Source organism: Notechis scutatus, chromosome 1 (assembly GCF_049901735.1).
Source record: "Notechis scutatus isolate UNSWTSFEM ecotype Mainland chromosome 1, rNotScu1.2, whole genome shotgun sequence".
Taxonomy (NCBI): Eukaryota; Metazoa; Chordata; class Lepidosauria; order Squamata; family Elapidae; genus Notechis; species Notechis scutatus.
In genome coordinates, this window is record NC_142009.1 from 223,019,662 (window position 1) to 223,091,750 (window position 72,089).

Consider the following 72,089-nt stretch of genomic DNA (forward strand, 5'->3'; position numbering starts at 1 on the left):
TACTGAAATATCTTTTGTTTGGTATATCTTCTGGAGCTCTGTATTGTTCTTGGATCTGATCCAATCAGGCAGGGATTTGGCCTGGATCTATTAAAGCGAATTAATACTCATCCTACCCTACTTAAATTGGAAGACTTGTAGCAGTATAAATCCTAGGGAGAAGAGGATCAGTGCAGTACAGTATATTTTATTCTGTGTTAAAAAAGTAGTAGTTAATGAAAAAAAAGTTTTAAAAAGTTAAGCTCACATGCACTTTTATTTTCAACTTCCCCTAGTGGAAGTTTTAGAGCATGTGTGTGTACATACATGTACTTGGAAATGCATGGGAATGAGCTTGGCAGGAAGATAATAGAGGATGAGAGTCAACAACATGGGAGGAGTGAGAGATTAGAGATTAGATCAGTATTTCTCAACTTTGATAATTTTAAAAAGAGTGAACTTCAACTTCTAGAGTTCCCTAGACTGAATGGAGGTTAGAAAGGAAGAGGGTTACTATGCATCAAGCCATAAGATTTTGAGCCATTCTCCAACTGCTTCTGCTGTACCAATACCGTAGAGAAACTTGGAGGGGTTTTTTTTTTCTCTCTCACTCTGATGTACCAAATTTGGTCCCATCGTGTTGGTTTCAGGAGTTATCTTTCTGTAAACAGAGTTCCAAGTTTCTTTACATAATTCTAATATTCCATTAGATTTGAAAGAAGGTACATGGTACGTGAAATATGCCAAGCATGGCTACGGTACAGAATCTTTCCGACCACTTTATCTGTGGCATCTGCAGGTGGCATCTGAACTTTTTTTTTCAATAACAAAGTAACGTGTTGTTTCTTGGGCATTTTTCCTCCAGGAATTAATCAGGATGAGAGCATATGTGCCTCTGTTTCCATGTGAGTCTACTCAGAATGGAGATGAGAGAGAGAGAGGGAGGGAGAGAGATAGAGAGAGAAGAGAGAGTTTCTATGTGTTTCTACTCATCTTGAATTGTATCTATAAGTGTTTGTGTATACATGTACACTGGGAAACACAAGATTGATTGTATGTGTTCCATTCTGGATCATAGGTCAATGGGGAGAAATGGAAGATGAATTAAGAATGGAGCAGCTGGCAGTATTTTGAATTGTTGCCCACCTCCTCTAATAAAGGCATACATTTATTGTTTATTTTTTGCAGCCTCTGTCTGGCTCTTGTCCATTTACAAAGGTCATCTTTCTTTTGCTGGCTTTTCTCCTGTACCGAATATATCCTCTCTTATCAGAGACTTATCTTACACACAGACAGATAGACAAGATCCCAAGTCCCTTTACATAATTCCTTTCTAATCATTTGTTGGGAAGAAAAAGTAATTCAATCAGGAAAAAAAGTCAATCCACCCTCATCTCTATAGATTGCAAGTCTTAAAACAATAAAACTCTCCTTAGCTTTCACTTTGCGCAAAAACAAATAAAAACTGAAGGCCAAATTCAGTGTATTGGGTCTGGTTCTTTACTGTCTAATTTGAGCAGTTGCTCTATAGAGAAAGGTACAAAGTCATGAAATCCTATTTCTTTTATTACACTTTTTCTCTCCTGCTAGCTGTAAATAATGTGTGCCAGCAATTCTGCAAGAAGAATTGCAGAACCTCCTTTTCTCAGTAACTAGAACTGTGCTACATGTTGTTGGAAAAGAGGAACTATTTTTAAACCATGTCTAGAGGCAGATGCCAGAAACAGGGCATGGTGATTGCTTTTGGGGGAGGTGGGGAAGAAATTATTCTGGAACAACCAAAATCCCCTCTCACCTACCACCCCCACCCCACACACAAGAGGAAAAAAATGTCAGCATCTTCCAGAACTGGGGAAAGATCAAGAAGCTATTAGAGAAAGAATACATAATCTGTTAATTTCATTCTAGGTCTCTTTGTTGGAATTCTGTGCTTAGGGAAGGGATAAAGTCTTTAATCATGCCTCAGTTCTAATGGGGTAGAAACACTGTGATAATTCTATAAACAGGAACACCCTCTATATCTGAATTTATTCCTCCTGAATCCTAAGGGAGGGTTTTTTAAAATATGGTTTGGTTTTCCCCTAGAGCATGTAGCTTGGATCATCTTTAAAATAATAATTAAGTGATTGATTCTTTCATTTCCTGGAATTGATTCTTTGCATACTGCTTCATCATAGTGATGTAAAATTGCTAGCTGCTTGGAGATTGCCTAAGGAACTCTAGGATATAAACATGCCAGCTATCATCATTTGAGGAAGAATATAGTCCATACTGACAGAGGAGATATTTGAGATGAAGAAAAAGCAAGGACAATTTTCATCATTTTTGTTACATTTATCAGGATAGGAAAGATTTCTGAAATTCAGGAGAACATAATATCATATTATAAAGTCTTTCACAGTATTGCACCCAAAAGACAAGTGATCTGATCTTTATAAGGCCATGTGTTATTATGGAAATCCATCAAACTCCAGTCATTTGGTCATTCCTCCATTCATATGCATGCTCCTCTTAAACAGAATTGCCATGTCTGATTACTCTTTAAATATAATGCCATTCCCAAATTTTGTTCGATGACTTTAGTTTTGTATTCCTTAGTTTTATTGGTATCCATCAGGAGAAGAGTACAAATGTATCAATTTAAAATAACAACAAATCAGTGTTTTAATCTTTATCTCTGCCTAGATTTGGCTTTGGTTAAAATCTGACTTTTTATATATACTTCCCAAAAGGCAGTCCTGGCTGGAAACTGATGCTTTCTTCATGGAAAATGGGCCATCGTGTGCAAAGCCGCACTCTCAACAATCAGTGGTTTGGAGCTGTTTGTTTTTCAAATACTTTAATTGCATGGTCTACCCATAAGTGATCAGTTTTGAAAATTATATCTCCATGCTAACTACAACCAGATGGATGGAGGAAAAAACAAACCATGTTTTAAAAGAACTAATTCTTTCCTCTATAAGAATAAAAACAAACAAACAAACAAACAAACAAACAAAGGAACACCAGTTTGCCTAGTTTTTGGTTAATTTTATAAACATTTCCCCTGCAGACAAATCAAACAAAATCCAGATTTATAGTTTTGTATTGGGCTAGTGAGAAGCCAGATTTTTGTAGACAATGTCCATAAATTGTCCAATATCATATAGGCTGCTAACCTGATATAAAGGTACTTCTGGCTTCTTTGAGGAAATATAATAAAACCCAGATTAAGCGTTACAGGTTTTTAAATAGATTTGAGGGTGGTACTTGACTTTTTCATTAGTAACTGCACAAAACAAAGATTTATCATGTGTTCATTCTCAAAAGAATTAAATTACCTATTTTTATAAATAAGAGGCTAATGCAGGACATGTGGTCTCATAGAAGAAACAATTATTGTGGGAGATACATAGTGCCATGTACTGGGCCGAAGGGAAACAAAATTAAGGGGATAAAACTAAGTTTAATACTTGGATGGGTTTTATCTTCCAATACTATGTGATCTGTTATATATATATACCTTGAAAATAAAACCCAACTGCTGGTAAGACTCATTCAGAATTTTGACAATTCAAGCTGAATATTTATCCTATATGAAATTAATAGATACTACTCCAATATTGTTTTAGAAAAGACAATGTTTTTTAGAAGTTTAGATTATGCCAATACAACTGAAATCAGAAATTCTACCAAACTCAACAACTATTTCAGATATAGAGTTCAGATTTTTAGGAATTCTGGAAGAGGTAGCAACATTTCAAAGTAACTATTTTGAATTTTGTTTCAAAAGTTGATTCAACCTCTCTTTTGACTTTTTTAAATAATATGTTATAATATCAGCTTACAGGTTTTTATGATAGCAATAATCAGCCTCAAGAACTGAGAAAGAATTACTTGAATCTGTGACATTCTGTGTTATCTAGAACAATTGTCCAGTAGAGCATTCATACTTAAGTGGAGGAAACAGACCAACATGACAGTGGTATAGTAATCTTTCTTACTAAGAGTGAAGTTTCATTCTCCAAACTTCAAGCTCGGAGAATGAACTTTCACTCTCATCCTACACCAGAGCTATAGATATTCGCCACTATTGCAATCTTTCTTACTGTCTATATGTGAGTGGGAAGAAAGTGGAAGAGCTATAAGAACAAAAAGTGTACTCCCTGTTCAGAAGGCTATCTTTTGTTTCCCTGTGATCATCAATAAGGGGTAGCATTTGTCTTTGATTTGCTCTTCATTTGCATCTGGATTTTACTGTAGTCATTCAAACCTTGCTGATAATTTTATGCAGATTATTGGTTAGCAATGTCATTGGATTTGCCCCTATTAAAAATGTATTCAGTATTTCTAATGAGAAATACTGAATTTCTAATTTCTAATATATTTCAAAAAATGCATCTGATTCTTTCAAAGAATCAAAAGGCAGTGAGGTATCCAAAAAGGTATTATCTTCCCCCCGTAGTGTTGTATTAATTATTTACCTTATTCATATTATAGCAATGACGGTCATGATGCTTCAATTAGATCTTTGTGGTTCCAGAACAACCACAACAACAAAAGGCATGGCAATTTTCCTTAAGATGGTGCCCCCAGACAGTTGGACAGTCATCCTCATAATCTATAATCATGATAACTATTAGTTGGTTCTGTGCTTCTCTACTGAATCTACTGAATATCTATTGAATATTGAAGATACACTGAAGAACCTAAAGAATCATCACCAATGCTTGTTTTGTACACAGAATGTTTGGCATATTTATTAAATAATGAAGATCAAGATAATTAAAAATAAAAAGAATATAAAGTTAGTTTATTTCATCAAGGTTAAGCTAGGTGTATTGTTATCTCTGATAACCCTTAATAGATCAGGATTGAACTACAAGGCTTTAAGGATCTGTTTAAAGTTAAGAGATGGGATATGAGAAGAAAAGATCATTTGTTGTATTTTAAGAGAAAGTGATAAGTTACTAAAATTGTTTATACTTGTGATGAAGGAGAAAGTTATTTCTTTATATATTTCTTTTCTTTTTCTCTATTATATCCTATTTATTTTATATTTTTCCTGGTTTTTGCACTTTCTATTTTTTTTATTTTAATTTCCTTTTTTTTAGTTTGTCAGTTTTGAAAAGTCAGTAAATTTTGTTTTTGGTTGCTATGTCTACTTGATATTGCTTTTGCTTCTAACATATAGTGTAAGATTATTTCCATGGATAATGAACATACTAATAGTATTGACATCTCAATAGATGGGATGACACTGATATCTGGGAGTCCACAAAGGTAAAGTATGACTTGAAGTTTTGGCAAGTTTAGAGAGCACAGGTTCAGCCAGCCTCAGATCCAGTAGACAAATGCATGTTTTGGATGACAGAATTTTTTGGATGATGTCATGTCCATCAAATGGATAAAACTGGATTTAAAAAAATAAAATAGCAGCTGGGCTTCAGTTATCAACAGGTACTGAGATGTGTGGGAATGGTTAATTAATTGGTAATTGTTACACCCAACTTGACCACAAAGCTGATATAATGGAAATTCAATGTATTGCATAAAGAAACATGGAAGTTCAAAGCCACTCTTGTGTTAAAGAATTTATATTCTGGGAAAGCCTCTAAAAATCTTGGCAGATTCCTTACAATCTTAGTGTACATGGTACAATATTCATGACAAAGTTTATTTTTCAGTAACTTATGCATATAAGGCAATGTCACAGGCTGAAGCCAAGAATCCACAAATTGAATCATTTATGTAAGTGCATAAGCCAATAAGCACCATTTGTATATTTTTTTTTACAAAATTCTAAATGAGCATATCATTCATATTTAAAAGATGATCTAAACTACCAAAAAAAAAAATATATTGCCCGTATCTAACAAGCCGGAGAAATTTCATACCATACCCCTTTTCAAGCATGGTGAGGTCAGCTGAAGTTCAAGCCTATATTGACCTGATTGTGCAGTCCTTTTCTTTTACAAATAGGGGACTGTAACAAACAAAGCACAAAGTGACTTTTTATGAACTGGATTTAGAATTATGGCAAGAATGTACTCTCAAAATTTGAGAGTACATACAAGCTATCTATGGCTGAAAAGACTGTTTTTAGAGACAGAATAAGCAATAGATTACATCAAGTCTCTGAAATGGCATGCTATTTAAGATTCATGAAGAACCATTAGGGATTGAAAGATATAAAAAACAAACACAGGATAACACTCAAGATATTGCCAATATGATAGCATATGTCCATCATTCCAGCCTTCATGCCTCTGTACCTTCAAAAAGCTCACTAGAGAAGGAAATATGAGAGTATTAGTACCAGTCATTTTGGGTGGAATTTAAATGTTTATCTCACAATTGTGGATTATTATTCTTTTTATCCTGAGATTTGTCATATGTATAATACTATCGACACTTCAGTGATTGTTGGCCTGAAGGCAATGTTTTCATAGCTTAGAATTCTTTAAACATTTATTGGTAATAATGGGCCCCAATGTTCTAGTCTAGAATTCAACCAGTTTGCCAGAAAGGAATTTTCACCATACCATGTCTAATCCAAATTGCCCTCAGGTCTTTTGGAAAAATCAATCTGAAGTTAAAAATGTTGAAGAGAAAAACAAAACTGGTGGCAGATGTCTATATAAACACTATTAGTTGTACTGTACTTTTAGACGATGGCTGTTCCCCAAAGGATCTATTCCACCTTGTTCATAGTTTGATGAATTATTGAGAGGAGAGAAAAATCTAAGCAGAAATAATCTTTTGTCAGAGCTGACAGAGCTGAAACCTGAAAGAAGCCCCAATTTCTGGGATCAGCAGAGAATTATTAAACAAAATATCATTCCATAATCTTATTTGATGCAGATGGACCAAGGAAAGTTCTGTTGGGATTAAGATGTTATATATATGCCTAATGACTTTCAAGATGCTTCACAAGAAACTCAACACTTCCTTGAAATACATCTTCAAGAGAACCCTTTTGATGATAGGAATAAGGCATTCTAGAACAGGGCTGTCAAACTCCTGGCCTGCGGGCTGGATGTGACATGCTCTGGCCATGCCCACGCCTGGTGTAGTGAAGTGGAAAAAAGTCCCGATACATCATGTGATGCCTACGTATGTGCACGTAAGATAGAAAGATGCTCAATATTTCAAATGTTCTCCTTCCTGCCATCTCTCTATTTTTTTCTCTATTCCTGGTGGTTGAACACACACACACATATATATACACACACACGCCTTTATATTATCATATTTATTTTCCATGTAGAAAGAGATTTGAATGTTTGTGCTGCTTGTTTTACAAGGCCGTGCTTCATCTCTCTCCATTGCTGCTAATTAAGCAGTGCAATATTTTCCATGTGAAGTCACATGACTTGAAATAAATCCATTTCCAGTATCAGCAACTTCTCAAGTGAAGAATCTAGCTGGATTTTAAGTGCTATTTCTATGATGGGAAGACGCCAGTCCTTAGCATGGCTGGCTTAGAGTAAGGTTTACACTGCGCCTACTTGAAAATGATTATAAATATGTGGATCTCTTTTGCCTTTTTTTTCCTTTCCCAAAAACTATGTTAGATTAAATTTACTGGTTTGAAAAGACATAAAATAGGCTGGCAATATTAAATCGGATGTTATTCTTGGTGGCTGCATATATATTTTTTCTGTTTTCTTTGGAAAAAATGCAACCATCGAAAGTGTAAGCTGCTCCTTTGAATGGTTGGGATGGTGTTTGGCAACTTTCCTTTCTCATATTATTATTCCAGAGCACAGATTTAGGACTCTAACTGATTTTTTTCCCCTGATAGATGGCAGTGACAGAAAGACAGGATGAGAAAAATGAGGTTCAAGAAGAACTGGCAAACCTCAAGACGGATTAAACAAAGCCAATTTAGATAAAATAAGAAGGGACCAAAAATGAAGTTTAATATTTAAACATAATCAATCTGACCCAGGGTGGGGTGGGGGAACCATTTGTGCCACGCACAAAGTTGGTCTTATTTACTTGCTTTTAGAGGTTTGATTTAAGACCTTCTTCCCTATATTTCCAGGCTGGATTATTATGCTTCTGAACTCTGCTAAATTATCAAAAGCCATGACTTCCATTTTCTTTGCGAATGGGACAGGAATGCAGGAACACAAGGAGAAATATTCTACAGAAGTCTTCCATAAGCTAGTATTTGCACTATAAGTTGAACTACATTTCCCATAAACTCATAATCAAGTGTATCTATTGGATGATGGGGTTTAGAATGCAAAACATAGAATCATAGGGTTGGAAGAGATCTTAGGTATCTTCTGGTCCAAGGCAGGAGAACTTATACAATCCTGGTCAAATGGTTGTCTTGTCTATTTTTGAAAACCTCCAGCGATGAAGCATTTACAACTTTGGGAAGCAAGCTATTTCATTAATTAATTGTTCTCATTGTCAGAAAAATTCTTCTTACTTCTTGATTTTGGGTTTTGCCAATTAGATTAGGTTTGTTGTTATAGAAATGGCTAGTTTATACAAAAGTAAAAAGTTGAGATTTGATGCTATTCTCTTATTCTACTGTACCAAAAGCTGTCAGAAGTCAACATTTTTCTTTTTTCCCTTTGCCCTACACTTTTCCTCCTTTTCCTGCTTTATTTTTCCATTATTATCTTTTGTATTTTTGTATTTTATATTGTATTTGATGAACAATTTTTGAATTGAAAAAAACAAACCTTCTAGGTTGAATCTCTAACAAGCTTTCACCATTACTTCTTGTCCTGCCCTTTTGAAAATAAATCAATCCCCTCTTCTCTGTGATAGTTACAGTCAAACACACTTCCAAGTCTGATAAGGCTTTTGAGTTTTGCCAATTAGGTAGGGGTGGGATTTTACCAGTTCGGACCAGTTTGCTGTAGGGGTGGGATATTACCGGTTCGGACGAATCCCTTGTTCCAATGTTCAGCTCGCTCCGAACCGGTTCGCTGCAACGAGGAAGTGGGCCCACCCAACCACCCCTGCTCTTTCCTGTTGTTTACTTCCTTTGTTTAGAGCACAGCCGATTCATGTGGCAGAGCGATTTGCCGTGCCTCTGATGTTTTCTTCACAGAGGCTGCAGTTGAATGTAAGTATGGGCTTGCCTTTTTAAAATGTGGAGCGTGCACGCAAAGCATGCGTTTGGCACAAATCACCGAACCAGTTGTTATACTGGTGGAATCCCACCCCTGCTTTCCCTGTTGTTCAGCGTGAAAGTTGGGATTGTCTAGTTTTCAGACAAGCTTTCTGATATTTGATTTCAGACGAGCTTTATGGTATTTGATTCCATTTGCAGTGATTTAGCATGGCCTATCATGCATTGGAAACAAGAAAGTGATGGTCATGTAAAGTATAGCTGTGACAAGGACTTTGTTAACATTTGCTGTGCTAACAGCATCAAACAAAATAAAATAATTTATAAAATAGAACAAAGCAAATTTTTATTTGAACTCAAGACAAATGTTAGAGAGAATAACCAGATCCTCATGAACAATCTGAATTTTTGGAAAATTGGTACCAAACACCGATCCAGACAAATGTCACCATAGGGTTATCTTTAAAAAAACAAAAACAATCACAAACCAATGGCTGTAAGAAATATTTTAAAAATGTAAGAAACTGCAAAAAAATATTGGTAACTGATTCAAACATGGATAGAACAAATAGTGGGAGAATGTATTCCATTTAAATCGGAATTTTTTTCTTCTTGGAATAATATCAGAAAAATTTAAGAAGGAAATAATATATCTAATAGTACATGTATTGATGGTGGCTAGAATATTATATGGATAATATTGGAAAAATGAAATTATACCTCCAGAAACAGAAATACTAAGAAAAATTATGGCATGTGCAGAATCTGATAGGTTATCTTTAGAAATAAAAGACAAAGGAGAGTCTAAATATTATAAAACATGGAATAAATTTTATAAATGGTTGTATAATAGAAGACAAGGTTGAAATACCAGTAGTTATGATTAGATTAATTAGTAATTAATATATTAATAAGGAAATTATAAATGATGAAGTAAAATGTATTTATGTATAACAAGGATAAGTTGGATGTATTGTGTTGTATTCGCATAATTAAAATTATATATATATATATATATATATATATATAAGTATATATATATATATATATGTATATATGTATATATATATATTATATTTTCTTAAGTTTTCATGGTACTTACATGTATGGCCTTCAGCTTTGTTCGGGTATTTTCCCACGTCATAGTAGTGGTGCTTTTAAAGTTGTAGCAACGTTTCAGCAGAATCTCATCTGCCATCATCAGGCTTCTGTATTGTGTCCGTCTGTGAGTCAGACTTTTACAGTGGTTTCAGATTTAAATTTGGGGCAGCCTATTGCTGTGCCAGAATGGTTTTTTCTTCATCCTGATTGGTTGGGAGTCTTGGTCTGTGTTTATTGGTCTCGGAGTTTGCTGTGTTCTGCTTGATTGGTGTCTCTAATATCTTCTGTTTGTTTTTTGGCTCTTTTTGTATCTTGATTGGCTGGCAGCATTGTGTTGCTTTATTGGAGGCCTTTAGTGCAGCTTGGCTTTGGGTAAATGGACGGCTATCATTAGTTAGGAAGCTGGGTTTCATCTGGGTGCCTGGTTGGGATGTGTTTGAGCTAGAAGTATCAGGGGGATCTGTTTGTGCCCAGGTGTTTGCCTGGCTTGTGGTGTGGAGATTTTTTTGTTTGTGAGTGCAGGCTTCCAAATGATTGACAGCCTGGTGGAATCATCTCTTCTATTCATGCTTTCTGGTCTTTTTTTCAATCTCTATGGCTTCTCTGATGATTCTGTAGTTAGGGTTTTCTATAGTGGCTAGGGTTTTGGTGCCATTGAAGTTGATGCTATGACCTGTGGCTTCCATGTGTTGGACTAGTGAGGAAGTGTGTTCCAGCTTTTTGACTGCATTTTTGTGTTCATCCAGGCGGGTGCTTATTCTTCTATTGGTCTGTCCAATGTATGTGGCCGGGCATGATGCACAGGGGACTTCAGTATATGCCTTGGTTTTCCAGGTCAATTTTGTCTTTGGGGTTTCTGAGGATGGCTGCTATTTTTCTGTCTGTTTTGAAGGCAGTCTTGATGTGGTGTCTGTATAGTATCTTACTAATTTTGTCTGTAGTGCCTCTTATGTAGGGCAGGACAGCTGTTCCATGGGTCTGTTCATCTTCTGGGTCTCTATTATGTCTCAGTGTGTTTTTGTGGATCAAGTTGGTGATTTTGCTTTTGTGGAAGCCGTTGGCTGTCAATATTTTAGTCAGGGTGCATAGTTCAGTCTTAATGTGTGTCTTGTCTGCCAGGCGTTTGGTTCTGGTAATTAGTGTTTTAGCCATATATATATAAATATATAAATATATAAATATATATTATATATATAAATATATAAATATATAAATATATATATATATATAAAACATTTAAATGCTTTAAGAAAGACAAATAATAATATAATGGATTGTGACACTGGGTAAATCTTTACAAACTTCTGAAGTACTTTTGCTTCAATAAATTTTAAGATTAAGCAAATTGCCCTGAAGTTAATCCTACATTTCAAGTCATTTATAGGCCAGATGCATTTTTTGAACAAGTCAATGGGCCTCCACTCTTCTTCCCAAAGAGTTCAATTGATTCACCTTTTTTTTTTCCAGAGGACTCCTGGCAGCTGATAGAGACATCTAGTGGCTGAGTAACACACTGTAAATTAAGAATTAGAGCAATCTTTTTTCCTCTGAAAATTTCAGTGTTTTGGGGTTTTCACTGTTGGGGCACTTAAGTAATTAACAGTAGACAATATAGATTTCTTTTTCTTACTCTTCAATATTTAGTTTTGGAGTATAGTTTTCAAAACCCTTTCACAAAGAAAAGAGACATGTAGATCTTCAGTTTACAAGAACAGACAGATCAAGAATGGGTGGATAATAATTAAGAAAAAGTGATCAAAACCTAGACTGACAGAAATCCATTTTGGGACAGTTGGCTGATTCTGACAACGATCATGAGCATAATTTTACGCTTCTTAATAAAGTGATCCCATTGACTTAGAGGCCCATTTGTCTTATATTTGGGTGGCTATAAATAGCCACCACATTGGAAAGGAAAGGATGTGTAGATTTAATTTGCTTTTCCAGATGAGATGACTACAGATATAATTTTGCTTGGCATCTCACTGGCAATACTTGCTGGTATTTTTCAGAGTTATTTTGGGAATGGCGATGAGAAGATGAATTGCCAATTGGTTATTTTGGCCTGCTTTATTTATTTATTTGGTTATATAGTAATACTTGGAACATATAAGAAATGTTCCTGTATAATCAAAGTTTTACTTTAGTCTCATTATGCTAAAATAACCCTCTGATAACCGCAATCGCCGAGCATCTGCTGGAGTCCACAAACTAAGGAGGGACATATCCCTTTTCCCCTCTTAAATGGATGAATTGCTGATGTCACCACAGCTTGAGCGATTTGAACTCTTGTGCACATATATAAGTGGGCTGCCAAGTTGGAAGCCTACAAAGCCCTAGGCTTTAGTTTGCCCGATTCTGCAGTAATCAATAGGCAGAGTTCAATACAATCATAAGAGGTATATTAGCAGGTTTTCCTTTTGATTTGGAATCTGCTATTGCAGTTCTGCATCTGGTGCTCAATAGTTCTCTCTATTGAGAGAAAAAGGGCAGCTTCATGGAATACTTTCTCTTTAAGGAAGACAAGGAACATATTATAGATCAGGGGTGTCAAACTGGTGACCCACAGGCCAGATGCATCATGCTCAGGCTATGCCTACCCCAGCTCCGTGAAGGGGAAAAATGTCATGAAACATCACGTGTGGCAGTAACATGACGTTACAAGTTTGACACCCATGTTATAGATAGATAAAGTAGTTTTAGATCATAGTATTGTTACTCAATACTTTTCCCAATAAGGGAAAATATCCTTTGTTGTTATTTAAGATTTAATCTTCAATTCGATTCACAGTCTGGGACTGGTAAAAACTTAACAGTTCAAGTCCTAACCAAGGACCTAACAGCTGTTATGGTAGCATCTGAGTTTATAGGCAGTTCTGAGTAGAGTGGATTATTATTATTTTTTTGCAGAGTCGGGATATTCAGATCTAATAAGTTCAAAAATTCCATGTATCTAGGCAATCATTTGGGCATTGTTCCTGCGGCTTCTACTACTATTGGTACAACTTTTGATTTTTTCCGCTATAATTGTTCAACTTCAATTTGCAAATCACAATATTTTGTTATTTTTTTCTAACTGTTTCTCCTCAATTCATGCATCACCCGGAATTGCAATATCAACAAACCAGACTTTTTTCTTGCTATCTGTTATTATTGTTGTTATTATTATTAGCGTGGATAGCTTCTTCTTCTTGTTGTTATTTTATCCTGTCTTTTTAATGTATAACTGAAGGTGGCAAACATACCTAATGCTTCTGCTTCCTATTTTCTCTACAACAACACTCTGAGGTGGGTTGGGCTGAGAGAGAGAGTGAGTAGCCCAAAGTCACCCAGCTACTTTCATGCCTAAAGAAAGCCTAGAATTGGTTGTCTCCCAGCTTTTAGATCAACACCTTCAATACTGCATCAGATTGGCTCTCCAGTTTACCAAGTTCACCAAATTCAATATGAAGAAAACCTTTTGAGAAGTAAAGGACAGAACATTTCAGGTATTTGAGGCAGGAATCCAAATTGTGATTGTTCCCAAGCATTCCATTTCTGCAAACATTGTCTAAAAATCTTCTTGCAGCTTGAACTAAACACAATGATAATTGGAGCTGAACAGTCTGAAATCTTACAAAGTTTGCAGCCAAGGTCATCTCAGCTCTTTTCTCACACTCCTTTGGCCAGAATGTGTTTTTATCAAACAGCTTCATGACATCAAAAGTGGGGTGATTGGCAAAGTAGGCTGATTTTTCAAGCGGATATATCACAAAGGCAATTAAAAGGAAACCCAAGCCAATTATGGGAAAGAATTCTTGACTGTCATTCCCACAGAGGAACATGTGGGCTGTGCAGGCCTTCTCATCCTTTTGCAGAATTGAGCAGCAGATTTGAAGAAGGAAACGAATTTTTAGAGTTAGGAGATAGAATAGCCAGACTGAAACTGCCCTCCCAGTGGTGTTGTAGACAAAGGGGGTGGCCATGGCAGGGGAAGATATGTCAGACATGACTAGAAAGCCTCTGCAATGGCTACCAAATTCAATAATAAATCGGGACCTCCTGAATTCAAACTCTTCTCTTCCATTTGTCCATTAGGTAACTAGGAAAAGCTTCCCTTTCTCTCCTTTCCTTTCTTCCTCAGTTTCTAATCTGCAAGACTGACTGCATAGGGTTCCTGTGTATTACAGACTTGTAAGGAGCCCCTAAGGAGATGGAGGCAAAGCAAGCACTAAAAGATGCTAGCAAGCAATTTCCCCGCCCAATTACTCTAATTCAATTTGGGGGGAAAAAAGCAGCCCCTTTTTTATCGATAGTAAAATTTATGTGAAAATCATATGTGTAGATGTGGGATCCTTGCACTTAACTTTGAGTGAGTTTGTGTGTATGGGGGGAGAGGGGAGAGACAGAGAACAATGTATTTGATATTGTATTTATCAAATACAGTGAATTCTGAGTTGTGATGGCACTAGCAGACCTTCCAATTCATATACTGCACTTCACACCATTGTAAACAAACACTTCCACTCCAATTCGTTACTGTGCACTCTGGCAGAAATGTCTCTTGTCCTCCTCTTGCTGGCCATTGCATTGTCCCAGTTATGACTTGCATTTTTAAGTCAGAAATGAACACATCAAGGCAAATATTGCTTTAAAAGCTTTCTCTTGTGCAGAATAAGGATACAGGAAAGTCTCCCACAAAGTCTGTATAATATCCTAATTTACAGCAGGATCTTTTTTTTTATCCACAAACAGCAAAACCCACAAATTTGAACCCACAAATTTGAATGTCACAGTGTCATCTACTGTTCCCTTTTACCTTACAAGGTTAAAACTCCTATAGCATGTACAGAAATAGATCTATGTGTTCCTAAGTTAACCACAATTTTTCATCGTACAACTGTCCCTTCAGCAATTCTTAAGTTCCATATGCTTAATTTGGTAATGTTTTAGCAAAACCTGCAAGCCATTGTTTTATTTCCTGCTGCATGCCTTGTCCTAAAGTACCTTTGGGTAGGTTAGACTCTGCATAATATTTTAATATTAAGGAACTTGAATTCCAGAATTCCAAAACCTATTCGCTTCTTTATCAGGGGTACTTCAGGTAGGGAGAGGTTGAGAGATGGATCAAAAACTTAAATCTAAACCTCCTCCCTCAGCACCCTACTCCCATACACTGGATCTATTTTATATTTTCAATATTGTTAAACTGAAAAGCAACTTTCCCCTCATGAGCGAAAATACAGTAGTTTTCATCTACATCACCCACCATGATATTACATTATACTACCCTGTTTCCCCAAAAATTCAACCTCCCCTGAAAGTAAGTCCTAGCTTGATTTTTACACATGCGCCCAATATAAGTCCTACCCCAAAAATAAGCCCTAATTAAGATCCTACCCACTCCAGAGTGCACGGGTAAAAAATTAAGCTAGGGTGATGATGGAGGGGGTGGAGCTGCCCTACTACTTACCTTGGACGGTTGTAGCCAGGCCTCGCACACCCCGACACCTGCCTTGCCGGCCCATTTCTTCTGCAGCCTGCAAGGCTGGCAAGGCAGAGGCCTTCAGGAAAGCCTTGGCAGACTCAGAAGAATTTCCTGAAGGCCTCTGACAGAGAAAAGATGGCCAGGGCAACACGTGCAAGTAAGGTTAGTCAGTGGATGACATCCCCCAAGAATTAGACCTGGTGCCTTTTTTGGTGGAGATATGTGTGTGTGTGTGTGTGTGTGTGTGTGTGGTGTGTGTGTATGTATATATATATATAATATGTGTATTATATATTATTTATTATATAAGAGATGAGATTGCTGATTAAACAAAAGAATACAATCAAACAACAAGCACACCATACATGTGTGTGTGTATATATATATATATAATATATATATGTAAATAATATGTGACAGAGACTTATTTTTGGGGAAACATGGGTATGTACATATACAGTTATCTTACTCTGGCATTTTTAGGTATGAATTATCTGCTGTTCAGAATACACGGTTAAAGTTTCCCATTCCACTTTTTAAAAAAAGCTGTTTTAGTGCTATTGCTATATAGTATCTCATGAAATGGGTACTTTATGGCATAGTTTTTCATCTTTTGAGTAGCTTTCAGAAGCTAAAGAAAGGAGAATTACTGAGCACCTGCTAACTGGAGGAATTAAGCAAATAAAAGTGGAAGCAAACAAAAGTGGTCTAAATGTGTTGACAGAGAACAAATAAATGATGAAGTTAGTCAAAACCAACCAGACATTCTTCTAAGTGGTGGCTTAACATAAGAGTGCAACTTGCTCCATGCAGAAAAGCTGAAGGTTCGCAGTTTATTGACTCTGTTGCACTGTGTTCACAAGTTAAACCTTCTTAAATGTGTGTTTTTCCCTCCTCACTGGAGCCACAATCTTGTGGTAGATGGATAAGAGCAAACAGATGAAACCAGAGCCCAGAAGTGATAGCTGAGTGGTAAATCCACAATACATAGGATGGATTTGCTATAATTTACTTAAATTGGTTGGCTTTTTCCTATCTAAAGTAGCCATGCATTCTTTTAGGCCTGACTTTGTTTTTCAAGGGACAAGTAGTAATTATGACTGTGAATGAATTTTATCTTTTGTATTTGTTTTGCAGGTTCCAGCCCTTCTGGGTTTAGTTACAATTTTAACCCATCCCTTGGTAACCCTTGAAGGTTTGCTACTGAGATGAAGAGACAGAAACTTTAATATATGCCATGTTACATAAGCTGCCAAGATTTAATGAACATATGGCATTATGTACATATTTAACTCAATTTGTGATAGTTTTAATAGTTAACCCTTAAATTAGGACATTGCCTACTTCCTTTCTCTAGCAGTCCCCAAATCAACTGTATTCTGCACATCAAAACTTGTTTCATTTATCTTGAGTACAAGAGATCATTTTCAGTTCTGGGCTGCATAAGCAGAGGGATAGAATCAAGATCATGTGTAGTGTTAATACCACTTTATAATGCCTTAGTAAGGCCACATTTGGAATACTGCATCCAGTTTTGGTCACCATGATGTAAAAAAAGATGTTGAGACTCTAGAAAGAGTGCAAAGAAGAGCAATAAAGATGATTAGAGGACAGGAGGCTAAAACATATAAAGAATGGTTGCTGGAACTGGGTATGTCTAGACTGATGAAAAGAAGGACTAGGGGTGACATTGTCGGGCTCCGGACACTCTGCAACATGCGCCAGAGCCCCTATGGAGAGACTAGGATGATGTCATCAGGAGGCGACAGGGAGATTGTAGCAGGCTGGGAATGGGTGGTAGCTACTGAATCCGGGACTGAAGGAGAGACGAGCAGTGGCTGATGTTCAGAAGAGAATGGCCATGGTGGTGGGTAATCTGGGCACAATCACGGGATAATAAGGAAGGATAGTAAGTACACGGATGAAGGGAGCTGCAGATAGGCAGATGTTAGTATAACAAAGGACAGGATGTTAGGCAGCTTAGAAGAGTGGGAAGGGTGGAACTAGGGTATTTAAAGTGCTGAGAGGCAGTGGCTCTCAGCACTGGCTTTATTTGGAAATATCCTTACTTGCTGTTGCATTGTTTTGGTTGCTGGAATAAAGCAAAGATTACTCCAAACTCTGAGTCCTGGCTGCTTTTTCCAGGTGGGAGACCAAGTGACCAGAGGCAGCTGAGATTCCAATATCTCAGGGGCTACCACAAAGAAGAGGGAGTTACCCTGTTCTCCAAAGCACCTCAGGATAGGACAAGAATCAGTGGGTAGAAACTAATCAAAGAGAGAAGCAACTTAGAACTAAGGAGAAATTTCCTGACAGTTGGAACTATTAATCAGTGGAACAACTTGCCTCCAAACTTTTCCAGTTGCCTGGAAAGTTTTTAAGGAGAGATTGGATTACCATTTGTCTGAAGTGGTGTAGGGTTTCCTGCCTAAGCAGGGGGGTGGACTAGAAGACCTCCAAGGTTCCTTCCATCTCTCTTATTCTATTCTTCAAGGTTTTTGCAGAAGCTGTACAATGATAGAAGAAACAACCAAAGAAAAGCTTTGACTTTTGACCATTTTTAGCGAGGGCCCAATGGTTCTTTTAAATTTTATTTGGATCCAGTTAAATTTTCCTGGTTAATGTTGGCCACAGAAAATGGTATTCCTAACAAGCCTGATCAACATCCAGGGTCTATTATCCATATTAACTGGAGGGCACTGGGCTGCCTACCTTTGCTAAATTATGGGTGTTTTTCCTTTTTCCTTGGTATATTTTTTCTTTGATTTAAATTACAAAGTTTTTATCTTACATATTATGCCTTAAAGCATCTTTACTTATAGACTGGGTTAAAGATACGAAATGCAGATTAAAATGGATTCTCTTGGAAGCAAAATCCTGCTGCATACTTCTTGCCATATCTTTAAAACATGCCAGTGAAGCCGGCCACTGATCTCAGGAGCTGAATTTCCTGCGGCTGCTGTCAAAGAAAACCCAAAAGTAAAGGAAGCAAGGTGGGAGAGTCAGGTGGGAGAGACCCCACTCCCCCCCCACTCTTCTGTACTTGCTGGAGAGTAGAAAAAATAGCTACAGTAATTTCTCCATGCCTAATGAGAAAGGTGAGGGGAAGAGGCAGGTGGGCTAGAGGAGAAAGCAAGAGAGGAGGCAGCAGTATAGATGACAAATACATTCCTTTGAGGAACTTGTTATTCCTGCCTGGGCTTAAACAGGAAAAAAAAAATGAGTTTTTGCTTTCTAGGGAAGTGCTATTCTCTATGGCAAGGGTCTTCAAATTTATCAAGTTTAAGACTTGTGGACTTCAACTCCCAGAATTCCTGAGCCAACATGGCTGGAGGAGGAATTCTGGGAGTTGAAGTCCACAAATCTTAAAGCTGTCAAGTTTGAAGACCCCTGCTCTACGGCAATCAAAGCAGAAACAATCACAAATGCCCAGAGACGTGTGGCTGAGCAGAAGACATTGCAGTGGGCCAATAGGTCCTATTCCATGCAAATGAACATGCTCACTTAAGAGGCTGTGTTTTCTGTGGGAAAATGCCTCTCTGATCTATGGCAAGCTGGCACCAAGATAGAGGGTCTGTTGCAAAGGATCTTCAATCAATTATTAGCAAGCCATTTTGGTGCTTAGGACAAGGAGAGTAGTTAACGGGAGCTATGACATTTGCTTTTGGCAATCATATCTTCCATACCATTGTGGAGAATATCAGGAATGCGATGAAAAGAGCTTTTAGGGTAGAAGGAGGATAGCATTCCAAACAAGAAAAGCATTAGAGAATAAATAATGGGTGAAATAACCCAATATTGCATTGATAAAAGGTAAAGCTGTAAACAACTTAGATATGTAGTTGTTACTAATTTTTGAAAAGTAGACATTTCAAAATAAAATGCAGCCACAGAATTTGGCCTTGGAAACTTCCAAGAAACCAGGTCTATGCTAGATGTGGTTGTTTTTAATTCTTTTTTACAAGGTAAGTATGTGGAAGACTGCATTTTCTGTGTGCAGTGTTCTTCTCTCTTCAGGGAGCACAAACTTAATTTAAAAAAGGAGGACCATCCTTTACTTATGAAATTTTTGGACAGATTAGCCTAACTCAATGTAATTCAATGGTTTGGTCAACTGATGACAACCATGTTAAACAATAGTCCATCTGGCAGATTTAACATTTTGGATTTTTCTTTGCCTGTTGGTGTATTTCTGGGTGTCTTTATTACAATATTTGGAAATAAGAAATAGTCTAAGGGCTAGGAGAAGCAAAATTCTCTCCTCATTCTTAAAGTTATGTTGCTCTTTGGTTCTCCTATCTGAAGGGGAAAACAAGAAAAAGTTGACACAGAGCTTCAAATCCATAGAATAAATGGGAAAAAATAAACATTGGATTATACCAGCCCCCAATCAAACATTAGCTGAATCAGTGATCTGAACATACTGTATGCAGGTGGGTTACTGCCTATTTTATAATGCATTTCAGCAAATGAGCATGTAGAGCTTCTTTCTGCCTGTATTACCATATACAAGTGGTGGGTTTTGAAGCAGTACTCTTAACATTGCAGCCAGGCTGCTCAGAGCTGAAAGGGACCTCAAAGGATAAACCTCATTTATGTTTTTATTTATTTTGTTTATTGAGATGATGAATGCCACAGCTCCCTGATGGCTGCAGGGCGTTTGTCATTTTTGAAAACTACATCAAAGGGCTTATACAGTATTTACATTTTTTTTTCATGTTTCCCACCTCAAGATCATGTCAATTCTCTCTCCCCTCCCCATCCTCTCTCTCCCTCCCTCCCTCCCTCTCTCTCTCATGTGTGTGTACACAGACATAGAAAATAAAAGAATATATAAGGTAACATTATGTAGTAGAACATGGAGAAGTATAGAGAATGGCCATGTTTTAAAATAATGTTTGAACAAAGAACCAAATTAACATGTATTATATAACTTATAATATAGAGAACCAGATTGATGTAGTAGTTAAGGCATCAAGTTAGAAATTGGGAGACTGTGAATTATAATTCTCACCTTGGCATGAATCTAGCTAGTTGACCTTAGACAAGTCATTTTCTCTCAGCTCTAGGAAGGAAGCAATGACAAACTACTTCTGAAAAACTTTGTCAAGAAAATTACAGGGACCAGGCAGTCTGTGAGAATTCTTTGCTCAAAAATTCCTTGAGCAAAAGGAAATATCTATATCTATCTATCTGTCTGTCTGTCTGTCTGTCTGTCTGTCTGTCTGTCTGTCTGTCTGTCTATCTATCTATCTATCTATCTATCTATCTATCTATCTATCTATCTATCTATCTATCTATCTACTGTATCTATCTATCTCCTCTCTCTCTTTCTCTCCCTCTCTCCCTCCCTCCCTCCCTCCCTCTCCCTCCTCTCTCTTTAAGGTTTCAATTTAGGTAAACCTCTTTGGAATGTTCTCTTAACTCTCACACAAAATGTCTCCTAGTAACTGATCCTCTACAAAGTGTATGTGGATAATTAATTTTTGTCTTCCTATGCAGTAAATAAAACTCTACTCCAAAGCTTATTTCTCTGATACTTAGAGACTTTGCTTGGGCCAGGACCTCTAATCTCTTCATCCCCAAATAGCTCCCTCCCTTTTCTTACGATAATTTAAACTAAGAGTTGGTGCCCAATATTGCCATTTCTAAAATTATAATTCTAATCTCAATCATCACACTATTTCCTCCCTTTTCCAAGCTTTAGAGTCATAATCACAATGGGATAATATGTCTAAGCTTTGAGGGTGGCTTTTTACAACCTGCCAATATTTAACATCAATCAGTGTCCTCAAAGGATATGGTTGTGCAACATTATTTGGAGCCAGGCCAATGGAAGCACTGATAGCTTTATAGTTGTCAGAATATAATTCGTTGTGAGCTTGCATGAGATCGTTTTATTGAAAAAGAGAGTAAGAGAGATCACACAGGAGATCCAGAGAGGTCCTCAGGCAATCAACTTCAAACAGTTCAAGAAATTATTCTACTCTTCCTAAAAGAGGCAAAGGGGAGGAAACACTTATTTTGCAGCAAGCAATAATTTAGTGCAGTGTCTCTATATTGGTCAACCATTGTAACTTGCTCCATAGGCCAAAAACAAGGAAAGCAGGTGACCAGGAAGAATTGTTTCTGCTTAATGCGGCATGATTTGTTAGTACATCATTGGTTAGGCCAGGTGATACCTAAGGTAGATGGAGAAAGTAGAAGATCCATTTCAAATATGGCTATTACGAGAGGGAGAAGAAAGGTTACAAGATAGGAAATAAAAATAATAGGCAATTGTCCTTTGGACATGTTTGAGCTGTGTGTGAGACTGGGAACAGAAGATTTCCATAGTACATTATGTTCCGGGTTCAACCAAAATCTCCCTGAGTTGGACCTCTGGCAACACATACTCTTAGATAACAGAAAATCTGAGTTGGAAGGCACCTAGTAGGTCATCTAGTCCAACCCCCCACCCAAGCGGGAGACCCTACACCATTTCTGACAGATGGCAGTTCAATCTCTTGAAAGTCTCAAGTGATGACGCTCCCACAACTTCTGAGGGCAAGCTGTTCCATTAGTTGATTGTTCTCACTGTCAGAAAGTTTCTCCTTATTTCCTGGTTAAATCTCTCCTTGTTCAATTTCCATCCATTATTCCTTGTCTGGCCTACAGGCGCTTTAGAAAATAGCTTGACCCCTTCCTCCCTGTGGCAGCCCCTCAGATATTGGAAGACTCAGATATTGGAAGATTCTAAGCAAGTACTTTGATACAGGAACTGATGGATTGGGAAAATAGCAGTGATTTCTTCATCTTAGGCTCAAGTATGGTTCAACTAGTTAAAGAAAAGATGTCTTCTTCTTGTCTGTCTCTCAAACAGTTGCTTTTCATGGGAGGCGAGATACCCTTTATTTCATAATGTATCCTTTACATGACCCCATTGGTAGGTTGGGTGAACAAAGAGAACAAGATACCTTAAGAGCTTTTTTTTTTCCCCTGTTTCCCTTGGACCACCCAAAAACACATCTAGGAAGCTGGATAGGAACATGATTTCTTACTTTCTTTTCCTCTTGCCCTGCCAGGAAACTCAGTAAGTACCAAAGCTTTTTCCCCACCCACAGAACCACATCAGAAAGCTTGCCTCCTCCATCACCTCCTCCCACCTCCAGCCCTCCCCCTCTTTATTCTTAGTGACACACGAAAGGGTAGTTTTTTCCCAAAGAAGGAGGTACAAGCACTTTTATCTCTACATAGACTTTTTTGGGGGGGAGGGGGACAATAAGGGGGATAGTGCATCAGCAAAGGTTCTCATGATCTCATCATTTGAAATGCAAATTCTGAGTCATAGCCTTTCTAAGGCTGATCAGCGGAAGTCATTAGTCACTTCTAAGCAAAAAACAAAACAAAACAAAACAGGGGGGCTATAAAATTTGGTGACACTTCCAGTTCAAGATGAAAGACTTCTCTTTTTTAAAAAAAAAGTATCCTTGATGCAAACACAATTTTAATCACCCCAGTCTAGCTTTCTTAAAAATCAGGGGGAATTTCAATGAGCGAGTGCTAAAGTAAGGAACTCAGTTTTGACTGAATGGTTTTAGCCTTTTGATTTGAACACAGTGTTCATCCGGAATGAAGCCAATGAAGGAAATAAGGAAGAATGAATATGCACAGCATCTGCATAGCCTTTTTCACCTATGTTGCTATGTCACCCAAAACAGTCTCCTGCAAAATGGATGGAGATCTCAAATCTGCCCACAGATGGCAAAAACCAGATTTCTGTGTATTTAGAGGGAAGAGCTATGAGGAAACTTCCAGACACATGCAATTTTTGAGATTGTTGGTATTTGCTAAGTAGCTTTGTTGAAAATATGGTGTGTATGGGAAGGGAAGGGAAGGGAAAGGAGGAAGGAAGGAAGGTTTTACATGCTATCATTCTTTATCACAAGAGAGGCAGCTCAACAATATCTATAGAGCCACGGGTTCTCTTATCTCTGTATGACACAGAGAACAGTGTGGGAGTCAGGACAATTTTACTTTTTTGTAGCCATATGAGAAACAATTATTTATTGGCACCGTGGTTAGAAAGTTGTATTGCAGGCTAATTCTGTTGACTGCCAGGGGTTCCGTCCTCACCGGTTCAAGCCTTCCATCCTTCCAAGGTTGGTAAATTGAGGACCTGGATTGTTGGGGACTCTGCAAATGCTTAGAGAGGGCTGTAAAGCATTGTGAAGCAGTATATAAGTCTAAGTGCTAGTGCTATTAATTCACAATACAGTTGTAAGAGACGTTGGAGATTTTCTAGTCCAACGCCCTGCTTAAGCAGGAGACCTATACTATTTCAGACAAGCGGTTGTCCAATCTCTTCTTAAAAACCTCCAGTGATAAAGCACCCACAACTTCTGGAGGCAACCATTGCACTGGTTAATTGTTCTCACTGCAAGGAAATTTCTCCTTAATTCCAGGTTTGCTTCTCTTCCTTAATTAGTTTCCACCAGGGGTGGGATCCGACCGGTGTAACTACCAGTTCAGTGATTTACGTTTTGCATGTGCATGCACACTTCATGCACACGCACACCTGATGCACACTGTGCATGCATGTGAAACATCATCAGCTTGCTGCCTGGACAGCTGAGCAGCGCTGCACGCAGATGCGCAGCCTTTCAAAAAGCCCCTTTTTTCTGCTTTTTCAACTGCAGCTGTGTCACGCAAAGTAGCTGAGGTTGTAAAAAGCAGGAAATAAACGTCAGGTAAAAGCCCGGGTAGTTGGGTGGGCCAAAACAGCAGCAGACATAGGACCGGTTCTATGTCTGCCGCTCTTCAGAGCTACCGGTTCTACAGGGCTGGACAGAACTGGTAGACTCCCACCCCTGGTTTCCACCCATTGTTTCTTGTCTTGCCCTCTGGTGCTTTGGAAAATAAGCTGATTCTCTCTTCTTCATGGCAGTCCCTCAAATACTGGAATACTACTAACATGTCACCTAGTCCTTTTTTTCTAGACTAGCAATTATTAATATATGGTATTATTGCTTTGCAATCCTACAGCCTGTTAAAGAATTGCAGTCGTTCCAAAGAAAGATTTCCATATGGGGCCCGAATGTGAATAAGTTTCATAATAAAAAATGATGGGATGGGGAAAGAATCTGGAATGAACAAGGTTGGACTCAAAGAATCTTTTCACAGAGTGATGGAGAAATTCAGACCTAACCCATATGCCTCTTCTGTGTTTTGTGTAATTTACTGGACACATGGTGGAAATATATCTGACAGAATATAAAACATTTTGGTTAAACAAAAAGCCCCCCTCCCTGAAAGAGAATAAATGAGAAGAAGAATGAAAAGAAAAGAATTGGCCCATTGTTCTGCTGTTTAAATTATGAGACACCACAGTATAGACTTTAAAATTAATAGAATAGACAGAAAATATATTATGTGTCATTCTTTATAATATATTTGAAAGAGCATGGTGGAGGCCCTGGACTCTAATGTATTCCAGCTATATTCTAGATGCTGGTGTAATATATTTTTTGCAGCATGTGGCATACCAATTATATATGCACGCAGACAGAAAGATAGGAAGAAAGAACCACACAATGGAAAAATCTCTCTAATGCACCCGGCTGATTATGATAAAGAAGGCTGTGAGTAAAACCACCACAATAAATGTTGCAAGCTTGCAACGCTTTTCATTTGTGTGTACACAAACCCATATGGAGAAATGGATTATGGAAATCATTCTGAGGCTAACTTGCTGAGCATATATGAGTTTGCTGGAATCAGCTAGAATTCAGACAGGCTAATATTTTTGTGCTGAGGCAGCCCCAAATTTTGCAATAAAGTATGCAAATCGAGATATGCTTAGATTTCACATGAATATCAGTTTGTAACATTCTGTGAAGGGGAGACAGGTGGGTGACTTATTAATTATGCATTCTCAGGAAAGGATGTGTATATTGGAACCATAAAGATATTGTGGTGGTGGTATGAGAACTGGACATTATAGTCAATAGGAAAACAGTCTAGCATGCTCTGCGTCCTACTGTCAAAAGAGTCTCATCTGATGTGGCCTAGATAGCGTGCCCGCAGAATCATCCCAGTTGTGCTATCCTTTAACTGAGTCTTGAAAACCTGGCTTTTTCTCTAGATACCAGGCTAGGAATTTGGGAGGCTGTGGGAAGTTTACTAATGCATTGGTATATTTATTACATTTCCTTCATTGAATTTTATTGAATTTTTTTATCTTATATCTATGCTGCCCAGAGTCACTGTGACTTGGGTGGTCTATAAATTTGATTCATAAATAAATTAACATAATATAAATGGACTTTCTAAGCTTTCAATAAATGCCTGCCTAGAAATGTAGAGGAGGCAATCATTTTTATACAGCAGATAGCATTTTACTGCATTGGTTTGGAAAATTGCTTAGATCAGGTTGAAGCTATTTATCCATCTAATCCCATAGTATTTATTCAGCATGACAGTAGTTCTCTAGAATCTTTATCATATTTGGTAACTGATTTTTTTCACTGGTTATGCAAGAAACCCCTGAGACTGCAAAATGGAAAATATTCTCATGGGCAAGAGATTTATAAGATTTTCATTCACCCAATTATTAGATAGTGGGATCAACAGACCCATCTTCAAATCAAATCACACTCCATTTGATAGTTCAAATCAAAGTAAGATTGTACAAAATAGAGACAGAAAGTTATAGACATGTTCACTGTCATTACAATCTCAACTTTCTTGTTGTTTCTTCTTTTTTTGAATGGCTCTATGTATAGAAAATGTTTTTAATGTGATAACTATTGAACGTTTTCATTAACCATATATACATTCTCATTTGATCATTATTCATTTGGTTGAAATTCGCTTTCTATCAATATAAATGTAATGTAATGTATGTATGTATGTATGTATGTATGTATGCACAGAATGCTATGTATATAAAATATTCCACTGTTTTGTTTTAAAACAATAATTTCTCAATACTTAGTTTTTATCTTTCCTACAAATTATTTGTTAATGAACTTCTAGAAGAACAACAGGGTCAACCTATTCTCCAATCACCTAAAGACAGGACAAGAAGCAATGAATGGAAACTAATCAAGGAGAGAAGCAACTTAGAACTAAGGAGAAATTTCCTGATCGTGAGAACAATTAACCAGTGAACAACTTGCCTACAGAAGTTGTGTGAGTGTTCCATCACTGGAATTTTTAAAAGAATTTGGATAGCCATTTGTCTGAAATGATATAGAGTGTCTTCTGCTTGATCAGGGGTTGGACTGGAAGACCTCTAAGATTCCTTCCAACTCTGTTATTCTGTTATCTCTACCTTATGAGAACCAGTTTGGTGCATTGGTTAAGACATCAGGCTAGGTACCAGAAAATGTAAGTTCTGGTCCCACCTACCTTAGGCACAAAGGACCTGTCATTCTCTAGGAAGAGAGCAATAGCAAACCACTTCTGAAAAACCTTGTCAAGAAAACTGCAGTGTTTGGTCTCTGAGAATCAAACACAATAAAACAGGGGAAAATTTTCTGTAGAATTGTAGATATTGCAAATTGTAGTCTCGAATGCCATTCCTGATTAAGTTTGTATGGCGCTGTCTATTATTACATCTTGTAGACATCCAGTGAAGATTTCATTCTTCATCTAGGCCTGAATGTATGATTTTGCTGTACTTCTTTCCTGCCATCTTTATAATGGACAGTTTTACACTGTATTCATTATATTTGATTATTGCTTTAATAATTTTTATTTTAAACTGTTTCAAGATATGACTTTATCCAAAGTAATAGCTATTAAATACATCAATAAAGATTTAACTTTCCTGTAGATTTTGTCCCAATATGAACAAAACCAAAAACAAATAAAGTACAGCGAGACATTTATGGTTTCCCTTACTAAATAATGAAAAGCCAGGCCTCTGTTTTTCCAGATTCATGACCAGAATTGGAACCAACTGAGATTGACCACTTCTTTGACTGATCCAAAATGAAGTAAGACATCAAACTGAATGGGCAATGTTTGCATAGCGCTATCTTAACACCCAATTTTTTTATGCTGAATAATGATAATTGCAATATATTTAGAGAACAAGAGATTGACAAAGACTGCCAAAACCACATCTTCAAAACAGAAAGACCTGTTGGGCAACTTTACTAGATATTCTTGTATTTTGCCTTTCAGTGGATTTTAATTGTCCCATCAGACATTCCTCTAATGATATAAACAACATTTAGGATAATTTTTCCCACTGAAATAATTTATAGCCCCAAACAATTACATTCACGTTATCTTTTTATTTCACACCATTGAAATGCATTAATGAAGACCTATTAACTCATGTGGATGCTTTTTTTAATTATACGCACATAGACACACACACACACAAAACACACACACACATACATATATACATACAAGACAGGAGCTTTTTAACATTGCCCTGTTTCTTTTCATATGTGATATTGGTCATAATCCAAAGAAAAATGAAATTTGTTAATTGAATTAGAAGTGGGTGGGGGGAGCTAAAGGTTGTTGCTTTTTTTGTACAAACATCAAAGCATAGCAAATTAATTTTGGAAATGATGAGAGTTTACAAAGCAATCTACAATGTGGCATGTTCAAAGAACCCAAACTCCAGTGAACTAATCAAGCTCCTTTTAGGATCTTAACTAGCTCTTTGGTTCCAGATACATCAAAAAGAATGAGTTCAACTTTTGATTTTATCCTTTTTGGGATGATTTCCATTGGCTTTATTGTTTATCTGTGCTCATTCTGAAACAATGTTAACTATTTCTCTTTTTTAAGAAAAAAAAAAACCTGCTTGGTGCAATGGAGAATCATGGATTTAGATCATCAGATGGAACATTGATGCAACACAAACAAACAGCTGATCTCTGCAAGCATTCATTCTATGGAAAGTCCATTTTGCTCTTCTAAGGGAAGGCCACAATAAAGCTGGGAAGTATATTGCAGAGTGAGGGAACAAGAGAAAACTACATAGGGAATTTATAGTGGCTTATCCTTGTTGTTGTTCAGTCATGAAGTTGTGTCCAACTCTTCGCAACCCCATGGACCATAGCACATCAGGCTCCCGTGTCCTCCACTGTCTCCTGAAGTTTGCCCAAATTCATGTTCATTGCATTGATGACACTATTTAATTATCTTTTGATTATGAGCCATTGTGGCACAGTGTACTGCAGGCTACTTCTGCTGACTGCCAGCTGCCTGCAATTTGGCAGTTCAAATTTCTCCAGGCTCAAGGTTGGCTCAGCCTTCCATTTTTCTGAGTTTGGTAAAATGAGGACCGAAATTGTTGGGTGCAATATGCTGACTCCGTAAACTGCTTAAAGAGGACTATAAAACACTGTGAAGTGGTACATAAGTCTTAGTGCTATTGCTAAGTGCTATCTCATCCTCTGCAGTCCCCTTCTCCTTTTGCTTTCAATCCTTTCCAACATCAGGATCTTCTCCCATGAGTTCTCTCTGCCCATTAAGATGGCCAAATTGTTTCAGCTTCAGTATCTGTCCCTTCAAAGAATAGTCAGGTTTCCTTTAGGATTAACCAGTTTGATCTCCTTGCAGTCCAAGGATCTCTTACGAGTCTTCTTCAGCACCACAATCTGAAAACAGGGTTGTCCTTACCTACATATTCATGAAGTGTTGGATGGACTATAAAGATTTGCACTAAATAATTTCCAGGTGCATCTCTTGGCAGCCAATCCACAATGCCTCCTGGGCAGATCAGATCACTTTCCAAGGAGTCTTAATAAAAGGAGACAATAACAGTGATCCTTAAGCCTCATCTATCTTCTTATTGCCAGGCTCAAACAATCAAAGCCAAATTATGATGCTCACAATGAAATAACTGTACTCCACCTGGTTTACAGGCACGTGGCAATTCATAAAATTTAATATGAATCTAAATAGCCTGCAAAACCTGGGAGGGGAATTGGGAGACGTATCCAAGGAGTATTAATAAAACAGAGCCACAGTCTTTACTTGCAGGGATGATATGACTAAAGCTGATACAGAGACACATCATATTTTCTCTATTTCTCAGGCTCCAGCCAATGCTGTATTCAGCAGAATTTAAGGAAATTTGAGGAGGCCAGATTAGGTTCACCAGTATTATTATTGTGATATGCCAAAGTAAGAACTGCTGAATTTATGTAGGGATTTGTATATAAAAGATCCACATTATTCAGAGCATTGCGTTTAGTTAAAATGTCATTGCTAGGAGAAAATGTACACAAAAAATACATATTAAAAGAGCATTAAGCAAAAAAAGCAGATAATTTCCTATGGGAATGGTAACTGCAAGAAGGGGAGGAAATATATTTACAATATTTAATTCAATAAGAGAATGGTGCACAGCAATAAATGCAAAGTTAAACCAATGTTTTCTTCTGAATCAGTCAACTGTGCAGCTAAACAGAACTTATACTTTAAAAGTTTAAAAACACAGCAAAAATACAATTGATTGATTCAACATCAGCATTTGTTCAATGGTGCTTCCAGGTGGTTTTGCTCCCAAGACATATCTCCCTGATTAAGCATTAAGTTTCCCTTCGGCCGTCAACCTCACTCAATGATTTCTTATTCCACATGTGTGGCTGTCAACTATGCCACATTACTGGTGGCAATAGACAATCTTTTTCCTGCCTTTTTCCACTGCAGCTGGTAGTTAAGACACCTGGCTAAAAACCAGGAGACTGGAGAGTCTGATTTCAATCTCCCCTTAGGCATAAAAGCCAACTGGATGACTTTGAGCCAATAACTCTCACTCAGCGCAACCTACTTCACAGGGTTGTTGTGGGGAAAATAGGAATATTGTGTGTGTTTGATACCTTGAATTAATTATAAAATTAGTAAAGGTGGGATACAAAAATCTTTTTAAAAAGTTAAATGCGATAAATTTGAGGGGTTGTCACATAAAACAAGGGTCCTTAATGCCCGGTCTGTGGAGTGGTACTGGGCCATGACCTGACAGAAACCAGGTCCCACAAATGAAGCCCCATCTGTGGGATGTAGGCAGCACATGAAACCATACCTCCTCTGGTCCACGGAACGGGTCTCAGGTGCCCACAAATATGGGGGCCGCTGACATAGAAGGGGGGCTTGACCCATTCTCCAAAGCACTTGAGAATAGGACAAGAAATACCAGATGGAAACTTATCTAAGAGAGATCCAACCTAAGAGTATAGAGGAATTTCCTGGCAGTGAGAACAATTAATCAGTGGAAGAGCTTGCCTCCGGAAGTTGTGGGTGGTTCATTGCTAGAGATTTTGACAAAGAGATTGTACAGCCATTTGTCTGAAATACTATAGAGTCTTCTGCATGAGCAGGTGTTCTGACCCAAACCCTTTTCCAATAAAACAAACAGGAACCAAAGGGAACAGAAACCTTTTAATGATTCTTACGAATCCCCGGTTAAAAGGCTGCTGCAAACTGATTAACTTTGATAAGCACGAGCCTTGCCAAAACTGTGCAAGGCTGCCAAGAATAACAGATAAGGTTACCTAGAAATATTTTACAACACAAGAGTCTTCAAATACCAACTAAGATACTGCAATGTCCACGAGGCTCGAGTTTCAAAACGTCTTTGCTTCCTGCATAGAACGTCCGATTCACAGCTGACTTTTATCTCCTTGAAGGAGGGGCCATTACCTTGCAGCCTTACTCCCTAGTCGCCCGTGCTGCTGCAGCTGCTCTTTCCTGCAAGCAGTCCTGCATGCAGGTGCACTTGGCACAGGCTCCTCGGGAACCTCCTCATCGCTGCTGCCAGCCCCCGCAATCTCTGAAGGCAGCAGTCTACTCCCTAATGGTCCTGGCCCCTCATCTGAGTCCTCACTCTCCTCAGCCATCCACACCTGCTGCCAGCTAACCACAACAGCAGGAAGAAGATCTCCAATGTCCTTTCCAACTCTGCTATTCTGTTAATTCTGTTAAAGACTTGCCTTTTATTAAATCAGATCTTTTATTTATGTAAAAGCATTATATATAAGCAAAGCCTGATTTACCATGTGGAAAAAAGTCTGTTCCTGAAGAGAATACAGGAACCTGTCAGTGAAAGACAGGGTCTTTTTATTGGCATCTAACTTCTCTACAATCCAACATACTGTCCTTTCTCATCTGCTGATAAAGGGGCTTGCCAAATAATTCTGCTCGCAAGGCCCAGGCTTTAAATACTCCTCTATTTTTGTATCCAACAGTCAGTTCCCAGGTGGTTTTGCATTCCTAAAATTAGAAGTGATTAAACTAATAAAAGTAGAGACCAGGATAGACTGAGACAAAATAGGGTTGTGTAATCCATCCCAAACCAAAGAAGAGCTGGTGGGGATGACAATTGGCTTCACTTTGAAATGAGAACATGATGTCTTCTAAAAGCAAAAGAATCAAAAAGTTCACATCTCAATATCAGGGTGGCTATCTGCCGCTGAAGAAGCACATTTTCGCATGTGAAGAGAAGAGAAGTGCTGGCCTGTTTATATTCCTTCCTTGTTGACTTTTCCAAATCAAAAAGATATTACTGTATTTCAAGTGCTTTAAGAACCAGACGTTCTGGTCTTTTTTAAAAAAAAACTCCATGTGGACAAAACCAATGCATCATATCTCAACAATTACGCTGAACTCTCCAAGTTCTGGAAACTGAAGGAAGGAGGAGACCAAATTTTCGAGGTCTCTCCTTTGAATGCAAACCTCGGGTGCTGGCTTTTTTAAAAAGTTAGCCTGTAAATGTTCTCTGTCACAACAATGTCTTCAGCATTGTCCAGTTGCTGCTTCTAAACATTACACTAGACAGTGCATTTCAAAATATTGCTATTAATAAAATATTAATACAAAACACAGCGAAAATACTTTACAATTTGAATGCTAGAAAATGAAATAAATACTGGAATAGAAGTGTTTCCTTGAAAGCAAATATCTGAAACATGTGCAACAAATGCCATACAACCATGCATTTGTTATGCTCTTATTGCATCATCAGCGGTAAAATACACCTCTGAATGATCAATGGTTCTACACAGGCTCCAATATGTTGTTTGAGGTGTGCAGAACATATTTGCAACATGGATCTTCTTCCTGCCTTATGGCCTACTAACTAGAAATCAGTCTCATCCCATGATTACAATTTTTTTTGATCCATGAAAGATAGATTTCTATTTCAAATCTGAAATTCCAGCCGGCTGGCATATGTGTTTGCTGCTATGAACAAAGATGCATGCTACTCTTTTACCTTTTGCCGCACAAAGTTTAGCCTGAAGCGAAATGCAAACTTTGCTTAACATTCTGTAGCTTTATGATCAATCTGAACTCAAAATCAAGATGTTGTTGTAGAAATAAAATTGGGGGTAAATTCTTAGGTAAGCCTCCCTAACAGTACATTGTAAATGTAACCACAGCAAGAGACAACAGCAGTTAACAATTTGTTGTTCGTTTCCCCTGACATTCCATCTTGGTTACAAACATTATATTCATGACCTGCTCTTTGTTTTCCTGGACAACTGGTGTGAGATTACTTCGCAAACTCATATGCAGTAAATGGATATTTGTGGTAAATGAAAAACGGGTACAGTACATCAAAGAGGGCTGATAATTATATATTTTACATTATATAAATGATACTTACATTATATACTTTGCTGTAAATGAGTGCAGTACAGTAAGGCAAAAGCCTCTCTACCTCCCTCCCTCCCTCCCTCCCCCCCTGAAATCGCTCCCCTTCTCCTCTCTCTCTAATAGTTTTCCATTCTGAAAATGAGAACTGAAAGAAAGTCTGTGTGTATGTGTGTGCTAGTGAGTGTGAGTGAGTGAATGAGGGGGGGGGGGAGAAAAGAAAGAGAGAAAAGAGATTTTTTCTTCCAGTCCTTGTTTTCAGAATGGAAAAATATTAGAGAGAGAGGAGAGCTATTTGCATATATTATGAATCTTAACATTCTCTTAACTTCACTGTTTTTGGGATCTATGTCTTTTATTATTACAGTGTTCCACTCCTCCACCAGCTGTCCCTTCTCCTGTTTATGCACAAGGAACTCTGGGATCGGTAGCTCTTGAGAGAATATATCACATAAGAAAACTCCTATTTCTGTGTCCCTCCAACTATTAGATTTATTGCGCATTTGCTGTCTGGGAGAAGGGCCTGGCTGTGCAACCTGCTGCTCAGAACGTGACTTCTTCTGTTGCAATACTGTTTGTAATGGACTCCAACAAATTTCATAAAACATAGACAACGTGGACATAAACACAACGAAGCAACTTTCAGTAAACATCCCCAATCACTATTTAGTATTTGGCCTCAATTTTTCCCTCATGGTAATAAAATTACTGGCTGGAGCATCTCCCTGCCATCTCTGTTTGCTTCTAAGATCTGCTTAGACCATAGAAACACCGCATTTCCATGTCACACTTTTCAATTCTGGTGCACTAAAACTACAGCCAACCTTTTCAGTCACTTCTGGGGGTAGTCAACAAGACCTAATGAAAGCTTAGTGTGGCCTTAAAGAGTGCTTGTGACCATTTTCTTGCTATAAGTTTGAGCAGATAATTGACAATTGAAGTTCTGATGCTTTTCTTAGCTTGGCTCCTACATTGATAGGTGGTGACATTTTGGAATTCCCCATCTTGCTGTCCAATTGGCAAACATTTAATAGAACTTGGAGTGGCTGACTTTGTGGAGGACAGAAGCAGGTGAAGCAATGGACAGATTTATTTGAGCCTTGGCAGTGAAACCCGAGGTGACCTATCTCCTATTCTTCTCTGAACTCCCACACCCAATCACCATGAAAACTCACAAAGTACTTGATTCTTAATTGCTTAATGAGCTGGTAAAACAGAGAAGGAGCTGTTTGAGAACAATTGAAGAATTATAGCCAATTAAAATCAATTGGAACAAACTGAGATTCACTTGGAACACATTAAAGCAGGGGTGTCAAACTCATGTCATCATGGCCGTGTCACGTGACGTATCGTGACTTTTCCCCCCTTCGCTAAAGCATGGTCAACATGTGACACATCCAGTCTGCAGGCCACGAGTTTGACAGCCCTCTGTTAAAGGTCTATGAGCATCCAGGGTTAGTCAGGGTGGGAAGTACTTGTGGTAATTGCTATTATTTCTGAGTCCTCTATACAGGTAGTGCTCGACTTACGACAGTTCATTTAGTGACTGTTCAAAGATACAACAACACTGAAAAAAGTGAGCTATGACTGTTTTTCACACTTATGATCACTGCAGCATCCACATGGTCATGTGCTCAAAATTTGGATGCTTGGCAACTGGTTCATACTTATGACATTTGCAGTGTCCTGAGGTCATATAATCATTTTTTGTGACCTTTTGATGAGCAAATTCAACAGGGAAGCCAGATTCACTTAACAACTGTGTTACTAATTTAACAGCTGCGGTGATTCACTTAACAGTGGTGGCAAGAAAGGTTGTGAAATGGGGCAAAATTCACTTAAATGTCTCACTTAGTGACAGAAATTTGGGCTTAATTGTGGTTGTAGGTCGAGGACTACCTGTAGTTATGAACTACCATCCTCAATTAATTTATCTGGATCATGGATACAATTTTTCTTGATATGATATCTAGTTCCCAGAGGCCTCTCGTATCTCCATAAACACAGAGGCCTCTCAGATCTCTTGCCTGTTAATTGGGGGGGAAAGGGGGATTATTATGTGCATTGTACATTGTATTAATTCTATTAATTTTTTTATTAAATATAAATGAAATGAAATGTGCTTTTTGTTTTGATCGCACCCACTACTTTGGTGAATGTGGCCCCTATAGAGTTAAGGGTGTCCTTGGACCCAGAAAACATTGTACATTGTGCCAGGATGACTAAAGCTGTGTTATTATGTTACTGATGGTAATAGATTAATAACAACAAAAAATGGCAGGGGAAGGATGTGGTTTACTGATGTTTCAAAAGAATAAGTTTTATTCCAGAAAATAAACAAATTATTTTTGACTGAACTATAATTTATTTTTCACTCCTTTAATACCAGCATGAGTTCACTCATCGTCCAAACTCTCACAGCCTTTATTTGGACCAAGCTTAGTGAGACAATTCTGAAATGAGGTTTTGTTGTCTCAGCTGTTCTGATGAAGTAAGCAAAGCCAAGGTCTCTTAGTTTGTCTTTCCACAGTTAACCTGTTCAGTGATGGTTTAAATGCATTGGTTCTCCATAACGTAAATTATGTACACATGAAAATGAAGAAGCAGGAAGGGCCAAAAAATAAATCTTCCTTTGCTCTGGATATAGCAAACATTCCATTCTATATAACACTGATCTTTGATTTCTTTTAACCCCACTGTATGGACTAAAGCCCTACAGAGATGCTTAGCCTACTCTGGTCAGCTATAGATAGCTTTAGTTAAATAAATGGACACATATTTGCTTATCCTAAGAGATTACCGAGGGCTGCTTTTGCATGGACTGTAGACTTTTCCAGTAAAAAGCCCTCAATAATTCTCATCCTCTCATATGATACCAGATTATTTTCTCCTTGGCATCACCGCAAATAATGCCTTCATCTTCTTCAACTTGACTGCTTCTCAGAAAATATGTCTTTCACTTTTCATGGAACCATAAAGATGTAAGTTATCTGTGAGGTCCTCTAGTTGAATCCTCTGCTCAATGCAGGCTTCACTAAAGCAACTATGATAGACGGCCATCAGGTTTCTGTTTGAACACCTCCAAGGAAGGATATAGCACCACTTTGTATGGCAGCCTGTTCCACTGGCTGATAGCTCCTATACCAGGATGGAAAGGCTTGTCTGAGGGGAGAGGAACATGATATGTTTGGAGCTTTCATAAAAAAAGAAAAAGAAATTATTTAAAATGATTGCTTAGTGAAAACCTTTGGCATATCGCTGTTCATCTACATCAGGGGTGTCAAACTCCCGGCCTCTTGTGCTGGCCCCGTCTGGTTTAGCAAAGGAAGAAAAACTCCTGATATGTCATGTGATGCTGCCATGACAATGTGAGTTTGACACCCCTGATCTACATCCAAGGAAGAGTAATATCATGTGAACAATGTCACAAGTGCTTCACCAGTGCTGCTACAAATAGTACAAACCTAGGAATCTAGTTTAATAAACAAACTTACTATTAAAGTAAGGATGGAAAAAAGAAGCAGTGACAAGAGACAGAACTGATGTGCCATATGGCCTATTCTATGTCCTAAACTAACCTATTGTTTCCAGAGAGGGAGGATGCTATTCCATTACCAATGTTGATAGAAGATTTAGCAGAGTTTAGGTTTGGTTGCCAAAATGAAAGAAGCTTTAATTTTCAAACATGAACAAGCTGAAGATGCCATTTTGTTTTTTGTTTTATCTCTGGCAATTTCATATTTTTTTTCTATTTATTAGATTTTTATCCTGCCTTTATAAGTAACTCAAGGTGGTGAACAAACCTAATACTCTCTGCCTTCTATTTTCCCCACAACAACACCCCTGTGAGGTCAGTGGGCTGAGAGAGAGTGAATGTCCCAAAGTTCCCAGCCAGCTTTCACACCTAAGGCAGGACTAGAATTCAATTTCCTGGTTTCTAAGCCAGTATTTTAACCACTAAACCAAACTGGCTAAAACACTGGAACATTTCTCTGCTAATCAGCTGGGTTTTTTTGGAGGGCCTCAAAGCTCACAAAGATGCTCACTTGCAACAACAATCCTGTCAGTGCAAATACCCCAAATCACAATCCTGTCAGTGCAGAGACCTTCTGGGCTGCACTGAGGAAGAGTTACAATCTCCCCCATGTGCCTTCCTTTTGCTCTGGGAATGAAGGAGACATTCTTCCACAGATAATAAAATCTAAGGACTGCAGCGCTAACAGTTCCACACCCATCTGACATGCTCTTTACAAATAAATTATTGTTGCCAAGAGGAGAATAGGCCTCACAGGACACCATACAGATTCTCCACCAATAAAAGACAATCATTTCCTTATTCCCTCTGATCCGACCATCCTCCACCTATCCCCCCTTTCACATACTTATAACCTTGCTAAACCCTGAGATAATCACCCTTACTCAGATTAATGATCCGCTAGGGCTTGTAGACCCGGGTTCAAACAATGAAGTCTTTGAGCACCGCACCCCTTGCCTTTTTTCTCCTTGGGTACAGTAGCCTTTTGGTCCTTTTTTTCCCCCAGTTGAAAGTCTCACTTATTCTAAAGCTGAATTTGGCAGCTAGCCCAGAGCCAGATGGAAATTAACTGCTCTCTAAGAAAAAAAAAAACATGAGCAAGGGAATTAGAGCTGTAATTTCTTCATCGGGGCATTAATTTCCCTCCATCCTTGCTTGCTTCCCCCATCCCATCCCCGGTTCTGCTCTTGTCTGGAAATTGCTATGCAAAAGCCAGGGAACCTAACAAGCAAGCCACTCCCAAAACAACAATTTACAAATAACATTAGTTGTGTTTAATGTTGTGGGGAGGGGGGAAGCATAACTGGGCTGAAAAAACAGCTACCAGCAATGGGGTGATGGCATAAGAAGAAAGCATGCAGTAATCCATCAGGCTGAAATACTGTTGCTAAAATATTTGTTCCTGAATACAGGAATGGACAGTTTGACCCAGTCACTGGGGTGCCCACGCTGGTAGGTTGTGCACTCGGATTAATCTTTGAGTGAAGGGAATTGCCATCAATATTTTGACGAGGGAAAAGTAGAACTTAATTTAGAATCTTAGGGAGACGAAATAGGTAAATAATCCGGAGGGAAAATAAAATATTGTAAATGTTGGTAGGGGAAGGATGTGTCTATCCTTACATTTTCACTGGATTTGGCCCAAAGTGCAATTAGAGAATAATTCTTCCAAATGAAACATCCAGGGAATTTTGAGGGCAGCCCAAAGATTTTTATAAGGCATCATTTCTCAGAATGTGGTTTTGTACCAAAGTAAGAATTTTATTCCCCACATAAAGATCCACAGTTTAAGCATGTATTTTGGTAGATAATATAAGTCTTTGACTTGAAACAGAAGCATCACTTTCCTCTTAACACCAGTGATAGCCCGGAAGTGGCTAAATAGCACTGGCCCCATTGTGTTGGGTTTTAGAGCAGAGGGAAATTTTTATTCTTCCTAAATCACTGAAAAGTGATAGGACAGCTGTCCAGGTTTTCCATTGTCACCAAATAAGTGAACAGTTGTTCACTGGGTAATTATCCTTCAGACATAAGGTTGCGGGGGAGAGATCATTTCTTGAAGGTTTTTCAGTTGGTAGAACAGTTTGGACTGTTTAACATTATACATATGGAAGCTTAAATCCGAGATGTACACCATGTACATCTTGGAAAAACTCATGCAGAAACATGCACACGTGGAAAGTATGTAAATAAGGCACATGTTGGAGCAGAGTATACAAAGGAGAACATTTTTCTGCAAGAAAATTTGCTGGCAAAAAGTGTACCCAGTAGAACAAAATGCTTCCTGAAGAGGATAACAAATGCACATTTGTGCATTTTTTCCTGCCAAATTTCTGAACGGCTCGATGAAAAATTCAGGAAAACCAAAGTCAATTAAACCCTTTGTAAGAAATAAGAGACTTGTGGGCTGTTGACTCAGGTGCCGTTGCTGTACCACCAGCACCTGCTAACAACCTTTGATAAAGGCAAGAATTCTCACTCTACCAGTACGATGGATGAAATCCAGCACTTCCCTCTTACAAGCCAGCCAGCCTACTTTGATTTTACATCTCTGTCTGTGTTGGGGACAGGGTGGAGTAGGGGTGAGGGTTGGTAGAAAGATTATTTTCTACCAACTCAGCACACAAGAAACTCAGCACACAAAGCTGTATCTTGAATAGCTGTTGGGTGTGGGATTGATGTGACAATATTTGTAGTGTACTTGCTTTCCTATTTGTCCCCAGTCCTTGTGCTAGTGGCACTTTCAGGTCATGCTAGTACAAGGGTCACTTAGAATTAAAGTTTATTTGTCCATCATTAAGTTCAAATGACACTATGTACAAAAGGGGGCTGCTTGCATGCATTTTCGTTCCCAACCTTATCAGGTAAAATCATTGTGTGGGTCATTATTTCCACTGCAGCATGTCCTGCACAGGCTTTCAAACTGCTGGGAAAACTCCCACAGAAACTGGTAATTAATATCAGTCTAGTCAGAGGTTTTGCATCCTCCTTATAAGAGATTATAAAAAGAATATAATTATTCCCGGAATTGATTACCTAATCCAATCATTGTGTTAAACTTGCTGACAAATTCACCAATATTTAGTATTCAGTTAAATTAGCTGATTGGAAATCTCATACCATGCAGTGTTTCTCCACCATAGCAATGTCCGGATGTGCAGTTGTAAAATCCCAGTATTCCACAGTTGACATGGCTATTGATGAGAATCCTGAGATTTGAAGTTCACACACTTGGAAGTTGCAAAGGCTGAGAAGTACCAATATAGCACATTAATTTGTTTCTAAAGCTGCTGCAGAAATATTCTGAACAAGACCAAATTTCAGTGGTTGAAATCAAAGGTTATCAGGTATGTAAAAGTAAAAAAAAAAAATTCTCCAACTTCAGAATGAAAAAAGAGATTCATGTGAAGAAATGAACATTTGAGCATATATAATTTAACTTATAATTAAATAAAATATTAATAGTTCAGGGTGTCTAGATACAAATTAATCTTAGTGGAGCTTTAATATAATCAACAAAGTACTTTCATCAAGGAAGTACATACATTTACTTGGTGAATTTGAAATCACAGTCGCAGTCTAATTATTACTTTTTTTTACAAAAAATAAATAAATAGCAAACTCAAAGTAGGCAATTGGCTTTTTTTTTCTCCCAGGAAGTTTTGCTTTATTACCTTTTCAGTCTTTCTCCCTGTATTGTCAGTACCGTTTTGATCTTCTTGATATGTCTCTGGGATTTATTCTTAGAATGATAGAGAATGTTCCTGTATCTTATTTTTAATATCAGGAGAAAGGTCATTCTTGGGGATCTGAGAAGAACATGCTCAGGAAGGCAATGGTATGTAATTTAGAGCTCAGGTGGATTACAGTGTGCCTATTTAGATGCTTCAAGCTTGCTAGGATTGCCTTAGCAACAGTTTATCTGATTTAATAATGTGACACACTCTCCCTTGTTTTGACAGTTGCTTCCAGCTGATTATTTCAGTTCAGTGTATTTTGGAAACTGTTGCACCAAGGATGATGCTCTGATTCACAAGACTGACCCCTCTGGGGTGGGTGGGTGGGGAATGTTGTCTGTTTCACATGCTCCCGTTTCCAAAATAGCAGATAAATATTGTGGATTTCTTTTCTTTTCTTTTTTAAAACTATATATCTGGATAAGGATGCCAGATATTTACAGAGCCCTCAGACATGTCCTTGGTTGAATTCTACCAAATTCACACTGGTGCTAACTCAGGGAGTTGTTTCACAATACTATTGTAATAATCTCACAGGAAATCTCTACAGTAGACCTACCACCAGTTGTCTTTTACAACTACTGCTCTATGGAAAGAAGATAAGAAAGCAGAAAGATCCCCATTGGTGTTCTATAGGTCACCACAAGCAGATCTATTACAGAACCAAGAAAAGATCCATCTCATAAGGGAAGTTCTTCCTTTGCATAGATTCAGTTGTGTTCATTCCTGAACTGGAGAGGGGACTCCAAATGGTCAATCATACCCTAGTCACATCACATGTGGGCTATTGCAATGTGCCCAGATTGGGCTGTTCTTGAAAACCACTCAGAAGCTACAGCATATCCAGAATGTATGGCATGGACTGGGATGAGCATCCTATAGTAGGCTTTGTGAAACACGGCTGGTTTCTAAGCTGCACTGTTCACCAGTTAGCTTCTAGGTACAATTCAAGGTGTTGGTTACTACTTATACCACTCACATTTATGATATAGGGCCTGACTATCTGAAGGATTATGTATCTGTAACCATTTCCGCTTGCTATGTGTGATGAGAAAGACTGAGCATATTCCAGTTTTGAGGATTAAACGTCACTTGACAGAATTCAGGAATGGGGCTTTCTCTGCTGTGGGCTCATGCTCTCTGGAATAGGATCCCTCCAGAGCACGGGTGTCAAACTCACTGCATCACGTTGCCATCACATGATGTTTTGTGATGTTTTCCCCATTCATGGAGCTGGGGTAGGCATGGCTGGTGCGTGGTGCATCTGGCCTGTGGGCCGCCAGTTTGACATCCCTGTTCTAGAGAGTGATGTGGGCTCTACCTTGAGGTTTTTTAAAACGGTGTTTCAAAACATGGCTTCTCTCCAAGACCTTGGGTTAGGTTTGGTAGAGAGCATTTTTTAAAAACTGTATATGTTAGATCAGAGGTGTCAAGCTTGTGTCATCATGTTGTCATGTGATGTATCACAACTTTTTCCCCCTTCGCTAAACCGGGGTACGTGGCCAGTGCATGATGCATCCAGTGCACACACATTTCTTGGGTTTACTTGAGTACAGTTTGGGGGCTTGGCAATTGACTCACCTTTATGGCCATTTGCAGCATCCATGGACATGTGACCAATTTTCATTGAGGTTTTTTTTGTTGTTGTTGTTTTCTGGGATTCGTGTCTGGTTTCTGGCAGTCATTAAGTGAATCTCTTTTATCACAGGAGAAAAGAGATTTACTTAATGACCACATTTGCTTAATGATCACTGCAAAAAAAATATATGGCGTGGTCACCTAGTGAACCCACTTAACAACCACAATTACTTGCAACCATAATCTGGAGTCTATGTTCTAAATAGAAGACTACTTATATACTAATCCTGGCCTTTTTTTCCTCCTCTGGATGTAGGTGCCACTTTGCCTCTTCTATGGTTAAAAAAAATGTTTCCTTCCATGCCTGTCAGAAAGTCTGGACTTGTGATATCTACTCTGTCAAAACTCAATAGTTGTTGTTGCAGCCCCTTTCACACTCCCAGTTTACTACAGCAGGCCAAAAAAGATGCTCAGTTTTTCTCCTTGACCTGATCTATATCTGCACCAGGAATGGACTTTCTCAAATAAGTTGCCTCCAAGATTTTCTTGCCTTCAGTATTGTGATTGCAAGGGACATGGGGTGGGTTTTGGGGGGCTGGGATATTCATTTTTGTGTGTATGGCGGGGAGGAGGTTTATTCTCCTTTTTAGCTCAGAGTAGATTCACTACAGATATTCTTCTATCACGAAGTGCAAAACAAAGTGGATGAGATTTCATCCTCATGAAAATTATGAGGGAAGCCAAAAAAGTAGCACACACAAAATATTTTAGAATGCAATCCTAACGTATCTACCTGAAAGTCAAGCCAGTGAATGTCTTTGAGACAATTTCTGAGTAGACATTAAAAAATTCATAACATCTGGTACTGGGAGTAGTAATTCTAGGCTGGAACTTCTGTAAAAAGTGCAGCGAAGGCACTAAGATGAACAATGCCATGTTCTCAAGAACCTGACAAGTCTATTCCTCTTGTGGATCTATGTGAGTCAAATAAAAAGTTAGCAATGGGTTGCAAATGTATTCAGCGAATTGTATTTACAAAGTTTCCTGAACAGTTGGACTTCGTATGGAGGAAAAACATGTAAGATTGTTGAGAAAATTTTCTTACATTCCTTGCTTCAGCAGACCTTAATAAGCTACACAAAAAAAGCTTTCAAAATGTCTACATTCCCAATAGTGTTTCAAGCAGATGTTTTGTATGTTCGCACCCCATCACTCTCTTAAGCTTTGCTGAATATCTGCAGTAAGCCACCAAATTGTGCCAAACTAACTTCTTTATAAATACTTTCTTTGAAGTCTGACCTCAATCCTAAATTTAATTGATTCCATGATGTTCTATGATCAGGGTTTTCTTTGTTCAAATGTCTACCTGATTTTTCTGAATCATAAACTACAGTTTTACATCAGTCTTGACACTTTCCAGATGTGTGACTTTTAACTCCCAGAGTTATTGAGAATAGACAATCTTGCCATGGAATTCTGGAAGTTGAAGTCTACACTTTTGTATAGATAATTACTATGCTGGCTTGACTAAGTAAACATGTTTCTCAACAAATACTCAGATAGTACTCCATGGATGTATCAGCCAAACAAAACTCAAGCAAACATATCAAGCGTTGTCCACGGTGTTAATTTATTCTAGAGAAATAGATTACGTTAAGCCCATTGCAAAAGAAAATAAGTGATTTCACAAAAATATTGTTAGCATCTGGGTGAAACAAATGTAACACAAACATGGAAACCCTCACAACTCTCACTCATACTAAATTGAATGAAAGAGGAGAAATGGAATAAACATGATAGTAAAATCCTATATCATACTAATCACAATATCTTAGCACAGGCTGTTCACACAACATACAGTATATGTTTTTATTCTATTAAAATGTATATATTTGTCTCAGTTCACATAATAACCTGTTATAATCCATGTATTGCCTGGGTTTTGTATCCCATTAGACAGGGCCAATTTATTTATTACATGATGCTTGCACTGCTCTGTATCTCATGACTCAGTTTACGAACTATAAATATGATGTGTGTATGAGACAGACAAACAGACAGAGAGAGAGAGAGAGAGAGAGAGAGAAAGAGAGAGAGAGAGAGAGTTAGTTTAGTGTAGTTGTTAAGTGTACCAGACTAAAGACTAGGAAACTGTGAGTTCTAGTTCTACCTTAAGCGTGAGACAATGGGTCATTTTAGGCTTTTTAATCTTTTATCCCCAGAAAGAAGGCAAGATCAAACCACTTCCAAAAATCCTGCCAAGAAAATTGCAGGAACTAGTCCAGATAGTATCCAGGAGTTAATAATGAATTGAAGGCAAACATAACAACAAACACAGCCCAGATCTCCTGTATATCCTAAAAATTTGAGGAGTACATACAAGGCAGGGCAACACTTTATCTCAGTGGACAAGATGGTCTACAATGTGTGATTCACCACTGAGAAGGCACAACACTAGGTTATTCATCCCCTTAATCTCATTTAAGGTATTGACTTCTAAAATGTATTTATTTATAAAAAATATAAAACCACACATCTAAAAGCATCACAACAATAAAACTAAACAGCAGCAGAAAAAATAAAAAAACCTCAAACCTAGCATTCCAGCTGTTTCTTTGATGCATCGGAGAGAATTAACTTTAGATTCTAAATTTATCCCAATGCTCAGGGGAAGAGCCAGGTCTTTACAGTCTTCTGAAAAGCTAAAAGTGTGGGGCCTTCTGGGTCTTGGATGGAGGGTGTTTTACAGGCAGGGGTCGCAATAGGAAAATCACACTTTTTAGGTTCTACTAGATGGCAAAACTTAAAGAAAAGGACATGGAGCAGCCCATTCTTTTCAACTAGTGGATTGGGCAGATATTCTCAGTGAGTATATTTAGTGTATATTTCTTGCAAATGTCATTCAGTGCTTCAAAGGCGATAGCTAACACCTTAAATTGTATCCAGAAAGAGATTGGGAGTTGATACAGTTCGCACAACAGAGGTGTAATATAGGGAAAACGGTGGTGCCCGATTTGGTGAATGCCAACGATGTTCTGAATGAATTGTAACTTCTGGGTGGTCTTCGGGGCAGCCCCATGTAGAGCACACTGCAGTAGCAAAACCTGGAAGTGACCAAGGCATGAGTGACTATGAGCATGTCTTCCTGATCCAGGAATGGACATAATTGACATGCAAGATGATTTTGTGACCAAGGTTGTCATTTGCTCCTCGAGCCCCAAATTGTGCTCCAGCCCTCTTCAGGGAAGTGCTATTCCATCCGAACTCAGAGATAACACACCACCAGCCCCAAGTACCAAAAACCCTTTAGCCACTCTGTTTTACAAGGGTTGAGTCAAAGCTAATTCTTCCCCATCCAGATTCTCTCAGCCTTCAGGTATTGGATAACAGTTAAGTGGCATCACCTACTCAGACAGGGTGGAGATGTATAACTGGGTGTCACTAACATACTAATGATAGCACATCTTGTGCCATCAAATAACCTCACCCAGAAACTGGTTCCATGTAGATGTTGAAGAAGAGGTGCCCTGAGCTACCCCACATCACAAAGATCTATGGGTAGATCTCTTCCCCTCCATAGTACTGACTGGAACTGGTTATAGAGGAAGGAGGAGAACCATGGCAAATCAGTACCTTCTGCTCCCATTCCCAAAATCTGTACCAAGGATTCCATGGTGAATAGTATCAAAATCTGCCAAGAGTTGCAGCAGGATCAAGATTGCACCGACATCATCCTTGCAGACAACCCACAAACACAACCAACGCCATCTCAGTCAATCTCATGCAGTCAAAATTCTGGCAAGAGGGAGCATCCTGCAATCCTGCCAAGCCATGCAAGGCTTTAAAGGTTATAAACAGGCACCTTGAATTGGCACCAGAAACCTTTTAGTAGCCAGTACAGCAATGCAGTCACCCTTCTGAATCTTCTACTTCTTTGTCAGCCATCAAGTTGCTTTCTTTTGGCCCAGTTATAACCTCTGAGTCATTTTCAAGTCCAGACTCATTTAAAGCATGATGCAGTAGCCTGATTTGGACCAGGAGGAAATGTGCCTCCTGGTTCAAAAAGGACTGCAATTGCCCCACCAGCTAAAGCTAGCCAAAGGTCCTCTTAGCCTTTCATCATAGTTCCAACAGCTGAGAATCCAGGTTATCATAGAGAACACTAGCACACACAAGCACAATAGGTGGCAATGCTAGAGATTAATCTGGACTTTGTAGCTATGTAAGCTTGCTGCTAAGTAGGAATTAATAGGGGAAACTTTTAAAGAAAACATCAGGTTCTACCAAAGATGTTACTAGTAAAATGTGGCATAAGCTGAAAAACGGACTATATGTTTCTTCATTTGTATCTAGTAGCGCAATCAATAGCTTCAAATAATAAAATTATTTTAGAACTCCTAATTTTCTCTCTCCTTTTTCCTCTACTGATTTCAGATGAATAAAGGAAAGGAAAGGGGGATGGAAAATTGTATTTCTAGTAGGAAAGAACAGTACAATTAAGAATGCTGTAGTTGTTTTCTGTGAAGCCCACAGTCTGGAACTTCAAAGTGTCCCCTTATTAAAAGCCAGCAGGAAGTTCTGGAGTTCGACCTGCATTAGCAAAGGAATGACACAACTGGTTGGTTTCCAGGAATTAGCTCATGTCAAGCTTGCCACATGCATCTCTACAACACTGTGTTCAGATAACAAGATCAAGCTAGATTAATAAAAACCACCTTTCTTACAATATCAGTACATAGATCTTAATCACAATGGCAAAGTCTTCAACCTGCCAGTGCTTGTCATTATCTGATATCCAAGCAAAAGGATAGCTCCAGGCTCTTTGCATTTTGCAAGCCAATTGTTAGTTAACTTCATCCTTCTGCCTTAGCCAAGCAAAAACATATTGGGAGACTACTCGGTTCCCCTACAGAAAAATACGGAGAGTGGGAAGCCCTATTTCTGACCAAATATCATTAGGAGATTAGATAATGCAGCATAATGCTACATCCTTATTTTCACTACTACATAAGCCTGTCTTTCAAATCTGGGCCTTTGAACTGAATTGCTTTCCTATAAGGCCACAACTAGAACCACACGTCGAGGCACACCAAGAGTATTAAAGGAGGGAGGAAATATAACAGACACAATAATTTTAGAAGACATCAGATCATTAATGGACAACCCCAACTTAGCCAAGGAAAATCCATACATTAATTGGACAATATGCTGTTCTCCGTTGGTTTGGACTGCTGTTATCCTTTTTCCTGATAGTTGTTCATAGTTGCTGGAGCTGATGAGCAATGTCATCCGCAACATCAGCAACCACAACATCTGCCTATGTGGTATACCTTTACTCATCACTGTGTCAATTTCATACAAATCCCCAAGTCAGCCTTTATTAATCAGACATTTATTAGTATAGGTACTAGGAAAAGAAAAACACAACTGTACAAAGGAGTATCAAGAATATATTTTCTGCCTACATTTGCCATCTGAATTTGTCTTGTGGATAGTATATTTGACATGATTCCTGCATGATCTCCCTTTTGTACTGTGGAATGGAAAGACAAAAACAATTTCAATAATATAACAGGATAGAGAGATTTAAGGTTGTGTGGGCCAAACAGCATCTTGATGGCATAATATGTTCCTGACAATACCTACCTGTGAAGAAATAAATGGCCTTTTTTGTGTGTGGATCAAGTGAGACCTGCAAGTCTAACCAAAGCTAAGGGGAGTGCAGCTTGCTTTGTTATTACTTAAAAGTTGGATTTGGGATGGAAAGGAAAACAAGGTTCTTCTAGTGTCTGGAAGTTCTGTCTACACATTAATCAGCTAGGTGCAACAAACAGGATGACAGGGCTGAACTGGCGTGACGGGATCAGACAAAAGGACAAAGAAGTTTGCTACACTTCTGCTCCAACAAGTTTTGCTGTTGATTAAGAGAGAAATGCAAGCATAGTCTGGCGTAAAGAAAATGGTTGGGTAAAACAAATGCTTATTCTAATGCCAAGAGCAAAGACCAAGCCAGTGGCAGACGAATCAAACATTTATATGTTTGTGATTTGCATAATATATACTTCATTTTGCCAGACTATAGGGAATTTTAGCTCAGGAGTGAACACAAACATTGCTTGTGTGACTGAGTTGGGATCAAATTGCTTTCATGTATTTAGACTCATCTCTTGTTTCTTATGGATAGGACTCTCACCCACACAGTTTTGTTTGAATCATTTTGAATCTTTTTCTAATTCTGCTATAAAGAACTTAACAAAATGGACACGTTACAGGTTTCATCATCTTAGGGAGCTACACTTGATGGGTCTCTTGGCAATTGTCTCTGGGAGCTACTGTGGCCTCCATGTTGTGGAATCTTTCCCTCCCACCCCCACCCCCAAAGGTGAGGATGTCCTCTTTGTTTCTAAGCTTCTGAAGATCCCTCAAGATCTGATTATGCCAGCAAGATCCCAGGGGACAGGTGAACTAGTGAGAGATGGCTCCATTACTATTGACCTCCCTTCATCTATTGTTTTTGTTTTAACTGCTTTTATGCTTGTTTGCTTTAATGTTTGTGACATTTGTTAACGATAATGGTTTTAGATATTTATCTGTTTTGTTGTATGCTACTCATGTATTCTGTGAGATTGGGGGGGGGTATATATTGTAAATTAGACGATAGGTAGATGAGACAGAGAGAACGTATAGAATTTAGGGAGATGATGGTTTTGCTGTGCTCAACTCGTTACAATGTGATGTGACATTTTAATATCTTATAAGAAGGAACTGCCTTGAGGAAAGCAACACCTGGCAAAGCCATAGCAGTGAAGTGACAAATTTGGCTATTCTGAACAAAGCAACAAACATGTTTGAAATGCTCTATAACGAGTAATAACAACATGTGCCAGGGCTGTTGTTGTTTTAATCTTGAAGATTGATGTGGGTGTTGAGAGGGAGAATAATCATTTTAAAAAGCCAGTTTATAAATACTCTTAGCCAGGCCACATTAAGGCAGATGTTTGCTTTGCTTATGGGCTAGGACCTGTCTGTATTTTTAGATGATTCTTTCAAACAAGCAAAGATTTTTGGATGCTGTTCTGTTTTGTAGGTGCCTCTCTATTTCCCTTGCTCAGCTGCCAGCTGTGTTGATGGTCTGGGGCTCTTTGCTTGGGTGCACTTGTTAGCACCTGCAGAATATCTGTGTATGTTTTGCAACCCACCCTCTCCAACTCACACCGCATGCACTCTGTTTGTTCAGTATTCAGAATGTACAGGATCCCAGGGACACACACACAAAAAAGGGGGCTGCATTCCTGAATTCTTTGTGATATTCACTTCAGCCCGTGTCACTCAACCTCATATCTCAAATTCATTTGGATTCTCAAGTATCAATTAGAGGGACCACACGCAGCCACTCCTCAGTGGTTGGTGCACCGCCAAGCTCTGACACTCTGTTTTTCCTTGCTCTGCTCAATTGTGACGCCTACCCCTGGTGTGCTTCCAAGAGGTACTCAGAAGAATAGGGGCAGTGGCAGACACTTTGGTGGCTGGAATGGAAAATTGCCCTGGGGCCTCTTCTGAGTCAAATGCCACAGTGCTCTAAATAGCAGTAGCATTAGCAATAGTATTTTAGGCTTATATGTCACCCATAGTGCTTTGCAGCACTCTGAGCGGTTTACAAGGTAGAAGCAGGGGTGGGATTCTACCTGGTTGGTCTGGTCCTATAGAACCGGTTGTTATGATTCTGCACAGTTCGGAGAACCAGCACATCGTGCCACTGGCTGGGCCTGCCCCTCCCCTCCCCACCCACTTACTCCTTACCTGGCATACGCACCACCCAACTTGCCTGCATTGTGCCTTCACCTAATTTTTGGTAAGTTTCTATTTTCTCTTTTTTTTCCCACTGACCATCAGTTGTTTTGACTATCAGCTGTGCCTGGCAATTTAGATTAGCTAGAAAGCAGGAAATCATTGGATTTCTTGCTTTCTAGCTAATCTAAAAGCAGAGCTGAAACTCCCTTAGGACTGAAGCTTCTATTTTTCTGTGCAGATTCAGGTAGCAGATTGCAGAAAGATAGATCTCTGAGTGAATCTGTGATTCTGTTAGCAACTCTATCTGCCTGCCTGCTTTGCCTGATTTTGGGTAAAAGTTACTCTTTTTTTTTATAAAAAATTCAATATTTACATAAATATTTACAATATTTACATATAAGCCATGCCCAGCCAGTCACGTGACCACCAAACCATGCCCACCCAGTCACATGACCACCAAGGCACACCCACAAATTAGGCCACGCCCAAAGAACTGGTTGTTAAGAAATTTGAATCCACCACTGGGTAGAAGCATTATTTGCATGTTGCCCCTAACAATCTGGGTCCTCATTTTACTGATCTTGGAAAGTATGGAAGACTGAGTCAACTTTGAGCCCCATTAGGATTGAAATCCAGACTGTGAATAGAGTTTGCCTGCAATTTTGCAGTTTAGTCACTGTGCCACCAGTCAATAACTGAGAATGGCCAGAATATGCTGCCTCTGGGTCAATAGTTGAATCAATTGTAATAGCCTTGAGCCATTCTGTATAGATACTGTAGGTGTTCAACAAAAACAGGTGAATGGCGCCTTTAAATTGCTAATCAATGATTGGCAAGAGTTCTGAGGCCATGATTTCCACAATTTGTCCAGAATCCTATACAATCTCCTGTCATAGGCAAGGGGTTGGACTAGAAGACCTCTGAGGTCCCTTCCAGCTCTATGTTCTAAGGACAGAAGATAAAGTGATGGTACTCCTATGCCATCACTCAAAAGAAGGTGGAGTTAACTAACATGCTAACATTTGTTTGTTTTATTTGTTATGTACTGGAGTAAAGTGGAAAACTGCATTTCTGTGTATCTTCATTTTACTGTGACATGTTGACAATGCAGTCAGATTCTCTACCTTGAGCTAAGTATCTTTTAAAGTCCACAAAATAAAAGTGGAAGCTAACATTCAAAATGCTGAAGAACATATAAAACTGAAGCAACTATTATTACTTGCTTTAGGTGGAGTCAAAGGGGAAATTTCTGTTGTCATCCTTTGACTTCAAATGGGAGATTTACTACTTTTTCCAAGTAGTCGTAAACTGAGCTCAGAACATCAAACATTGTTGATGCCAAAAAATATAGCTAATGATCTTGATATGTTGATGAATCTAGAAACGGAATGCAGAAATTGGCTAGCTTCCACTTTCTAACATTAAACTCCAAATGAGTTTGATGCTGTTTAGGTGGGGGGACACCATAAAAACCAGTGTCAGATGTTCTCTCCAGGGCAAATTGCACCAAGAATATTGGAAGTAGTTTTTTTTTTTAATATTTGGTTTGGTTTGTTTGTTTTGCCTTCCTCAGCAGTGTGTGATTTAGTTTATTTGTGTCGAGCTTGAATTATGTATTTCAGCAAATAATAATTTACTTTCTGCAATTACAACTGGTGTAGCTATGTTCATCCCTGGTCTTTACGCTACAAATCACTGCCTAAGTCAGCATTCCCCAGTGCTGTGTATGCAAGTCAGACAGTTTAGTCACTCGCATGGGGCTGCTCTGGATTCGGGCAAAACATGATTTGGAGAACGGGTGGATGTGCACCTGGTGGAGACACCTTAAAACAGGGGTGTCAAACTCAAGGCCCGTGGGCCGGATACGGCCTGTGTGGTGCTTAGATCTGGCCCACAGGGCTGGCCTGAAAATATCAAAGGACCAGCCTGCAGTGCCTCTGCCGGCCAAAATGGGGCATGGGGGGGGCTTAAATGACCCCCCCACAGCCCGTTTTTAAGCAGCAGATGTTGCAAAAGGCCACGAAGGCCAAAAACAGGCCACGGGGAGCCTCATGTGGCCTCCCCATGCCCTGTTTTGTCCGGCAGGGTGCTGCAGGAGGCGGCTATCCTGTCTACCCTCCCCTCGCCCATCTACAACCCACAGAGGACAACTACAATGCTGATCTGGACCTCGAAGAAATCCATTTTGCCACCCTTGCCTTAAAACAACTGTATCTTTTTGTGGATTTATATGGCTATCATCCTTGGTGATGTATGTTCCAAGGAGGGAAAAATATAAAGCCATATTATGATATAGATTTATATTTTTCCCTCCTTGGAACATACTTAAAGTATATTAACATACTTAAAACTGTACCATGAGGGATGTGTAATTTGCAACAGACATCTAAAGAACAAAATTCTGAACTGGTGAAATATTATGGGGGATAAAAAAAGGAAAGTCCTCCTAGGATGGGATGTATTCCCCCCCCGTGGTTTCTATTCTTAAAGGTGCAAAAACCAAACTCATAAAAAGAAGTTACTAAAGATTAATAATCATTTAGAGAAATTTCTAATCCCAAATCACTGAAACTGCTGTAGGTTTCTATTCTGGCAGGGGATGGAAAGTTGGGGTCATTCTTAACCATATCTTTTCACAATCTCTTTCTTGGAACACAAAGTGTTCCTTTTCCATCTGCGAAGACAAATCACAACCTTGCCTGTCAACTTTTATCAGGAAATATTCTGTTCTCTGTTAGGGTTGAGACATGCAGACAATCTCTCCACCCCACCCTAGTCCCATAAAGCATCTCTAGCTATGATTTTGGAATGCTCAGAAGCTGTGGAACAGTCTTCAGTGTGACGTCACTGAAACTACCTGTACTGCTAGAAGTTTTAAGCTGTTCATTAAACAAAAAAGATAACATTTCAGTCATACTTCGCTGGTCCAAAGCTTAATTGATTATATCTCTATCCTCTAACTATGGTTTGTTAATGCATACAATAATTACAGTTTTTTAGATACTTCAGACTTGGAAGTCAAGCAACCTAGGAAGACACATACTGCCATAAAGGAGAATAATGTCTACACAAAAGTGTATATACAGTATATGTATAGATCAAAGTGTTTAAATTATCATTATACCTTGGACAGAAATACAAGGAATCATTCTATTTCTTTTTTTAAATGTTCAATCAGTGTCTCAGACACTGCCTGGACAACCATATGCAATTTTCTGGCAACGTTTTTCTAAAGTGGTTTGCTGTTGCCTCCTTTCTAGGCTGAAAGAACAGTCACCCAGATGGCTTTGTTCCTAAGGCAGGAACAGAACCAGTAGTGGGATTCAAAAAAAAAATACTACCAGTTTTGTGGGCGTGGCTTGGTGAACATGGCGTGGCTTGGCTGGCTTGGCAGGACAAGGATGCTGTAAAATCTCCATTGCCACCCCACTCCAGGGGAAGGTTACTGCAAAATCCCATTACTTCCTCATCGCACTAACCTGCTTTCCAGCTCCATTCTCCTGTGCAGGGCAATGAAAGAAGACCCAGCTGATCAGCTGGGACTTGGGAGGCAAAGAATAGATGGGGATGATGGGGCCAGTCAGAGGTGGTATTTGCCGGTTCTCTGAACTACTCAAAATTTCCACTACCGGTTCTCCAGAACTGGTCAAAAACCTGCTGAATACCACCTCTGACCAGAACTCACAGTTTCCCAGGTTCTAGCCTGATATCTTAACCACCATACCAAAGTAGGCCTCGTCATTCTATTATGGACTGAAAAACATACACACAATCTCTGTGGGAAAGAATCTGTTTCACCCCAGAGAATCTTTATCAATAAGAATATTAACCATAAGCATCTTTTGGAACCTCTTATAAAAACTGCAGAGGTGCTGGACTTAATCTGCATAAAATAATTAAGTGGTCTCACAGTAGCAAAAGTTTCCTGACCAGACATGCCAGAGGTGGTATTCAGCAGGATCTGGCCAGTTCTGGAGAACCGGTAGCGGACATTTTGAGTAGTTCAGAGAACCGGCAAATCCCACCTCTGACTGGAGATTTTACAGTATCCTTCCTCTGCCACACCCACCAAGCCACGCCCACAGAACCGGTATTAAAAGAACTTTGAATCCCACCACTGAGATATGCGATATCTCACACAGAACTCCTTAGAATTGGGGTGTCAAACTCACATCGTCATGGCAGCGTACATGATGTATTGGGGCTTTTTCTCCCTTCACTAAACTGGGCATGGGTGTGGCCAGTGCATGATGCATCCGGCCTGTGGGCTGCAAGTTTGACAGCCCTGCCTTAGACTGATCATGTAAACATTTGTTGTTATGTGATAGTCATTTGAGGAAGAACTGGGAGAAGGAGAATGTCTTAATCAATTGTATCATTTAAACATTAAGGAACCAAACATGTAGTAGTCACTTTGGCTACCCAATACAGTGGATAATGTAAATAAAACACTAAAAAATCTAGTTCATTTTTTTTCCTCCTGTGAATTTTTCTTTAACGAAATTATAAGGGGAAAAGCATCTATTGGAATTAAGGCCATAAAAGCAAACAGTTAAATGGAGTAGATATTATCTGATCTACATATCCATATTCAGCAAAATGGGAAGGTCTGTGATGAGGTGACTTTTACCGAAAGATTCTGCTGCTTTCAGTTCCTAAATTTCTCTGTCTTTAAATAAAAAAATAAATTAGTGGCCAAATTTACTATGATTTGTCATAAATAAGAAGGATATACTCTATAAAACAAGCCACCTTAAGATTCAGAGATAGATGTAGGAAATATGCAAACTTTTCAGCCCATATTAAGTAGGGAAAATGCACAAGAAAATCTCTCTTGGGACAGTTCCCAAATTCTAAATATAGATATAATCTGTGAAAGGATGAGATTTGCTGGAAAAAATATCTAGCAGTCTAACATCCAGATCATAGTTGAGGTCCTTTTGCAACACCACCAAATGCACACACAGTCAAACGTATATTGTTCTGGGCATCTTCCCTGGCATATTATTGAAGACAAATGCTTCTTGGGAACATTGAAACCTTCTTTCAAGGCTTGGTAATAGAAAATGAATCTTTGGAAGCCTCTCAGCATGAACTCTGTCTAAGCAAATAATCTTTTGCAAAAGGAATTGGTTTTGAAAAAGCCTTGCTATTGCTTTCCGATTGCAGTGAATATAGCTCTGTTCTTGGACTAATGAAAAGCCATTAGGCCAGGGCTCAAGGGTCATGTCACACATACTTGTTCATTGTTTCATATGCTTCTTGCAGCCTGTCTAAGTTAGATTCCATTCAAAAGTGAAAAAAAAACATGTTTGAAAGCTCTCTTCTCTTAAGCAGAGTTAAATTTGTCTATATATGGTTTTGACAAGGTGTTCCTCGTGGATCGAGACAAGGAAAAATGGCAAAGTCCTTGTAGAGACATGTCTAAAGGTTTCTGTGCAGTGATAACAGGTGTAATGTACAATGGCTTCATGTTGAAAAAGAGAATGACCAAGTCTTAATACGTTCCTTACTCAGTGAAATAGATTGAAATGGGAAAAAAAAAACCACCCAGAGATCATAGCAGGATACCATGCATTGCATGTAGAGGGAAGTTCTTATCTTTTTTTTAATTCATAGAATTCAGAAAACCCTATGCAGGGCTGGGAAGTTTATTGCTGTTTAAATGTTTCTGAACTATAATTCCCAGCATCCTCAGCCAGGCTAGCTGGGAATAATAATTAAGAAATAATTGGAATGTCATAGGGTTTCTCACAGTGGTGGGTTTCAAATAATTTCACCACTGGTTCACAGAAAATGTTAGCATGAATGTGCATGCATGACTTCTGCATATGCGTGCATGCACAGTTTCCGTGCATGCATGCATGCACAGTTCCTGCAAATGCATGCGTGCATGGTTCCTGCACATGCATACATGCATGCATGGTTCCTGCGCATGCATGCATGACTTTCGTGCATGTGTGGCTTTCGCCATGCGGTGAGTCTCAAGTCTCAACTGAGCAGCCTTTTGGGGCCTTCTCCCCTACATCTCTGCTCTGCAGGGCAGTGGCTGCTTCTCTCTGGACTGCAGGGAGAGCGTCTTGTGCAATTTAGCAGCTGTGAGCAGAGAAGCAGCAGCCATGCTGAATGCTGTTTCTCTCAGCCGCAGCACTTTCTGGATGGGACTTAGAGGAAAGTGGTGGTGCACAGCTGCTAAATGGCACAAGAAGCTCTCCCAGCAAGAGCAGCAGTGGAGCTGACAACCTGGAGAGCACATGGAGCATCTCCGCGAGTGACCGAGGCTCGGCAAGGGATGGAAGAAGTGGCTGCAAGATCTCCACTGTAGCGCTTTCTGGATGGGACTTCTTACAGGTAAGAAGAACCGTCCAGTCCATTCCCAAACCGCTTTGGCCTGCTTGTGCCCACGCTGCCCTTTCACCCTAGCACAGCAGGCTGTAGGTGAAATAAATTGCTTTGGCATGGGGGACATAGTTTGAGGCTAGAGGGGGGCAGCAACATGCAGGCAGAGGCCCAAGGCAAGCTGGAGCGGGGGAATGGTGCATTCCCCAACCCAGCTGAGGCAAATGACGAGCGAGCAAAGACTCAGGGGAAAGGCCGGAGCTGGGGAAAGGCACATTCTCCAATCTGGCCAAGGTGGGCAGAGGGTCCAGGGCAAGGCCAGAGCAGGGAATGGCGCGTTCCCTGACCCAGATGAGGTGAATGATGAGTGGGTGGAGGCTCCAGGGCAAGGTCGGAGCTGGGGAACAGCACGTTCCCTGGGCCCTGACCCAAGGTGAAGTGTGAGTGGATGGCATGCTTACCTTTGGCGAGCAGAGCGGGTGAGCCATGGAGATTAGCTGGGCCATGTGGCGAAGGCAATATATATAAGGTGGGGTGGGGCAGGGCGGGGTGGGTGAGGCCAGCCGATTGTGCAATTTGTCGGTTCTCCAAACTGCGCAGAATCATTAATACCGGTTCGGTAGAACCAGTCTGAACCAGCTGAATGCCACCTCTGGTTTCTCAGCTAAGCAAAATGCCATGAGATAAACTAAAAAACCAATTTACATGGTTCAGGTCAGTTTTACATAAGTTCATTGAGTTTTTTTCCATTCCTTTGAACTCCAGTTTATGATCTTTGAGTATTGTATTAATATTATTTCTTTCAAAACCTGCTGAAACTAGTTATGGATTTCTGCCTAGAAAAAAAAGTAGCAAGAAAGAAGAATTGCAAGCATTATTGTTGAATAATCTTTCTATAAATTAGCCACAAAAAAGGAGAATTGTCCTTGTCCTTTGGCCTTGCTGACAGTATTTGGCTACCCAGTTGCTAAAGGTAATGCTTGATCTGAAGAGTCTTACAGGGAAGATGTAGATAAGGACAGAGGCACTTGCCTCAACATGCCAGTTGCGATGTGCACATTGCATCATCTTGAAAAAACACTCCATATCCCAATCTGATTATAGAAACAAGAATGTGGCAAAGAATTAATTTCAATTACAAACATTAAACTTAAAATATTACACAAGAAACACACCACTAACATCTGACTGTGGGCTTCGTAGTTATATAAAGTAGAACATGTCCACTAGCGGCAAATTTCAGGTGAATTCCAGTGTGTTTGGATGCTTTTAATATTTATGTATTTCTTTCAAAATGCTCTAATTTAACTGGTTAGTGAATCAGAAGGGAAGGCAGCCATTTAAATACATCCAAAATCAGAAATATATTTAACTTGCTAGTTAAGAAAGCAAATACAACAGGGCTGTCAAACTCCCGGCCCATGCGCTGGATGTATCATGTGTTGGCCACACCCATGCCCCATTTAGTGAAGGAGGGGAATCCCAATACATCACATGATGCTGCATTGATGACAGGAGTTTGACACTCCTGAAATACAAGATATACAGACGTCGGCTAATACAGATATACAAAATACTGAGTTTTAGCTTAGTGACTCAGTAGTATACCACAGGGACCATGAAATCAACTTCCCCCTTCTTTTCTTGAGACTGTTGGTTATACTCAATAGGACATGAAATATGAGACAATGTAGGTTCCTTTTAGGGTACTAAGGAAAAGAGCACCCTACATCTGAGGTTCTCTAGACCTTATAAAACCCATTCTCTCAAGCTACCTATATGAACATTGATTAACTTTATCCCTGCAGGGTACTTTTGTTTCAATTTTTCAATCAGAATAGAGCTGGAAGGGACCTTAAAGGTCTTCTAATCCAACCCCCTACTCAAGCAGGAGACCCTAAACCATTTAGAGACAGGTAGCTATCCAGTCTTTTCTTATAAACCTCCAGTGATGAAGCCCCTACAACTTCTGAAGGCAAGCTGTTTCACTGGTTAATTGTCCTCACTGTTAGGAAGTTTCTCATTAATTCCAGGTTGCTTCTGTCCTTGATTAGTTTCCATCCATGGTTTCTTGCCTTGCCTTGTGGTGCTTTGGAAAATAACTTGGCCCCTCTTCTTTGTGGCAGTCCCTCAAATACTGCAGTACTAATACTGCACCCAATTTTGATTCTGTGCCTCTGTTTATACAACCAAGGATTTTATTACCTTTTTTGGCTGCTGCCACACACTCATATTTACAGAAAGTGGCTCACGTTTAAATGATTGTTCGCTCGGACTCCAAGGTCCCTGTCACAGTTACTGTTTTTGAGTCAGGTTTCACCTAAACTATACTTGTACTTTTGGCTATTTCTACCTAAGTGTAAAACCTTGCTTTTCTCCACATTAAGTTTTATTTTGTTGGATAGGGCCCATTGTTCAAGTCTGTCAAGATTTGTTTGGATCCTGAGCTTGTCTTCTGGGGTGTTGGCTATTCCTGCCAACTTAGTGTCATCTGCAACTTTGATAAGTTCCCCTTCTATTCCTTCATCTAAGTCATTTAGGAAGATATTGAAGAGCATTGGGCCTAAGATGGAACCTTGTGATATCCCACCTGTTGTTGTAGTAGTAGCAATAGTGGGGAGGAGAGTATTTTGATGAAAAATAATATAGAAATGGGATAATTTTTTGAGGTCTTGAAAAAGTTTAATCACACCTCAATACAATTTTTTTGGTGCCCTTTTCTTCATTAACCAACTATGCTGGATTTCTGTACCTACTCTGAAATCCGTGGGTTTTTTTTTTTTTTTTGTCTTTATGCCCACAGATGGATAATATCAGTGTTAGCACTTGATTCAATAAACCTTTTTGGATGGATGTGTGTGTGTGATCACTCTTGAAAATTTATTATACAGACAGCATCTAATATGTTTGAATGATTAGAACCACATTCCAAGTAACAGTGATTATTGCAGCTGACATGATACCCAGCTGAAGAAATTATACCTGGAGGGGAGATTTCAGAATTCCATGTGCATTATTGTGCAATAAATTGAAGCCTGCAGCAGCTGTTAATTAAGAGTACCTATTTATATAAGATACCAAGCACCCTACATTCTGCAGCTAGACCAGTCTTGTGGGTTTATTCCCATTTGTGTCACACCTACTTTTAAATACATACATATGTATGTATGTAAATACATATATAAATACATACTTTTGAGGACATAATGATCTGAGTTGACATTTTAAGTCATGACACTGCTCATGCTACTGTGTGGAACAAGCTGTAACATTGGTGCACATGATGCTGTATTGTTTTCCTTGTAAGAAGCAGATAGCCAGAAATTCATCTTAGGAAGATTTTGACTAAATTGGAACAGAAGCTTGGGCCCTATTCCAAAGCAGGCAAAATCTTCTAGACATGATGGCTATGATTATGGTTTTATTCCATAGCCACACCTCAGCCCTATGTATGTTTATAAGGAAGCAAAACAATATTTTCAATAGTACTACTCATAAATATGCATATAAAAATATTATTCTAAGCACTGGCTGCAGCATAAAGGGAATTTAAGTGGATAGTAAACTGTAAGAACAAGAAAATTCTATTTTGAGACACTATGACCCTAAGGCAACGTTTATCCCACTCTTGCTAATAGTAAATAGCTCAATCAACTATGTCAGAATTAAAATGAAATGACATTAAAGCAAAAATGCCATATGCATACATGTGTTTGTATATGATAAATACACACCCCAACCTGGAAAACATTGCTCACATTAAATAATCATGATCATGGACTATTGAACAAAGTAATGATCAAATTCATCTGCATTTCTCCACAAGCTTGACAGGGTTATAAGACAGTTATCTGGCATCATGAAATCTGTGAAAAGTTACTTCATTTAGTTATCACCATAAAGTTGGCTTCTGTAGACTTCTCTTCCTTCCCCCTGATCCTTGATCTATTTTCAATAAGTAAACATGAGCTCATATGCTACTTTATCAGTTTGCAGAGCCGAGCTTTGACCTGACTGTGAAAATATAATAATGCCATGTGACATATTGTAAATAAAATTATTATTTAGGCACTGTTGTTAGCTATTGAGGTGGCTTGTAAGCTCTTATCTATATTTAGAGAACAGTACCTCCCAGAATATTACATAAAATCTAGAATTAGAAAGACATTTGCATCCAGAGGCCATTACAATGTTAAGGATATGCAAATGTTGCCTTCCCCCCATACACTGTATCCAGTTTTGTTCACCATGTTATAAAAAAAGACATTGAGACTCTAGAAAAAGTGCAGAGAAGAGCAACCAGGATGATTAGGGGACTGGAGACTAAAACCTATGAAGAATGGTTACAGGAACTGGGCATGGCTAGTCTAGTGAAGAGAAGGACCAGGGGAGACATGATAGCAGTTTTCCAATATTTGAAGGGCTGCCATAGAGAGGAAGGGGTCAAGCTATTTTATAAAGCACATGAAGGTCTGACAAGGAATAATGGATGGAAACTGAGCAAAGAGAGATTCAACCTGGAAATAAGGAGGAACTTTCTGACAGTGAAAACAATCAACCAATGGAACAGAAGTTGCCCTCAGAAGTTGTGGGAGTGCCATCACTTGAGACTTTCAAGAAGAGATTGGACTGCCATTTGTCTGAAATGGTGTAGAGTTTCCCGCTTAGGCAGGGGGTTGGACTAGATGACCTACAAGGTCTCTTCCAACTCTGATTATCTGTTATCTGTTATACATGATCCTATATTTCATAAATGTCCAGTATGGGTAGTCCTTGACTTACAGCCACAAATGAGCCCAAACGTTGCTGAGACATTTGTTAAGTGAATTTTGTCCCATTTAATGACCTTTCTTGCTGCAGTTATTAAGTGAATCACTGCAATTGTTAAGTTGCTAATACATTTATTCATGAATCTGACTTCCCCATTGACTTTGCTTGTCAGAAGGTCACAAAAGGGGATCACATGACTCTGGGATAATTAAATCGTAAATATGAATCCATTGCCAAGCATTTGATTTTTCCTCATGTGATCACAGGGATGCTGCAATGGCTGTAAGTGTGAAAATGGTCATAAATCCCTTTTTTTTCAGTGACGTTGTAACTTTGAACAGTCACTAAATGAACTGTTGTCAGAGACTTCCTTCAAAAATGTACAAGCAATTTTATCCATGACCTTACATTCAGTTCACATCCAGTGGCAATTTAAGACCAGGAACTGAACTCCGTTGAAAGTATTTGGTGTCCACATATGTTCTAAATTCCTTAAAAAGCTTTATGTCCCCACAACTGGGAAGCTGAGGATACAAGCTCCAGAATTAACAGCTATGAGGCTTTTGATTATCTGTTAACAGAACCTGTGGCCTCACATTGAGCTTTAGAGAAGAATCTCTAATTCTTGGTATTCTTTTGACCTGTTTATTAAATATTTACAATTACATATTCTGTCTTGCTGCAGCACATTATGCACACAGGACATTTTCTTGTATGTGTATCCAAAGAATAAATATTTAGATACTGAAAGATGAGGTCTAAGACCATTGAACTAAGCAGAAATGACTAAGGAACAGGGCAGAACGAGATGGTTTCATGACTAACTATGGAGGACATGATGATCTGAATTGACATTATAATTTTCTTCCCATTGCTTATCCATAAAGAACAAGAAAAAAATGCATTACAGATTACATTCTGAATATCATTGATATTTAGAATCAGTTTGAACTAATGATTATGGTACCAGATTAAAAGGCAGGCGGCTGTGAATTCTAGACATGAAAGCCAGCTAGGTGACTTCGTGCTACTCTCTCTCTCTCTCTCTCTCTCTCCCCCCCCCTCTCTCACACACACACCAGTCTTGTTGTAAGGAAAGTAGAAGGTGGAAGGGGTACTGTGTATGTTTGCCACCTTGAGTTATTTATAAAAGCAATAGACACAATATAATTAAATAAAGTAAATTTAAATCTGCATTAGCTCACCTCTCAATTTGCTCACCTCTCAACCCAAACAATTTGCATTTAAACTTTGCTGAGAATCATTCTCCTCCATGGGATATTTCCTCTCCATTATTTTCTTATAATATGAAATAGTTCTCTGGGAAAGCATGTGGATCTCCTCCATTGTTGTATCCGATAACAGCTGCACGAGGTAGCTGAATGTAGAATCAGGTATATGGTATGAAGAAGAATACCAAGAAAATCATGACTGTGGTATCACATAATCATTTGGTTGACCATGGAGAGTTTAATTATCTCTCAAAGTTCACTCTTATGTACATCCTGCAACTGCTACTACAGGAGGATGAAAATGGTTGAGCCGAGGGGAGAAATTTAGAAGAAAACCTCCATAGCCTTCAGTGGGAGAAAGCTGGCATGTTTCACATGGGCAGGCAGCAGTATATAGACTGCAAATCTCTGTTGTTCTCTACTAAAAGCTCTATAAAATGTGTATTTATGTGATGATGCATCAACAAAAGAAGAAGAAAAATAAACACAACCAGACTAAACAACTTAATTCTGTTATCACATTTGCTTTCTTGGATCTCAATCCACTTTAACAGAAGTTATATTGGAAAGAGGTGCATAATAGGGTGGCTACCTTTTTTAATGTGCATATATTGTAATTGTGTGTTTTAAAGGATATTCTAGAGAAAAGTGCTTAAACATTTTCTATGCCAGGAAAAGTTGCAAATTGAAACACATGCAGCTTTTCCAGCACTTTTTTTAAAAAAGGGGGTGAAAATGTAGGATACAGAATAGGCCTTAAAAAGGAAGCGTCCAAAATTACATTGTTTTACTCTTTCCTAATTCAGATATGAGTTTATAGCCAAGAATGAATGCTAACTATTTACTGGAGAAGATTCAGATTTGGCAGAGAGGTGTCCTTGTAGACATCAAATCCCCCTCTTTCCCTGAAATGATTTTCCTCCATTCCAACTGGGAAAGCTTAAAGGGAAGGCATTGAGAAATTCAGCCCTATCTCCTCTTGTGGTGACACAGTTTCAGATGTGATGCTAAATCTGCCATAAATCTGCTTTGCTCCAGCATCAGTCAGCTTATTCTCTGAGTTAGGTTGGGAAGAAGGACAAGATAGTCCTACTAATAGCAGGGGGAAAGAAGTATTGTATTTGCCAATATGAACTATTTCTCTTGATATTGTTTTCCTTCGTTACAGTGGGTTGAATTCTAAAGTAATGAAAGGAATCAAAGAGATAGTCCTGGGGGGACTTTACCAATCTATTGGGGGGACTTTACCAATCTAAAATGAGGGTTCCCTCCAGACATTTAGATGTCATTCAGTGTCATTCAACGGTGGATTGATAATAACAATGATTTCCTGATGCTACAAGACAGTTAGTGGAGAAGCTGCTTTAGAAAACAGTTCCAATAGATTTATTGAACTCAGCAAGAGTAGGATTCTGGGGTTCTTCAGTCAAAAATGATGGTGGAGAGGGGCATTAAAAGTCTTTCCCAATGACCTGGAAAAACAAAGACCTCTCCTTTTCTTATTCCTGATGTGCAACCCAGTTACCTGAGAGACATGAATATGATTAATGCTACCAGATAGCCATGAATGAACCTGCCCTCTCTTGTATTTCCTGAGCACTCCCATCCCTACATCCTTTATGGCAGATTATGCTACAGCCTTTGGTGTGTGTTTGCTTTGTAGTTCCTTTGCTCTCGGGGGATATAGCCATGCTGCTGTGAGGAGATTTTTTTCTTGGTCTTTTGTCTCTGCACTGTCTCAACAGCCTCCAGGAATTACAATGTTTTTTTTTTTAAATAAAAGGTTCTAATCATCCCCAAAACTTCACAAGCAACTTTCACAAGCCCCCACAAGTCTCCATCCAGCACACCTATGCCCTGAGCTATATTTAGAAACTAGTATACTGATTTTGATGGTGGGTATTAAAATCTCCTTACAGATCTGTTACATCAGATAATAAGGTTGCACTTCATTCCACTTATTAAAAAAAAATAAGGCTGCAGTTCACTCACTCTCTCTCATGTTAGCATTCCACAAATGGTGGATTATTCGTGCCATGTTCACACAAAAACTGAGGAATATCATTAGAAACTGACCATCTTCCAAGCAAGAACATTACATGTTTATGTACATTTGTCTCTTTTCATGTTTATTATCTAAAACAGTGATCCCCAACCTTTCTTATGCCGCGGCCCGGTATCCCCAACCTTTTTTATGGCGCGGCCCGGTACCAGCATTAGCTGGGCGCCGCCATTTTTTTGATGAAAAAGTGCTTCCGGTGACCTCACGGAAGCACTTTTCATCAAAGATAGCGGCGCTAGCGCTTCGATGAGCTTTTCCGGGTAGAAATGGCTTTCTACCGGAAAAGCTCACCAGAGCTGGCGCCGCCATCTTTTGATGAAAAAGTGCTTCGGTGAGCTTTCTACCCGGAAAAGCTCACCGGAAGCACTTTTTCATCAAAAAGATGGCGGCGCCAGCAAACCAGTGGCCCGGTAGGACTTGTTCCACGGACCGGTACCGGTCCGCGGACCGGTGGTTGGGGACCCCTGATCTAAAACATTTCCATACAACTTATTAAAGGAAAGTACCTCTCAAGACAACTTAAAAATAGACAAAATAGACAAAATACTTTTTAAAATGGTATCTGAAGTAGCTTGGACCTCTGAGATATACCCTAACTCTGTTATTATTAGCTCACTATGGATTTTTCAGACCAAAGACTTCCTAGCTCTGCCTTAGAGATGTAAAGAACAGGAGCTTACCTTGTGTGGATTATTATAAAGCATATATTCCCCCCTCATTCTACTTACCATATAGCAAGTATACCATGTTATTTGGAGAATTTGCCAGTCTATCTGAAAACTGTTCACTTTTCTATCCATCTTTCTTCATTCCTATAATTATGTCCCTTTTTAATGTTTGGGAATTTGCTGACAGTTAAAATGCAGAGTGATACTTACAAGTCATAAATATCTCATCTCTTCATCTCGGTAAAGGAGCTGTGGAGCCAAATTCTTGGAAATACAGGCACAGGCTCCTAGAAAACAAGGCGATTTGACATTTTTATAGAATGCTGAAATATATTTGGAAGCTTACGGACTGTGGCTCTTCTATATGTCAAAAGGCATTTCATAACAAAACACCATTGTGGTCCATTTATAGAACTAACATACTTTGCTTTAGTAACTGAGGGTTAAATTGAACAAGTTGCCTGCCTATTTCAAACAACACAAACAGCTCAAGCTGTCCCTCAGAAGGGCTGACTTGTAAGAGAAACACAAATTGGAAACAAAAGATGCATATATATAAAGCCTACCACTAAATATCATGGATACAGCAAAGCCATGGAACCATCTAGAAGGAATGATTAACAGCTATATAATTTTCAGGGTTGAGCTAAATGGCACGTTTGTTTGTTTTTTAATTTGAGAAAGAAATTTGAGTCTCATGCAAAATGCCCCAAATGAACAGGATCATTTTTTAAAAATGTGGAAGTGGCTAAAAGTAATGCAAGGATATTAGAGTGAGCAAAGAAGGTTACTACAACATCCATTATAACAATCAGAGGCTCTCACCAAACTATGGATCAATCTATCGGTAAAAGGAGGCTACAAAAGCATTAAATATTACTCGGTTGGATTTCTAAGTTAAAAATCTAATTTTATTTTGGTAGAAATCAACACAGCTTCATGTATTTTTGTCAGGGCACTTAATTCATAAAGCAAAATCTTTTGAAGAACTAAGATTAACATATTTTTAAAAAACTGGTGAAGAATTGCCTTTTTAGGATGACATCAGTATATAGTTTCTTAGTTTTTTTTAATGTGCGTTCAATTTTTTTTTTAATTTAAGTTTTTATTGGTTTTTAAAAACAAACATAAACAAACAAAACATAAAAACATCAAGCCATCTTCCATATGTATACATACAGTGTGCCGGTTGGTTTACAAATTGTTTTGTGCTTCCATTTTGTAGTCTTCAATTACAATTACATTGCATATAATCTCGTATTTTCAATCAAAAATTAAATACCTTAGTATCATTATTAATAAATCATTTGATTATACTTTTATTCATTCATGTTTTACAAGATAATCATAATTTACTTAGTTTGTTTTATAACAGATCATATTATCATCCAAAATCTATCCTAAAATCATTTTGTAGATATAATAAGAAAGAAGTACATCTTTATACATTTATTATTTTCTAAAAGTCTACATATTTCATTACTGTATTTTATTGTCTAACCATTGATAGAATAGATCCCAAATTTTATAAAATTGTTTATCCTCTTGTTCTCTAATTTCAAATGTCAATCTACTCATTTCAGCACATTCCAATATTTTCTTAATGATTTCCTCCTGTGATGGCGTTTTCTCATTTTTCCAGTTTTTGGCAAATACAATCCTAGCCGCTATTAATACATTTACAATCAGATATTTCAAGTCTTTACTATATATTTCAGGTAAAATTCCCAATAAAAATATCTCTGGATTCAAGTCTATATGTTTTTTTGTCATTTTTTTTCCAACCACATGTGGATTTTAGTCCAGTATTTTTTAGCATCTGCACAAGTCCACCACATATGGTAATATGAGCCAGGTGTCTGATGACATTTCCAACATTTTTTGGATTTATTCTTGAACATTCTTGATATTCTTGTCGGGGGGAAATGCCACCTGTAAAACATCTTATACAAATTTTCTTTATATGCTGTTGACATTGTCATTTTATAATTTTGAGACCACAATTTTTGCCATTTCTCTAAATCAATTCCATATCCAAAATTCTTCCCCCAAGCGATCTTTAACTTGTTCTTCTTCTAATTTAATTTCTAATAAATATCCATACAATTTTTTAATCACCTTTTCACCAGTACCTGTCAAAATCTTATCTAAATCAGTCAATTTATCATAGAAGCCTTCCATTTTAGAATCTTTATCATACCTTAAATGTATTTGCGCATATGAAAACCAATTCATCTTTATACCTTGTTCCTCTAGTTTTTGTATAGATTTGAGTTCACCCTTTTCATTCAATATTTCACCATACCTAACTGTTTGTTCCTTTCTGTATATTATAGGATAAGAAAATGCTTCAATAGTCGATAGCCAGACTGGAATTTTCAAATAACATTGTCTTTTAATCTTCTGCCAGTTTAACCACAGAGACTCCCGTATATAATGTCTTCTAAAATACCCCTGTGTTTTAGTTCCTTTATACCAGGGTGTCAAACTCAAATTCATCGGGGCCGCATCAGCAGTTTGGTCCCCATCAAAGGGCCGGTTGTATCTGTAGGTCTATGTGTCCACTCTTTATTATCATAAATTAATGTCACTGCATTCAATTATTACTGTTTTTGTAATAATGTAAGTAATAACTAGCTCTGAAAGCAGAAACATAGTCAGAATAATGACAAGTAGATATTCAGATGTACAATTATTGTACAATGTATTGAAAAATGTTTTTGGTAACAAACATTAATTTTTTTTAAACATACAAATATTGCCAAACACTGTTTATTAAACATATGGAAAACACAAGGCATTACCTTTTTTTAACTTTACTGACTAGATGGCTGACATCGCTTTCCTAAGGTCAGTCCATCGATGTTTGCGTTAGGTCTTGTGCTGTAGCAATCCGCAAAACAGCATGGAGGTTATCATCAGTGATGCGTGATCTGAGCTTGGTCTTGTTCAGATTCATGACTGAAAACATCTGTTCACATAGATAAGTGCTCCCAAACATGGACAGAACACGTGCAGCTTGAAGTTGGAGCTGTGGCATCAAAGCAGGGGAGGAGACGGTAAAGTCGCCGACTGTCGCATCTTGGAACTTCGCTTTCAGGCTGTTGTTGGACTGCCCCTTTTATAGTGCCCAGCCATCTGCCCCCTCCATTTACTTTACTTACCTTTTACTTCTTTCTTTCTTTTTTTTACTTCTTTCTTCTTGCTCCTCTCCGCGGGCGTCCGCTGCTGCTCCTCTGATCCCTGGAGATGTCGGGCGGACGTCACGTGATGACGTCACGTCCGACACCCAGGGAGCAGTGCGGGCAGGAAGAAGTCGGGCCAGGTCCCGGAAGGTAAGTAATTTTTTTTTTTAACTTGAGCCATTTTAAAATGAATTTACTCCGTGCAGGCACGGAGTAAATTCATTGAAAAAAAAAGGGAGGCTGCAAGGCTGGCGGCGGCTGCGGAGCCATCAGACGAGGTCTGGCGGGCGGTTTGGCCCACGGGCCTTGTGTTTGACCCCTGCTTTATACCATAAAAAAGCATGCCACCCCAACAACAAATCATGTCCTTCTAATGTCAACAATCTAGTATTTCTTAGTGTTATCCATTCCTTAACCCACATCAGATTTGTAGCTTGATAATACAACTCCCAATTAGGCAAACCAAATCCTCCTCTAATTTTAGCATCTTGCAAAAGTTTTAACTTTATTCTTGCTTTCTTACCTTGCCATATATATTTCAACACAATTTTATTTAAATCTTCAAAGTAATCTTTTCCAAGCCTAATTGGAATTGTTTGAAACAAATATAAAATTCTGGGTAATATATTCATCTTGATTGTTGAAATTCTCCCTATTAGTGACAGTTGTAAATTTTCCCATTTCACCAGACCTAGCGCTATCTGCTGTTTAAGTTTGATATAATTATTCTCTTTTAGTGTACTACATCTTGCTGTCAAATATATCCCCAAGTACTTGATCTTATTCATGACCTGAATTTTCAATAGTTCTGCCAGTTCTTCCTTTTGTCTTAATAGCATATTCTTTGTCAAGATCTTTGTCTTATCTTTATTTATTTTCAAACCAGCTACCTTTCCATATGTCTCTATCTTTTCTATCAATTTTGGTGCTGTTTCTAGAGGGTCTTCTAAGATGAAAACCAGATCATCTGCAAATGCTTGCAATTTAAATTCTTCCTTTTTGATTTTCATTCCTTTTATATTCTTTTCATCTCTAATATTTCTATTTTGCACTTCCAAAGTTAACACAAACAACAAAGATGATAGTGGGCACCCTTGTCTTGTTCCTTTTCTTATATTGATAGAGTCTGTCAGTTGTCCCTCTATCATTACCTTTGCCGTTTGCTTATAGTATATAGCTTCTATTGCTTGAATAAATTTTCTAGCAAAGCCCATCTGTTCCAGCTGTAATAACATGAATCGCCAATTCACATTATTAAATGCCTTCTGTGCATCTAGAAATATCAGAGCCATTTGTTTTTCAGGATGTGCCTCGTAGTATTCCAAGGTGTCCAAGATTACTCTCATATTATCTTTAATTTGTCTCTTTGGCAGAAATCCATTTTGATCAGGATGAATAAAATTATTTAGATATTTTTTAAGTCTTTCTGCCAATATTGGCGTTCAATATTTTGAATACCATTAATTGCTGGTCTTTTGCTTGTCTGCTTTTTAAAAAAATGTATAGAGATACTCCTTCACTTACAACCATTTATTTAGTGACAATTACAATGGTACAGAAAAAAGTGATTTACAATCAGTCCTTGCACCTAACAACTATTACAGCATCTCCATATCACATGATCAAAATTCAGGTGATTGGCAACTGGCATGTGTTAATGATAATTGCAATGTCCTGAGATCATTGCATTTGTGACATTCCCAGCCAGCTTCTGACAAGCAAAATCAAAGGGGGAAAGCCACGTTCACTGAAAGCAGAGGTGTCAAATTGGCAGCCCACAGGATGGAGGTGTCATGCACTGGCCACGCCCACCCCAGCTCCACAAAAGCAAAAAACATCACCTGATGGGATCGAGTTTGACACCCATGACTGAAAGACTTCATGATTCACTTAGTAATTTTATTGATTTGCTTAACAATGGTGGTAAAAAAATATATCATAAAGTCAGGTGTGACTCATTTAAAAATCACCTTGCTCAGCAAAGGAAATTCCGGTCCCAATTGTAGTTGTAAATTGAGGGCAGTCTGTATTTTTATTGTGTGGTAAGGTGCTTATATTTTAAATAGATTGTTTTCAATGTACATGGTATAAAATTACAGAGGATCAAAGCCATCTGAGAAGATGTATTGTCCCTTTTCTTATACACAAAAGATAATGCTTCTTTTTTTTAAATGGTGTTAAGTATGTAATATCATGCTGGTGAGAATGCAGGAGAGAAGATGGCCTGTTTTGTGAAAATGCTTAGGGTCTTTAATTGAGCTTAGTTTGTTAATTGTTTTTAAAAATAATCCTAATAAAGCTTTCCTAATAAAAATATATTTTCCCCCAAATGCTTCTTGAAAATAAACATAATTGTAACTCTACAGTGCTATCTTCTAATTGGAAGAATTTAGGAATTCTTTATGATGAATCCTTCTTTTTCTGAATTATTCACATCCATAATCTTATATCATCAGGGGACACCTAGAAAATGGGATATTCCATGATTGTGAGAAGATAAAACCCTAGCATTATCACGTTGCACTATGACAAAAACTGAAGATAATAATGAACATACCATAGTTTTGTATCTGTGTTTTTATTGTCTGCTTCATTTCTTTTCTACATCAATCTGAGGATTTTGTTTCTAAGACCCACCTAAAAACTGCATTTATATACTTGCATAATTTTTCCTACAACATATTTTGGAAGACATTATCTCTGAGTGTACTTTCTAAATATCTTTACTCTGGTAACAGGTCGTCTAGATGAGTGATTGTTATCAGTGAGGAATTCTTTAACTTATCTCAGGATGGGAGGGATGGGAAGCAATGGGATGGACATTCTTAAAGAGAAAATTGAACATAAGATGGAGTTTTAAGATGGGCAAGGATATTCTGGGAATTGGTAGACTGATAGACTGATTTATGTGCACACAATAGACAGAATTTATTCATCACAATATAATGCTGCTGTTTACTTGCAGCAGTCACAAAATGACATATATACCGCACCAAGTCACTGGCATAAGAACCATGCCAAGAGTAGCTTTGCTTGATTCCTAGTTTGAATTTTTCTCTTCCTTCCTGTTGGATGTTGGGATTACAAATGCTAATAAACAGTTTATTCTGTGATTCATTTTACCTACCATAAATCTAAGTTTCCAAAATTATTTTTCATCCCTGGTGAGTTTAATTTATCTATAAAGAATCTGGAGGAGACCTGTAATGTGAAGCCTTTGCATTTTCTCTAAATTGTAAAATAAGCATCTGGGTTTGAAAATGAAATAAAATAACGTTCTGTGGCTCTGTATGTCAAAAGCGCATGAATACTTCATACATTCTAACAAAAACATTTCCTCAGGAGCTCAAGGCCACTTGTATGGGGGTTATCTTCATTTTCTTCTGAAAATAAACATATCCTACTGACCAAAATGAAACAGTGGAGTGTAGATAGAGCAGGGGTGTCAAACTTAAGGCCTGGGGGGCAGATTTGGTCCATGGAGTGCTTAGATCTGGCCTGCGGAGCTACCCTGGAAACAGCAAAGGACCAGCTCATGGTGCCTCTGCCAGCTCAGGAGCTCGGGAGGACTGTGCGTGGTCCTTGCAAGATCCATTTTTGTTGGCAGAGGGTTGCAGGAGGCCATTGCAGATGAAAATGAAGCTCAGAAGCCCATTTTTTTCTGGCAGAGCGCTTGGGCCACCACACACACCCCCAACACAAGTGACATTGAGCTGGCCCCACCCACCCTGTCTTCCTCCACCCCAGCCCACTGAAGTCAAACACAACCCTGATGTAGCCCTCAATGAAATTGAGTTTGACACCCCTGTGACAGAGAGAAACAATATACTGTAGGTCCCCTCTTTGTCTATCATTCTTCCTGCTTTGTGATTAAGATATTCTTAATCTGTTTTCTTCCCATCTCATATGTTCAGTCTTTGTCTGATTTCCTGATAGGATGCAATTACCTAGGTGATAAG